The following is a 72,089-nucleotide window of genomic DNA, read 5'->3' on the forward strand; positions in this document are numbered from 1 at the left end:
CGCAATATCATTCATTAAAGGATGTTTTTCATTAATACAAAATACTACTGTTTGGAACATAATTAGAAAAAACCAATTCTGCAATTATTTCCCTGCTTTGTAGTCTTGTCAACCTGCTCAATACATTATTTTGCAACTTGGGTTTCAAACATATAACACAATATCCAAGAATAAAACAGTATAACTATGAAGAGAAATGATAAAAAAAGACAGGAATATTGTTACAAGTATAAGAATGGGGTGAGAAGAGAGAACAACAAGCAATTTGTCACAAGACCACACGGGAGTTTGAGACATAGACCTGAAAATTTAGTATTAAGTAGCACTTTCATATGTTATAATATTCACGTAACAGGGAGAGTAAGACACACTGGTCTTGAAAGTAGGGTAACAAGAAAATGTTGTAACTAGCCACAGTTTATTTTTTATTGTTTCTGTTAGGACTGGGTTCATTTTCACAGGAACTTTGCTGGCTTTAAGGTTGACGTGTGTGGATTTAACAATAACTCATTATATCTGGTGACAGGGTGTGCGTTTCACAAAAGAACATGTTGAACAGATTTACATTTCAGAGGATAATAATTTGTGAACTAATACATGATGAAGATTGACTACATCTGTAAAATATAATCAAGTATTAAAGACCGTATGAATGACTTACAGGTTGTTCTTGACTAGACAATGGAAACAAGATTGTGGTGCCATAATTGACAACACATTTCTACATTTACATTTTGTAAGCTAACGAACAGTGAGCAGTTGCAAGTATGATGGGCACCACTACCATATTTCCAATTGCTGTTCCATAAATGAACGAAGTGAGAGAAGAATAACTGTAAGTAATCCACGAATTCTTGGAAAGTACACACACTGTATTTTAACAATAAACCTTTCTGTGATGCCCAACGCCTTGCTTGTTGTGCCTGCTGCTGGAATTTGATGAACATCTCCATAATGCTCTTGCACTAATCCCATCTGATAAGTGTTCCACACTGAATCAAAAATCAATTAAATGAGAATTATGTAAGCTTTCAATTTCTTGTGTGAATTACATTTGCCTAGGATTCTTCCAAAAGTAATTCACGATATGGAATCTGCTTTTTCTACAATGAGTTTTATATGGTCATTCCACTTTAAGTTGTTCTGAATGAATACAATTACAATTATGTAATTAAACAATAACAGTTATTCCTGCATTTTGTTACAGTTTTTTGGTGCTGTGGCTTCCCTGACTTTCTGGACTATGTTTATTTATTCCTACAGGGGAGATTTTTCATTTCCAAAATGAGCTAACTGAACTGTATGGGGAGCAAGGACATTGTCAGGAAACTCTACATATTGTTGAATAGCCACCAGAATCACGTGTTGTTGTGGTCTTCAGTCTGAAGACTGGTTTAACGTATCTTTCCATGCTACTCCATTCTGTGGAAGCCTCTTCATTTGCAAATAACTACCACAACCTTCATCCTTCTGAATCTGCTTAATGTATTCATCTCTTGGTCTCCCTCTACGATTTTTACCCCACACACTTCCCTCCAATAGTAAATTGCTAATCCCTTGATGATGTCACAGAATGTGTCCTATCAACAGATCATTTCTTATAATCAGATTGTGCCACAAATTTCTTTTCTCCTATTTTTAGAAAACGATGTTAACAAATTTCTATCCTTCTGAAATGCTTTACCTGCCACTGCCAGTCTACATTGTAAATCCTCTACACTTCGGCCACCATCAGTTGTTTTACTGCCCAAATAGAAGAACTCATCTATAATTTTAAGTGTCTCATTTCCCAATCTAATTCCCTCAGCATCACCTGATTTAATTTGACAACATTCCATCATTCTTGTTTTGCTTTTGTTGATGACTATCTTATACCTACTTTCCAAGACACTGTGAATTCCATTCAACTGCTCTTCCAAGTCATAGGCAGACCTCAAAATTTTTATTTCTTCTCCTTCAACTTTAATTCCTTCTTTAAATTTTTCTTTGGTTCCTTTACTGACTGCTCAGTGTTCCGATTGAATAATGTCAGGGATAGGCTACAACCCTATGTCAATCCCTTCTCAATCACTGCTTGCTTTTCATGCCCCTCGTCTTTTACAACTGCCGTCTGATTTCTGCACAAGTTGTAAGTAGCCTTTTGATCCCTGCATTTTACCCCTGCTAGTTTCAGTATTTCAAAGAGAGTATACCAGTCAAAAATTACAAAAACTTTCTTTAAGTCTACAAATGATAGAAAAGTAGGTTTACCTTTCCTTAACCTATCTTCTAAGACAAGTTGAATGGTCAGTATTGCTTCACTTGTGCCCACATTTCTCCAGAATCCAAACTGATCTTCTCCAATGTTAGCTCCTACCAATTTTTTATTCTCCTGTAAAGAACTTAGTATTTCGCAACCATGACTTATGAAACTAATAGTTCGATACTATTCACACGGGTCAGCACCTGCTTTCTTTCAAATTGGAATTACTACTTTCTTCTTAAGGTCTGAGAGTATTTTGTCTTTTTCACATATCTTGCACACCAGGTGGAAGATTTTTGACCCTTCCTTGTTCTGTCAAATGCTTCTCACAGTATCATGTCTCCCATCTCACCTTCATCTACGTCCCCTCCCATTGCTTCCATTGTCTGTGCATTCATCTCCCTTGTATAAACTCTCTACATACTCCTTCAACACTTCCTTCTTTGCTTAGGACTCGTTTTCCATCTGACCTCTTGATATTCATATAGCTGCTTCTCTTTTCTCCACAGGCCTCTTTAATTTTTCTGTAGGCAGTTTCTATCTATCCCCTAGTGATTGTTGTTGTTGTGGTCTTCAGTCCTGAGACTGGTTTGATGCAGCTCTCCATGCTACTCTATCCTGTGCAAGCATCTTCATCTCCCAGTACCTACTACAGCCTACACCCTTCTGAATCTGCTTAGTGTATTCATCTCTTGCTCTCCCTCTACGATTTTTACCCTCCACGCTGCCCTCCAATACTAAATTGGTGATCCCTCAATGTCTCAGAACATGTCCTACCAACCGATCCCTTCTTCTAGTCAAGTTGTGCCACAAGCTCCTCTTCTCCCCAATTCTATTCAATACCTCCTCATTAGTTATGCGATCTACCCATCTAATCTTCAGCATTCTTCTGTAGCACCACATTTCAAAAGCTTCTATTCTCTTCTTGTCCAAACTATTTATCGTCCATGTTTCACTTCCATACATGGCTACACTCCATACAAATACTTTCAGAAGCGACTTCCTGACACTTAAATCTATACTCGATGTTAACAAATTTCTCTTCTTCAGAAATGCTTTCCTTGCCATTGCCAGTCTACATTTTATATCCTCTCTACTTCTACCATCATCACTTATTTTGCTCCCCAAATAGCAAAACTCCTTCACTGTCTCATTTCCTAATCTAATTCCCTCAGCATCACCCGACTTAATTCGACTACATTCCATTATCCTTGTTTTGCTTTTGTTGATGTTCATCTTATACCCTCCTTTCAAGACACTGTCCATTCCATTCAACTGCTCTTCCAAGTCCCTTGCTGTCTCTGACAGAATTACAATGTCATCAGCGAACCTCAAAGTTTTTATTTCTTCTCCATGGATTTTAATACCTACTCCGAACTTTTCTTTTCTTTCCTTTATTGCTTGCTCAATATACAGATTGAATAACATCGGGGATAGGCTACAACCCTGTCTCACTCCCTTCCCAACCACTGCTTCCCTCTCATACCCCTAGACTCTTATAACTGCCATCTGCTTTCTGTACAAATTGTAAATAGCCTTTCGCTCCCTGTATTTTACCCCTGCCACCTTCAGAATTTGAAAGAGAGTATTCTAATCAACATTGTCAAAAGCTTTCTATAAGTCTACAAATGCTACAAACGTAGGTTTGCCTTTCCTTAATCTTTCTTCTAAGATAAGTTGTAGGGTCTGTATTGCCTCACATGTTCCAACATTTCTACGGAATCCAAACTGATCTTCCCAGAGGTCGGCTTCTACCAGTTTTTCCATTCGTCTGTGAAGAATTCGCGTTAGTATTTTGCAACTGTGACTTATTAAGCTGATAGTTCGGTAATTTTCACATCTGTCATCACCTGCTTTCTTTGGGATTGGAATTATTATATTCTTCTTGAAGTCTGAGGGTATTTCGCCTGTCTCATACATCTTGCTCACCAGACGGTAGAGTTTTGTCAGGACTGGCTCTCCCAAGGCTGTCAGTAGTTCTAATGGAATGTTGTCTACTCCGGGGGCCTTGTTTCGACTCAGGTTCTTCAGTGCTCTGTCAAACTCTTCACGCAGTACCATATCTCCCATTTCATCTTCATCTACATCCTCTTCCATTTCCATAATATTGTCCTCAAGTACATTGCCCTTGTATAGACCCTCTATATACTCCATCCACCTTTCTGCTTTCCCTTCTTTGCTTAGAACTGGGTTTCCATCTGAGCTCTTGATATTCATACAAGTGGTTCTCTTTTCTCCAAAGGTCTCTTCAATTTTCCTGTGGGTAGTACCTATGTTACCCCTAGTGAGATAAGCCTCTACATCCTTACATTTGTCCTCTAGCCATCCCTGCTTAGCCATTTTGCACTTCCTGTCGATATCATTTTTGATATGTTTGTATTCCTTTTTGCCTGCTTCATTTACTGCATTTTTATATTTTCTCCTTTCATCAATTAAATTCAATATTTCTTCTGTTACCTAATGGTTTCTACTAGCCCTTGTCTTTTTACCTATTTGATCCTCTGCTGCCTTCACTATTTCATCCCTCAAAGCTATCCATTCTTCTTCTACTGTATTTCTTTCCTCCGTTTGTGTCAATTGCTCCCTAATGCTATCTCTGAAGCACTCTACAACTTCTGGTTCTTTCAGTTTATCTAGGTCCCATCTCCTTAAATTACCACCTTTTTGCAGTTTCTTCAGTTTTAAGGTACAGTTCATAACCAAAAGATTGTGGTCAGAGTCCACATCTGCACCTGGAAATGTCTTACAATTTAAAACCTGGTTCCTAAATCTCTGTCTTACCATTATATAATCTATCTGATACCTTTTAGTATCTCCAGGGTTCTTCCATGTATACATCTTCTTTCATGATTCTTGAACCAAGTGTTAGCTATGATTAAGTTATGCTCTGCACAAAATTCTACCAGGGGGCTTCCTCTTTCATTTCTTAGCCCCAATCCATATTCACCTACTATGTTTCCTTCTCTCCCTTTTTCTACTCTCGCATTCCAGTCACCCATGACTATTAAATTTTCGTCCCTCTTCACTACCTGAATAATTTCTTTTATCTCATCATACATTTCATAAATTTCTTCATCATATGCAGAGCTAGTTGGCATATAAACTTGTAGCACTGTAGTAGGCGTGGGCTTCATGTCTATCTTGGCCACAATAATGCGTTCACTATGCTGTTTGTAGTAGCTTACCCGTACTCCTATTTTTTTTATTCATTATTAAACCTACTCCTGCATTACCCCTATTTGATTTTGTATTTATAACCCTGTATTCACCTGACCAAAAGCCTTGTTCCTCCTGCCACCGAGCTTCACTAATTCCTACTATATCTAACTTTAACCTATCCATTTCCCTTTTTAAATTTTCTAACCTACCTGCCTGATTAAGGGATCTGACACTCCACGCTCCTATCCGTAGAACGCCAGTTTTCTTTCTCCGGATAACTATGTCCTCTTGAGTAGTCCCTGCCCGGAGATCGGAATGGGGGACTATTTTACCTCTGGAATATTTTACCCAAGAGGGCGCCATCATCATATAATCATACAGTAAAGCTGCATGCCCTCGGGAAAAATTACGGCTGTAGTTTCCCCTTGTTTTCAGGCGTTCGCAGTACCAGAACAGCAAGGCCATTTTGGTTAGTGTTACAAGGCCAGATCAGTCAATCATCCAGACTGTTGCCCCTGCAACTACTGAAAAGGCTGCTGCGCCTCTTCAGGAACCACACGTTTGTCTGGCCTCTCAACAGATACCCCTCCGTTGTGGTTGCATCTACGGTACAGCTATCTGTATCGTTGAGGCACACAAGCCTCCCGACCAACAGCAAGATCCATGGTTCATGGGGGGCTCCTAGTGATATATGCTTCTATAACCTTGCATTTGTCCTCCAGCCATTCTTGTTAGACATTTTGCACTTCCTGTCAATATCATTTTTTATGCATTTGTATTCTCTTTTGCCTACTTCATTCGCTACATTTTTATATTTTCTCCTTTCATCAATTAAATTCAATATCTCCTATATTATCCAAGGATTCCTCACAGGCCTTGTCTTTTCACCTATTTGATTCTCTGCTGCCTTCTCTATTTCATTTTTTAAAACTACCCATTCATTTTCTACTGTATTCTTTTCCCTCTGCTAGGCAGTCATTGCCCAATGCTCCCTCTGAAACTCTCAACAACTTCTGGTTCTTTTGACTTATCCAAGTCCCATCTCCTTAATTTCCTACCTCTTTTGCAATTTCTTCAGTTTTAATCTACACTTCATAACCAATAAATTGCAGTCAAAGTGCACATCTGCCCCTGGAAGTGTCTCACAGTTTAAAATCTGGTTCTGAAATCTCTGTCTTACCATTACATAATCAACCTGAAGCCTTAGGTGTCCCCAGGTCTCTTCCATGTATATAACCTCCTTTCATTATTCTTAAACCACATGTCAGCAATGATTAAATTATTCTATCAGGTGGTTTCCTCTTTCATTCCTTTCTCCCAGTCCGTATTCGGAATGACATACCAAATATTAAAGTAGTGTAACAGACAAAAACAAGCTTATAATAATGAAATGAGATTTATTATGCCAAAACAACATCAGTGTATGTGGAGCTGAACTGCCACCTGTATGGCTATTAATGTCCAAAGCTGAATTTCCTTGCATCATCAAAACAATGAGTTGAAAATAAATTTGTAAAATCTTCCATAACTGTAAAACATATAGAAAAATACTGTCCAGAGGTCAGAGCTGATCCTGGGACCCATGTGCTTAATCTGTACAATTTTTACTAGTGGTAATATTTGGGAATGCTCATTTCCAAATTGCTAGTTGTTGGAAGCAAATAAAGAAATAATGTTGAACGAGCAAACATGAACATTTGTTTTTTGAGGGACTATTATTAGCTCACTCCACAATCAGTAAGAAATAATGATAATGACCTAGACATGGTACAGCAGTGAGATAATGACAGTTCTCATCTTGCAGAAATATGAAAATATATACCAGTACTGACTGATACATGAACATATGATTTTCTGCACAGAATACATAATATATGCTTCTCTTAGGACTATATTTTCATTTATCCTTACTGATTGCAAATGAGATAAAATTGAAAACCAGATATCATTTATTTTCTTCGTCACCACTGCTTCCACTTTCAGCACTGTATTCACTTGCAGAATTGCTGTTATCAGACTTGCTTAAGTTTTCACTCTTTGGGCGTTTTCGGGCCTTCTGTTTTTTCTTCAGTCTTTTTGCTCTTTTCTTTGCAGTCCTTTCTTCAGCAGCACGACGATGCTCTTCTAATTTCTGATGATAGGCTGCATCCATCAGATCCTGTATGAGCAGTAAGCCAAATTAAATACACTGAAATACAAACCAAATAGTAAGAAACAGAAAAGTAAGAATAAAAAAGTAGGAAATAGTGAACAACCACCAGAAGAAAAAAACAGTAACCACACACACTATATGGTGTCCCAAAAGGAATAGTTAATATCCAGAAGATGGGCTCTGAAATACATACCTTAAGAGTTGTGAGCACTTCTTCATCTTTGATACAGTCAAACAAATCTCTTCCACAGCAAGCTCTTTGCTTTCCATATTTTGAGGAGTAGCAGTATGGACCTAGTGCCCACAGCTCTTAAGGTATGATTTTTCAGAGCCCATGTTTACTGGACAATTTTTTCTTGTTTGAGTCCTTCTAAAATATGGAATGCTAAGAGTTTGCAGTAGAAGAGATTTGGTTCACAGTGTTGGAGATGAAGAAATGCCCGCAGCACTTAAGATACGCATTTCAGAGCCTATGTTTACTATACTTTTTTGCTTCGAATGATTGTTCCTGTCATATCCTCGACTACTGAATACACTGTTCGACATGGGTTCTATTTCTGATATTAAAGTATGTGCTTCTAGACCATTTTACCATGGGAAATTCAAATATGTAAACAAAATATCTTTGTCAGGGATACTTTTTATGTAATATGTATATATATGTATATTCACAATTCGTGGCAAACACAGAGACATTATAGAGAAATATGGGTATGTTGCAGCATCCAGTAGTGATAGAACGTGATAAGTTCTTGAGCAACAGCAGGTGGGAAGAATCAGACATCATTAGGTTATCCCCCGCCACACCTATGTCATTGAGACCACCTGAAACATCTCATTAACTCGAACGGCGACAGCCGGTCGCTGCCTTGGCAGTAAAGCTTCACACCTCCTAGGGGCAGTGCATCGAGTTTACAACAGTGGTGTTAGCCGCAATTTGTGTCAGTCTTAACGAGTGGGTGTTTTGGCTGACAAGTAACTGTCTGTCATATTTCCGAGCACGGTTGACTTTTTTAGTTCCTGTGTGTAAACTAATTGAGCCTGGTGCTGAAGGTAAAACGACTGCTTGTTTTTACACATCAGCGTTCCTCTAGTTCCCTACTATTAATTTAATACAGGTGTATTACCAAAGTGGTATTTTTAAATTTGCAGAAATGCCACGTCGTCGTGGATGTCGATATAAGCCGGACAACTTCTGCTACATCTGTGGGAAGTTCAGTTTTGCCAGAAATAGGAAGAAAATTTCTTCAGTCATAAAGAAAGCATACAAACATTACTTTGGAGTAGAGGTAGGAGACCAAGATAAAGAATGGGCACCACATTTCTGTTGTGCTACTAGTTACTGCAAACTAATTCAGTGGTGGAAAGGTAAAGAGAATGTGGCGTTGTTTGCTGTTCCCATGGTGTGGAGGTAGCCTAAGGACCCTGTTACTGGTTGTTATTTCTGTCTAACAAACATTCAGAGTTTTACAAACAAAAAGTCGAAGAGGCACATTGTTTACTCAGATCTGCCTTCAGCGAGAATGCCAGTGCAGCATTCCGACAACCTTCCAGTACCTTCAAGAGCTCGAGGTCAAATTCCGAGTGACAGTGAAATAAGTAGTACTGAAGAAATCACAGATGATGATTCTTTATATCACTGCACAAGTGAGTCATCGCTTCATTTGTTAACACAGGCAGATTTAAATGATTTAGTACGTGATCTAGGACTAAGTAAACAAAAGGCGCAGCTGCTTGGTTCAAGATTACAGGAGTATAATCTACTGCACCAAAGTACTAGAATCAGTTTGTTCAGGCACAGAGAACATGCCTTTATCTCTTATTTTTCAACTTATGAAGCACTGACATTTTGCAATGACGTAGCTGGCCTGATGAAAGTGCTGAACTTCACTTATATTTCACAGGAGTGGAGACTTGTCAGAGATGCATCGAAAACAAGTCTGAGGGGTGTTTTGCTCCACAAAGGAAATAAAATACCCTCTGTTCCAGTAGCTTACGCTAGTTTGACAAAAGAGAATTACGAATTCGTACAAAGAATGCTAAATTCATTGAAATACAATGAACACAAATGGAAAATATGTGCAGATTTCAAGGTAATTGCTATGGTACTGGGAATGCAACAAGGCTACACCAAGTATGCCTGTTTTCTTTGCGAGTGGGATAGTCAAGACTGAAATTCTCACTACGTGAAAAAAAAATAGCCTAGGCGAAGATGGAAAGTTGGCAAAAAGAATGTACAACGTGACAGTCTGGTAGCTCCTGAATATATACTACTTCCACCACTTCACATCAAACTTGGCCTGATGAAACAATTCGTGAGGGCCATGGATCCAACAGGCTGTGGGTTTGCATATCTAGCTAACAAATTCCCCTGCCTTTCAGCTGCAAAAATAAAGGAAGGTATATTTGTGGGCCCTCAAATCAGGGAGCTGCGAAAGATACAAATTTTGAAGCATGTTTAACCGAAAAAACCGCATGGGACTGTTTCAAGATGGTGTCGGAAAACTTCCTCGGAAGACGAAGAGCTACTAACTACAAAGCAATGGTGAAGGATATGATCTAAGCATATGAGGATTTGGGGTGCAATATGTCTTTGAAGGTACATATGATGGACTCTCATCTGGACCACTTCACAGACAGTTGTAGTGACGTATCGGATGAACATGGGGAAAGATTCCATAAAGACATTTCTACCATAGAAAGGCGCTATGAAGGGAAGTGGGTACCTTCTATGTTAGCAGATTATTGCTGGAATATCATTCGAGAGAAGAAAGATTCACAATACAAGAGAAAAAAGTGATGTGCATTACAAGGCAGTGGCTCATTGTTTGTCAGTTTTCTGTAATTTCTCATGTCAAATAAATGCTTCAAAGTGTATACACAAAGGTTACTGTGTTATATGTTGGATCCCACCCTCCATTAATGTGATGAACTTATAACATCATAAAGATGTGCATTTGTTTGTCAAATTTCACTGCACGTTTGCTGCACTATATCAGAAACTGAAAAGAGAAATAAAATTGTGATTACTCATAAACTATCCCTGACAGAAAAAAGCCAAAAACAGTTTTCAATTCAGCACTCAAAATACAACTAGAATCACAATATTTTTTATCAGAAATAGAAAAAAAAGTTTTTTTTTTTTTTGTTGTAGAACAGTGATATTTGTGTGAATGGAGGATTATCCCTTACTTTGAAACATTATCAGTTTCATGTTTGGTACAGATCACTGCCTACCCCTTGAGGTACTGCCTCTGTTAAAAGTAATGAGGTACGAGTTCTTGAGGCAGACAGATGTGTTGTTGGGTAAAGGATCTATGTGTATTATGAGGTCATGTACGGACTGCATGGCTGAAATGGTGCAGGATACTATGAAGTGTTCCTCGAGTAATGTGTCATTTATTTAAGAAAATATGTCTTTTGAACTTCATACAGTGTCAGTCCTTTGTCCACTGTCATGCGGGCATGACTAAAAAAGAGGGGTGAATTATAACTGCATGAATAGTGTGAATTTATGAACAGTAATCATGTAAATGACAAGTGAGAAAACTGAGGTTAGACAATTGGTGTTAGCAAGTGAATGAGGGAATGGTATTTAGTCCACAGCAGAGATCCATGCAATGTCACAACCCGTATGCATTCATTAAGAAATATCACAATGAACAGGTCCATGGAGGGTTGGCCGAATTAGTTCATCCTTAGAATATACAACATATAGTTCTTAACAGCATAAAAGCTACCATCAAGAAATAGAACATCCTGCAGAAACATCTTTGTGGAAAGCTTCATATTTTGATTACTGTTTCACAATTGAAATACACTATGTCCTTCACAAATTAAAAAATCTCAGAGAATAACATGATTATTGCTGTATCTGGCAATTCCGTGTACCAGCAACATGAAACATGAGAATGACTGGTAGGTTGCTGATGGTCCGGCTCTGCTGGTGACAACCTTGGCAGGACTGTACGTCAACATTACAGCTGATCACAACAGGCAGATTTGTTTTCAAGTGGAACCCCAGCAGATGCCACAGAAACAGGTGGCACATTACTACTTGCCTCTGTTGATCACCTGCCCACACATACACCAAGCAAATATCATTCGGCCTAAACTGTTCTTGAGTGACCGTCCAGTCACAGAGTAGCAGTTCTAAACTCAGCACCAGCCACAGAGATTCACCGCAGCATACTGCTGCAAGCAGCCAACAGTTGCAACTGGACCCCTTGCCTCTACTGATCTCAGTGTTCCTGGGACGTTGTGCCCCTCGGATGGTAGCCACCAGTTGACTCAGGTATTCTGATCTTGCTGATTAATCTTCACTAATGATAGACATCTGACTGGACTTATTCCAAGTGTTACTGACCTCTGCCAAGACATCTGACTGGACTTATTCCAAGTGTTACTGACCTCTGCCAACAAACTGATTAAGCCAGAGAGTATCATTCCATATTTAAAATTAAATCATGATGATTATTACGTGTATCAATGAAAATAACCAGTTTTTGAAAACATAATGTATCTCATCCCATCCAGTAAGACTCCCCTGACCCAGGGTTCTAGGTGACTTTTCCAAACTCTATACCTTTTCCAAAACCTCACCAGACCTTTCCCTTCCAACCTTCTGCCAGAATAAGGAGCTACTGGCTCCAAAAGCTTGTATATGTAATATATTTTTTTAAATGTGTGTTCCCCTGCCACCGGTTAGTGAGTAGATTTTTTTATCTATCCAATTACATTACAACAATATTGTGAAAAGGGTAGTTGCTGAGTCCAGGGGGTATACGCGGACAAGGAAAAAAAAATTCCGGATTTTTCCCAGATCACCCAGTTAAAAATACATTTTCTCTCAGGTGAAAATACACTTTTTCCATTGTAAGTGACAGTATACTTTCCGTCGGAGCTGTAAAACTTATCAATCCTTTGATTGGATATGGTTTTATACAGCTGCATAGAATTTCTCAGTACTTTAGAAAAACGAAACTTGGGGGGGAAAAAGCACGTTTTGGAAACATCTTTGATGTGCAGCAGCATGTATGATCTTTATTTTCGTATTACGAAAGTATAAATTCGAATTCCACCAACAGGAAAAGTTATTGGTTTAAGTTTATATATATAGTGTTGCTACAAGGAAAGCAAAGCTTTTGCATATAATAGTTGTCTTGAAGATTAATGAGCTACAAGAAAAGCTAAGCTTTCACACATAATGTTGATCTGTTTAGCGCATGTTACACTTTAAGATATATCACACAAATACGCCAGTAAAATTTTTAATGTCGACATAAATATCTGATCTTCTGGGCTCAAAATTCTGCTAAATGGCTCGTCATCAAAGAGTTGATTTTTAAATGAGAGCAAACACTCTATGATTTAAGAAATTAATTGTACATTCTTGCACATAGTTCATCTTGTGTAAAAGGAAATTTACTTTGAAAATAACGCTTTTTGAACCACAATTCGCAATATTTTCCTGCAACCTGTTAGAAATAGACTCATTTCAGCAGTTGCCAGAGAGAGCTAGGTAAGAGCCATCACTGCTCTTGTGCAGCTACGGCAATGTAGGAAGTCCGTATGTTCGTACGTGTAAAACATTAAAAGATCTTACTTACATTATATCATAAAAGAAACAAGTAATCAGAGGAAACTCCAGGAGCGTCGGAATTTCGTGAACCATACTAAAATGCATAATTCGCCTTAAAGCGCAGGTTCATATGTCCAGATTCCCAATGATGTAGGCCTTGACCTGATATTAAGCTTTTCGGGACATAAATTTTCTTGGAGCACCAGTACTGTATTACCTCATGTTTGGTTCTTTATTTGGCATAATGCCATATGTGCTAGAAGATGAAAATGTGCACCTGAAATGCAGTGAACGGTTGAAACTAGACAATAGTGTGGAATTAAACACTTCGTTTCAAATAAATTAACTGCCTCAGCAGGAAAGCTTAATAAAGGCCAAATTTCTTTAGTAAACCGACAAAAAACACGTCATTGTTCTGCAGGCAATTAATGCTTGACTGTCAGAAAGGTGGAAATAAAATAAAATCTGAAAACTAGTAACATATTTAAGCCTGCCATAATTATGTGAATGTATTTTAATTCACTTGATAGCTCCCAGCCACAGACATCCGTCTTGTTTTCATTTGACGTGAGAGCAGTAAACGAAGAGGAAACAAGAAAATCACCAAATGTGAACACAGGTCATGTGGAGACTAACACCCACCCCACTATAACCCAGACTGCTCTGTGCTGTTCATTTTGTAGTGCACATCTTTCTGAAGAGTCTGATACACAAAACATAAATCTTCGAGGAAATGTAAGACATGTTATTTGGTCTTAAGTGTGCCAAAGTTCAGTGCTACACCTCTTCAAACAACATTCTTACATCACATGTCACTGTATTTCGCTCTGTGGAACTCACGTGTATACTTCGTAATGGATGCCATCAAACTATTTCAGGACAGTGGAAATTTAAATGTCATGTAGTGCCTCTCCTGCTCCCAGTCGGCCAGTTTGACATCCTGCCGACACCCCCCCCCCCCCCCCTCTTAAAAAAAAAAAAAAAAAGAGAGAAAAAGATTGCAATTAATACTGGATGGGATTATTTGTAACCAGGAGAACAAGAACTCTTCAGAAAATCTGGACTCCTTTATTGCCTATTAGCTAATAACCTACTTTCTGTGTGACATAAAATTAAATATAGGCTACCAAAAAGCAGTAAAGACAAGAGACATGCAAGACAGTACACATTTCTTCAATCCTTAGGTCCTAGCAATTTTTCTCTCTAATCTTGCTACAGGTTTACATGACGTGCTTCCCTTTCTGCGAAAGAACTATCACCTCATCAAAGTTCATCAAACGTTTTGCTACATGAAAAATCGAAATGTCGTCGTCTAATACTGAAAAAGCTGTTAATACAAATAGTACCCAAGACTGGTGTGGTTTCTCGATCTGATTACATCTATTTTGTCACTGTGTGCTGGATAAAACAAAATAGGCCTTTCTAATATTGCAGCAATTACAAAAGTGTTACACACACCAAATAAGCGAGACTGTTTTGGCAATAATGATCACTTTTATAGTACGACAATATAATTCATGAAGTACCAATACGAAATACCTATCTGGCCTATTACAATCAATAAGCTTTATGTTAGGAAGTAGTTTCACATTTCATTCATACGCTTCAGTTTCTCATGCATGAGACGGAAAAGTGGTAGAACGAAATTTTTGTATAAATTTGGAATAGTCATATTCATCTATAATTTGTGTGATGTCACCATTTCTTCTCCTTCCTCGTTCTAACACACAATCTTGTCATCAGTAATTTTGTAACTATTCCTATCACTGTCAAAACTCATTCTCCAGTTACCTTTACTAACCCTGCCACAATCACCGGTTTAGTTATCCAGGATTATTCTCTGGTTAGGTGTTATTGTGTGTTCGTACTATGCGTTTTCTGCGTTACTCCCAGAATGGAACTTACGGGGCTGCTAGCCAGGGACTACAATTGGCCCTGTCTAGTGTAGCGATCTGGCCAAAAATTTTCTGTTAGAATTTCACTTTCTTGGATACACAGAGAAGATAATACATAATCTTCCTTACTTGTTATTCCTGTTAGTTGTTTATTTCCACTCTGGTAGTCTGAATCTATGGATTTCACTAGTAATTATAACAATGCTGCACATTTGCAAATCAAATCAACCACATAAACAAGCAGCAGTTGGCATTCACCGGTTTGGCTTTATTCCGTTCAGTTCGTATAACCCTGACCCGTTTTGTCTGCAGGAAAGTTCATTTCTAGATGTGATGATGATTCCCCTGGCAGAGACATCACAAACACTATGCACGCATTCAAAAATTAACTTATAATTCATTCAGAAATCAACTTAGAATGTGTTCAAAAATGTCCAAAAACCAGCAAGGGTGCGTTTCAAAATCATATGAATAATCGATAGACCGACGTCTGCTGGATGCTAGGTGCTTTGTAAAACAAGGTTTTTTTTCCCTCAAGAATACGAATTTTCCCCCTCCCCCCGAAATTGCCGCCCAGCTCAGATACCCCGGTTTGCCGCCTGCCCCTCTAGATCCGGGCCTGTCACGCACGCATGAATCAAGCAGCTTGGGCGCGCCGGTAAAATTTTTTCGGGTACCCCATGTTGCTGGTTGCTGCTACTGCTGCTTACACATCCAACAGTCACATTTATGTAGCCAGAAGCAGGAGAAGGTATTACTCATATGCGACTCAACTGCGTGTGTGCATGTGCCTGCTCGTGACTGCTTAAATGAATCTAATGTAAATGGTTGTGATGTCACGCTCACTGGAGGCAATTTGTTGTTATGAAGCATTGCATAGTCTTCCTAAAGCCTTTGCCATATTTCACTGTTGGCAGACACTTGTACGTGCACTGTGTTATTTTATATGGTGCATTTGCTTTGCAATTTAAGTTTTATTTTCGTTTTTGTTTTTTTTTCTCTCCTTCATGTTTTAATGCTGCAGTATTATTCTGCAGTAGTGGGATACAGTAATATCCTTTGTTAGAATATTGGTTTTTACCAGTCAAAATTACAAAAATTTAACTGAAAACTGAAACAACAAAAAATTCCCAGGTTTTTCTTGGTTTTCTCCCGGATGAAAAAACTCCCAGGTTTTTCCCGGATCTCCTGGTTGTCCCAGGTCATATACACCCTGAATACGTCACCAACTGGTGCACAAGCTGATCATTCAAGGAGGCAGCAACCCAAAATTCAGGTATCAGTTAGGACTTAAAGTAAAAATCTCAATCAAAAATCAATCTCTCTCTCTTCCCAAACACATATATAAATATTCATATTATTAAAATAAAAGTCATTTTATAGGATGAACCTAAAAGTACTCGGAAAAATATTTAAATAGCTTCTTGAATTCATTTGTGGCTGGTGAGTTACTGGCAGCATTGTTAGACTGCGGTTTTCTGCTGGATGAGAAAATTTTGGGTTTTTCCCAGATCTCCCGGTTGTCCTGGGTCGTATACAGCCTGTGAGCCACAACAGTAAGACTGTCAGAAAGTGAGCTTTCAACCAACAAGGCCACACACACACACACACACACACACACACACACACACACACACACAGACTCTGGCATCTGGAGCCAGACTGCAGTAGCAACTATCCTTTTCATAATATTATTACATTCCACCTGGATTTTCCACTGTTCAGTTACATTATGATTATTATATGTGTATTGCCACATTTAATTATGTCCTAAGGGACATAGTGTGTGAACTCTTAATTGTATGTGTTTTTGGAATAAAGTACATTATTATTACCTGGGAATCTTGTTTGCATGTGTAGACTCTCTCAGTTCATCACAGTTATAATACTAGGACTCAAAACAATTTCTGCAAACTTTTCAATAGTTTTACATTGATACAGAAAGAAGTCAGATATTTGGGTACAGATGTATTCAACAATACATCACAGTATATTGAAACGTTTTGTAGAGTGTAAGAGTATCTTCATATGGACCCTTGAAACCAATGTATTTCATTTTAATGCATATTATCATCATACAAGGTGTTTCAAAAAGATTCATCCAATTTTGCGAGACAATATCTTCCACCTGACTGGAGGTAGAAACTTTGAGTAAATTTTAACCTATGTGCAGAAGTATAATGTTTTTATCTGGTAAAAGTGGCATCCGTTTTTCCAAGGGTATACCTTATTAAATGCATGCTCGTACAGCCTTGGGGTGTGTTTTTACAATTAAGTTCAGGATCAAAAAGTTGATTTATCTTTCACAAATGTCCCATGAGACCACTACTGAATGCATAACAAATGTATATGAAACTACTGTCCCTGCTGTTGCTATGCAGCATTGCATCCAAAACTAATGTAAGGGGAGGCACGTAAATGGAGTTCCTCACAAATGCCAGCAAAAACAAATTACATACCATGAGATCAGGTGTGCCAATGTGAGATCTGCTCACCCCTTATGGTTTACCCATTGTTGAGACAGCTCATAGGTATTGAAATGCTGTTACAAGCAGGTATCAGTGTGGGGGTGCTACATCTTCATGAAAAATGAAATTTCAGAATGTTATCACAATTGTGGGATTGCAACATATCGAGGTATATGATATATATGACATATCCAGGTATATGATTACCGTAACTGTCTGTGAATGAGCTAGTTAGCTGCACCAGGGAGACCCCTACCAGCAGGCACACAAACCAGCAACTTGCAACTAGCAGCAAGGTAAACTTCTAGTCCTGATATAAAAGTTTAAATTTACCCCAAGTTTCTATTTTCATTCATGTACGAGATAGAGTCTTATGAGACCAGATGAATCATTCTAAACATAATGTATATTGTTTCATATCTGTAAGACATTCTATTGTACTGCACTTAAATAAAATGTACATCTTTGACTTCTTTCCACATTAAAGAGACTCAGCGACATATGTATCATAACAATTCATGTAATGTAATTATTGCACAATGTGTTAAAACACTTCTTTGGCTTTTTCTCCACAATAAGATTCCAAGTAAAGAAAGTAGGATGCAGTATACCAGTTACTGCCATAGTCTTTAGTGATTAAGATTTAGAGAAAACAACAATAATAAATGGCTTGTTATGATTACAGTGCACAACTAATAATGATGAAATATCGTTTTCAGAGACCTAGCAGAAAATACTCATCACTTATGATTGTTTTAAGTCATACATCAAAACATTTTTGGACTTTGCAAGAAGCAGATGAACCAAATGGTGCGGACAAGTTTTACCACAAAATGAGGAAGATTAACATGAGGGATAAAAATGTTGTAAACAAGGAAAAGAGAAAACTATTCAATGCAAAGGAGTAAAACTGCACTATTATATGCCCTGTTAAATTTTAAACTTTGTTATTAAAATATAAAACACTTCAAAGATGGAAGGAAAAGGAAGTGTCGAGAATAAAAATCAAATGTATTCAGGACCAATACATTTTTAATACTAAGAGAGAATAGTTTCATAGACAACTTGTAACTACACCATCAATGATTGTGTAGAATGAAACCTGCTCTAATTCTGATCTGATTTCATGTTCCATCCTTTCTATTATTTGTAAGCAGTTCTATCTTTACAGCATCATTGTCTGACAAATGTTTGTAATGATGTCTGTCTTTCAAAGTCCCAATTTTACAGTTGCTTGGTGATAACTCTGGAATACAGGTGAAGGAGCTAGGACAATTTAGCCAAATATCTGCTGGAAAAATTGGTATTAATCCTGGTTTTAAAATGCTACAAATGAAAATTTCCCTTTTATGCTGGAGTGCCCCTTGAAATTTTTGCTGTTGGTTCAGCAAGTATCTTCCTGTAGCATTGTGTATAGACACATTCGCCAGGTCCCAAACTAATAAAAATAATGGCAATGTATCTGAGCTCCAAAGAAGGTGTATATCACTATGATAGCAGTATCCAAAGAAATATATCGGAATCTAATTTGTGAGGATCTAACTTAGGAAATTACTACATTCAGTATTATGTTGGTCCAACCAGAAAAGAACATCTACATCTACAAATATACTCCGCTAGCCACCAAGTGGTGTGTGGCAGAGGGCACAATTCACGCCAAAGTCATATTTCTCCCCCCTCTATTCCACTCTTGGATCGTGTGAGGAAAAGACGACTGTCTGAACACCTCAGTATGAGCTCTAATTTCCCTTATCTTTGAATGGTGATCATTGTGCGATATGAAAGTTGCTGGTAATAATATATGCTCTACATCCTCGATGAGGATCGGATTTCAGAATTTAGTGAGCAGCCCCTTCCATTTAGCGTGCCGTCTATCTTCAAACTTTCTATGAGATTTGTAACGCTCTCGCGATGGCTAAATGTACCAGTCACGAATTTTGCTGCTCTTCTTTGCACCTTCTCAATCTCTTGAATCAGACCCAACTGGTAAGGGTCCCATACAGATGAACAACACTCTAATACTGGACGAACTAACGCATTGTAAGCTATTTCCTTTGTTGAAGGATTGCATCACTTCAGGACTCTACCAATAAACCGCAATCTAGAGTTTGCTTTACCCAATACTTGTGTAATCTGATCGTTCCATTTGAGACCATTTCGAATAGTCACACTCAGATACTTGACGAATGTTACCACTTCCAAAGACTGGGCATTTATTTTGTACTCATACATTAATGGGGATTTTCACCTTGTTATACAAAGTAGATTACACTTACTAATATTGATAGATAACTGCCAGTCATTACACCACACATTAATTTTCTGCAAATCCTCATTGATTTGTTCACAACTTTTGTGTGATACTACTTTTCTGTAGACTACAGCATCATTGGCAAACAGTCTGATGCCGCTGTCAATACCATTAACCACACCATTTATGTAAATCATAAAAAGCAGCGGACCTATTATGCTGCCCTGGTTACGCCTGAAGTTAAGCTAGTTTCTGTTGAAGTCACCCTGTTCAGGATGACATACTGCTCCCTTTCTGTTAGAAAATTTTCTATCCAACAACATACGTCATAGGATAGACCGTAAGCACACACCTTTTGAAGCAAGCGACAGTGCGGAACTGAGTCGAATGCCTTTCGAAAGTCGAGAAATATGGCATCAACCTGGCAGCCGGTATCTAGAGCCTGTTGTGTATCATGCACAAAGAGGGCCAGCTGTGTCTCGCATGACCGCTGTTTCCTAAAACTGTGTTGGTTTCTGCAGACGAGCTTCTCAGAGTCTAGAAAGGTCATTATGTCTGAACACAAAATATGTTCCACGATTCTACAACAAATTGAGTCAGCAAAGCTGGCCGGTAATTTTGTGTGTCCGATTTCCTACCCTTTTTATAGGTTGCTATGACCTGGGCCTTCTTCCAGCCCCATGGAACTTTACTCTGTTCCAGTGATCTCTGATAGATGATGGATAAGAATGGTGCTATATTTGTAGCAAATTCAACATATAGTCTTACGGGAATGCCGTCTGGGCCAGATGCCTTCCTGGCATCTAAGGATCTTAACTGTTTTACAATCCCAGATACACTAAACACTATGTTAGCCATCCTTGCGTTTGTTCGATAATTGAAAGGAGGAATGGTGCTGCAGTCCTCTACTGTAAGCAAGTTTTTGAAAGCTAAGTTTAGAATTTTGGCCTTCTGTTTATCATTGTCAGTTACATGACCTGTACTGTCAGCAAGAGAAGGTTTTGAGTGATTTGTGGCGTTCATAGATTTTACGTATGACCAAAATTTTTTGAGGTTATTTTTAGAATCTGCAGATAAAATATTGCTTTCAAATTCATTAAAAGAATCTCTCATTGTCCTTCTGACAGCTGCTTTCATTTAGCATAATTTCTATTTGTCAGTGCGGCAGTGACTATGTTTAAAATGACTGTGAAAAATTCTCTGCTTTCTCAGCAACTTCCTAATATGTTTGTTGTACTAAGGTGGATCCTTTCCTTCCCCTATATTTTTGCTAGACACATACTTCTCTAGCACATGGTGGATAATACCTTTAAATTCCAACCAAAGATGCTCAACATCTTTGTGTCCCGCAGAGAATGCTTGGAGCTAATCATGAAGATACTCATTAATGACACTTTTATTTGCTTTCCCAAACAAGAAAACTCTATGCTGTTTCTTTGGTTTTTTTGCTACTTCCACTGACATAGAAGCCACAATGACATTATGGTCGCTAATACCTTCTTCTGGATTAACTTCCTCAGAAAGATCAGGTCTGTTTGTCGCCAAGATATCTAATATGTTCCCATCTTGAGTTGGTTTTCTAACCAACTGCTCAAGGTTGTATGTTGAAAGTGCTCCTACAATAATTTCACACAGATCTTTGCTGCTGCCCCTTGTGATAAATGTGTATTTTTCCCAGTCAATGGATGCCAGACTAATGTCTCCACCTATAACTAATGCATAATTCGGATATTTATTTCCTATGTACTCAATACTTTCCCTGAAACTTTCTGCGGCGTTTGTTGCGAATGCTGGTGGTCTATAAAAAACATCCTAATACAATGGTCAATACTTGTCTGATTCACCGCTTTATCCAGACTATTTCACAGTCCAGCCCAGTATTGATCTCAACTGTGTTTAAACAGCTTTTAACTGCAATGAACACACCACCTCCCATAGCATCAGTCCTATCCTTGCTAAACATTGTCCAATCCGAGTTCAAAATTTCACTGCTTTCTATATCTGGTTTCAATCAGCTTTCGGTACCTAATACAATATTGGCATTGCTACTGTTTATTTCGGAGGGTAACTCGGGGATCTTGCTACAGACACTTTGACAATTTATTAACATGAGATTAAGCATATTTAAATCCTTTGGCATGACCTGTTTAGGTGAACTAACAATTTTTACAGTTGGCACACCCACATCAGTTAAATGAAGTGATAATTTTTCAGGCTAACGGTTTGTTTCCCGTGGGGAGGAACCTAATCTAAAAAAAAACCATGTGCACACCCCAAGTACTGTGCTACCAATGTAGCTGCTTCCTGTGTGTAGGGCAGATCTCCTACAGGTGTTTTAACTCTTCCTGGGTAAGCATCCATGTGAGGCTCCTTATATATACTAACACCCCTACATTTCGGACATCATCTAAACAAATACAGAAGAAATTAAAGTGAGTAAATGGTGCAATAGCCAATGCAGCCTGGATGAACTGACTGGGACACTCCTCACTATAGGTGGAGGGTGACCGCACATGACAGCCCAAAATTCACCTTATAGTGTACATCCTTTTTTTCAATGTTGAAATGCAACATGAAAAGCCTTGGTGCATTCACAATCAACACAAAGTTTACGCATATCTCATTCCAATTCCTGTAGATGTAAATTAGTGCAATTTGAACACAAGTGAAGAATTCAAAAGTATGCAAATTTTTCAATATTATCATGAAAAGGTTACTCGAGGTCCCTTGTAGCTTACAGAATGGTATTTTGAGTGAAACTAATAGTTCGGTAACTGATATTTTTACATTATTGAAAGATTATTCAATTCCTGACACATGGTGGTACAAGGGTACAGTGCAAGCCTCTACTTAAAAAGTTGTGTGTACTTACAGTACCCTCCCTATACATACACAAATGTTTGTTGATGATCAGCGTTAAGCTCGGAGGGAGACCTACAAACTAACAGCACCTGCCACAGTTACAACAAACACACAACTGTGGGACACTTCATATAGAGTGAGCAAAATCATCTTGTATTTAAAGACATGTGAGTCACAATGGTGTCATAATTTACAATGCATTGGCAACATACAAAGGGGTTCAAGAAAAAACATCTTTTAGAGCAGAATTAAAGACATTTCTAATGGAAAAGTGTTTCTACAATGTAAGTGAATATGTTAACTTACAGAAATACTTGGACCTTGTTTATTGTATAAAATAATACACCTCTATTTATAACAGGTACATTATTTTTGCTGTGTGTGTCTTCACAAGAATGCTTCTGCTGTTGCTATCCTGTTTTTTGTTTCAGATGCAGTTGCAATACATCACCTCATGGGCGGAAATCAGTTACATGAATAGTTTTCAAGGAAGGAGTGTTAGCAGTTGTTTATGTATTCTCATAGTATAGATGACAGTGCACTGCACTGGTCAGCCTTTAGCTTGGTTCAGTTCTTACTACCATCACATGTCAAATTTTTGTATCACTCTCTCTTTTGTTTTTAAGAAATGAAACAAAGCACACATTTGGAGACACCACCTCTGGCGGGCATCTTGAATTTGGACACGCAATGGCTTGAATGGCAACTCCGATGCTGATTATCTTGGAAACAATGCAACATATAGAATTTTTTTCTTAACAACTATTTCTCAGCACAACCTACCTTGTAATGCTCTTATAGGATTTGCACACTGTTTCTGACCAACCTCCATAGCTAACTTTCATGATTTAGCAATGTTACTGTCCATACTTCTTGTGCACAATTTAAGCTAATTGTAGACTACAGATATGTTTGCTTTCATTGATAGTTTTTTTTTAAATATATAATTAGTATATCAAGCAAGGCAGCATAGTATTAAGGCACTGGATTTGCACTTGACAAGAGAGGGGTATGAACCTGTACCTGGCCATCCTGACTTGGGCTTTGCATGGTTTCTCCAAGTTGCTGGGGTGAATGCAGGGTTTGTTCCACTGTAAAGGCCATGGCTGACTTCTGCCTCATCCTTGCCTAATCTGATTCAAGTCTGTATATGTGTAAGTTATATCTGATATATATGTGATTTGCCCTGTACAGTTGCGTAGAATGGTCAAATGAGGAATAAATAAATAGACCTGCCCTATTCAGGAGGCAATAAGCTAAAAGTAATTGCTCATGGCAATTTTTGCAATGAATGTTGCAATAAGTGGGGAGGCAGCTATAGGCAGGGGAGTGGAAATTTCGACTGTCCATTGTCTTATGGGGCACAACCAAATCTCAAGTTTTCTTCTAAATTTTAATACTGTATAAGCAAAAACACTTAGCAGGTAAAAACACACACACACACACACACACACACACACACACACACACAGAGGACAGTATGGATAACTTGTTAAAGTACACCTAACAATTGCTGAAGGACATTAGAGATTCATCTGATTATAAGGAACAGCATACATCCGATTACCACAGTTTCTCTGCCACTGAACACATTAAAACATCTGATATTATAAATCTGAAACAGACTGTATATACAAAATACAAAAGTTCAAAAAATGTCCGACACATGGCACTTCATCTGATCAGAATAGCAATAATCAGCATAATAAAGTAAGACAAAGCAAAGATGATGTTCTTTACAGGAAATGCTCAATATGTCCACCATCATTCCTCAACAATAGCTGTGCCCATGTGAACGACAAGAAGACATCTTCCACTTGAAACACACACTATGATAAATGACATTAAAATATTTTAAGTATGTATCTGTGTGCCACAGTGACCGTAAATATGACTACCGTCATAATGCTACAATAAAAATAATCAATTTTTTATAATATAATATAATTGGATAGATAAAAAATCTACTCATCAAGCAGTGGCAGAACAGGCACATAAAAGAAGGTTATACTTATGCAAGCTTTCGAAACCAGTGGCGGCTCCTTCCGGCATCAGGTGGAGGAAGAGAGGTGAAGGAAAAGAACTGGAGTGGTTTAGGAAAAGGGGTAGATTTTGGAAAAGTCACCCAGAACTGCGGGTCAGGGGGGACTTGCTGGATGGGATGAGAAGGAAAGACACTCCTCATCCCGTCAGGTAAATCTCCCTTGTCCCAAGATTCTGAGTGACTTTTCCAAAATCTACTCCTTTCCCTAAACCTCTCCAGTCCTTTTCCGTCACCCCTCTTTCTACCGCTTATGTCTGAAGAAGGAGCCGCTGGCTCTGAAAGCTTGTGTTAAGTGTAACCTTTTTTTATGTGCGTGTTCTGCCGCTGCTTAGTGAGTAGATTTTTTTCTCTCTCCAATTACATTATACTTTAATAAGGTGTAAGAGGAATACCTTCTCAGCTCTTTCTTGGATGAATTTCTGCCTAGCATACTCCTTCCTGCGTAGATGTCTGTAGACGTGAAACTCTCCACTCCCTGCACCTGCACTGGAGCCCATAACATTCCGCACAAAATCGGGCACATGGGGCATGCTCTTGTCCTTTGGCCTTTCAGGAATTGTGACAGGCTTGTCCTGCAGTTTAAGAGACATCTGTATAAATGTAGCTAACAATGATGCAACAAAGCTTGTATTGAAAGAAAAAATAGTCAATACAGAACTTAAAAGTACACAACCTAAATTCTGCAGAAAATACTCTGGAAATAATAAGTTTGTATTACTATTAATTTTTCTGCAAGGATAGAGAGGGGGTGGGGGGGGGGGGGAGGGAGGGAGGAACGAAGAGTTTATCAAACAGACATGAAACTATGGCAGCCTTAAAAGAGAATACCATTGCATCACCAAAACATGCCGATGAAATACACTGCAATTGCATGTCAAGAACAATTTCCAAAGTGGCACAAAAAGTAGATTAACTGAAGCGTTCAATATCACTTAATTTACTTAAAGCTGAACTGTAAACTTTCAACATTAACTGGTCCTCAATCGAAACATGTATCACTGAATATCGGCTTTGACCAGTGATGTGACAGTGTTGTGTCATATGGGTGGTGGAGCATTTTGAAATGGATTGTGTTTGATGAGGTCATGTTGGAGTATGTGGTGGTGCTCTGTAGCATTGAAAGTAGTTGTTTTGATATTATTTTAGAATTATGTCAGTGAGTCATTGGACTGCTTGACTGACGTTTGCTAGGAATTGTATTGCACATGTGTGGGGTAGTGTCTTGTTTGTGCACTATTTTAAAGTCAGCTGTAGCTGGCTATAGATTTGTTTTTAGCTTTGGATTTATTGTTTCAGTGCATTATTTAGACTTGGAGATTTAATTTTTTTTAATTTGTTAGTTATGAAAATGACTATGAAGTTTACCAACATGTCATTCTACACTGCAAAGTGTGCTCATACAAAGACAACTATTAAATTCAAGACACAAAGGAATTTATATTTAGCAACTATTGGGCATTGATTTACATCAATGGGGAAAATATGCCTTTCGTCAGACCCAAAATCTCAACTTATCTGCATACTAATGATGTGCTACCCCTGCCATTATTCTCTTTACTTGTGGCATTTTGCTGTTTCCTGTAAGAGTTTGAGCATGGTGTGCATCTGCACTGAAGGGGTCATTGGCTAGCCTAGCCTTAATTATATATGTGGTGCCTGTCCTTTTGGACATGTCTGAAAGAACAGACACCACCTACATAAATTTTTGCAGTTGTTTGGTTTCACTGTCAAATATGCAATGCATTACATTTGTAATGATTTTAACCAATTTGGTATCGAAGCAAGTCTAGATTTACAGCAGGAGGAGGTTGAGTGGGTAATATAACACGCACAATGTATTAGTTCATTTTATATTATTCTTTACTACAGAATACTTAACTTAGATGCATTCCATGTCAACTTCAATGACAATCTATATTCATTACTGTCTTTGAGTACAAGAAGAACTGTAAACTTGATTAGTATTGGAGGACAGTCACAGACCAATCTACATTTAACTTAAAAACTTTGGTACACAGTTTTGAGGAATAACACTATTGTTGCGAGATCTGAATTATGTTGATGCTGCTGTCTTGTAAGCAGACATCCAGCAGGAGCGGCGTATGTCTTCGTACATGCCTCTCATTTGTGGTAGTTGTCTTTAGCTTGTGACGCCGTCGTGAGGTAGCAACTGTAACCTGGGTCCTCATTCTTTGGATGAAACCAGAATCAAAGTTGCCAAGTCTCAGACAAGGGACAAGTATTGTTGCTGGGAAAATGTCTGGCATCCGTTTAGAGAGGGCTGCATGGTTTTGGGAGTCTAGGCTGGCCATGTGAGATAGAGTTGCTAACATATTATTTTTGCTATTGCTATTCAATTGAGTTTTGTGCTCATGAGACGGGTTTTTGTGATTGTCCTATGTTAGATTGGCTTTCTTTTTGTACAGAGGTTTATTCAGAGTTTATTAAGTACAGTGGATGGTTAGAAGGGGGGAGGGGGGGAGGAGAAGGGTGGAAATTGATGAGCCTGCTTGTGAGAAGGTGAAGTGAGGGGCAGGTAGTGGTTTTGTGGAAACATTGGTGTGAGAGGGCTGTTGTTTCAGTGGCTCAGTGCTCTGAGTTAGTTTTTAGGGCGGTGGTTTGACGGACAAAACTGATATTAGTTCTATTAATTGAGGAATACATCGAGGAGGGGTCCATATTGTTTCTGGTTTCAAGACTTAGTTTAGTGTGGAGTTTCTGAAGACTGTATGTTGAATGTGTGGCAGGGAGGCGGGCAGTATTTAATTTAGAATGGGTATATTGATAAAGTTAATTTTGAGTTTGAGTGTAGTGGGTCTATGATCATACCATCTCTGTGAGGAAAGTTGGGAGGGAGGTGTGGGTTTATGATTGTGTAAGGTATGAATGACTATGTAATTTTTGTTAACAATATTTTTATTTGGATATTGTATTTGGGATGAGTGAGGGGGTGGTGGTGGTTTGGAAGGAGTGTGCACCAGGTTAGACTTATCTACCAGCTGACTTGTTGGTAAGCATGTTTTATGGTTTTATTTGCTCTTTATCACAGTATGTATGGTATTTACATTCATCTGCATGGTTGTGAAATTGATGATAATGTAATTTTTATCAATTTTTGGGTTTGTTAGTTGAAGGTAATTTTGTTTGATTGTGAGTGTTGGGTTTTGTGGGGTTTGTCCCTCCTAAATTTGAAAGGTTTGGTTTTCGATAATAGATACATGAGCGAGTTTTGGTTTCTTACCATTGGAGACTTCATTTAGTTAAATTGGACAAGTAAAGGTTTTGATACTGAACTGGGGGAGCTGTGGGTAGTTTTGTGAACTTAGTTCTAGCTACATAGGTTAAGTGAAATTTATGATACCAGTTTTTGGAGATTAATTTGTGGTTGCTGTAATATGAGTTAATTTTCACTTTTTGTATTTATTGAGATACTGTTTGTTGCTTAGGATTTTGTGCGCTTGATTTTTGAAGTTTTTGTTTAGGTATGTCTTAATTAGAAATCAGATGTATTTTGTTATTCCTCTGCTGAACCCCCTAATTTCCGGAGCTGTCCCTTTAGTTTAATTTTACTTTTCCAATTAAATATATTTCATATTATTTTGTTTGAACATGTCTTTAATGTGTGATTTTATGGCTGCTATATGGTATAAGGCCAAAATGTGGTGGTGCTCGCCTTCTTGATGATGTCAGGGGCCAAAGCATTACAGTAGATTCTACCATCTGAGATTTCATAGATGCATTTGTTGACATTGACAACTGGAAGGCCACATTCCAATCTACCTACACTTTGGGCTATGTTGCTTGCACTTTCACTGCAAAATATAGACATGAAAACAGATATAGAGAGTGTTCTCTCTCCTTTTTCTGTTTGCTTACATATGAATGACACAATTATCACATTTGGCCTATTGGACTATCTGTAGATTCAGCTGATCCATAACTTTTAAGATGATTTTGATCTTAATGGATATATCTTACTTCAAGTCTATGAATGTAGTTGACACGAACAAAGCTAGTAAATTCCAAGAATGCAAGAGAAACATCAGATGAATTTGCATCAAACTATGAATGAAATTTCAAGTTCACAAGGAATTTGAACAGTGGGCCACACAACTGCTTACATAACGATGTGTGACTTTCACACACAGTAAATATTGTTCTTGACTCACACTCTGCGTGATGGCGAAGGTATTGTCTTACATGAATTTTTGTTGTGAAGCTGCTCAAGTATGATGCAGAGGATGTCTTTCATAGATACGAGAAGCTACAACAGGTTAATAATTTTCTTGGTTCAATTGGAAAAGTAGTGTATATGAAAACAAGGATTCTGTTTCGAGTCACAGCTCTGCAACACGATTATTCATATATTTATATCTGACCTCTGAGGAATTGTCGGCGTATTAAATGGGGGTGGGGGGGAGGGGGCAGTGTGCGCGTACGTAAAAATGAGACATCAATGAGATTCAGAACTAAGTACTAAACTAAAATTAATGTTTCATTCCACTTGCATTGCACTAAGCCGCCTTCACTAGAATATCTTATGTATCTTTTTTCCCACAGTATGACTGTCAATCAATAAAAGACAAAAATGAATGTCATAAACAGTAAGCTTTTGTACAATATTACAATATTCAGTTCTCTAGGAAGTAACCTCTTTACATACCGGATTTTTCATCAATTTCTCTAACTTCAATCTTTGAATTTCTAAGGGTGTCTTAGCTATGAAAATTTTATCGTCTTCATCTTTTTGTTTGTTATCGCTCTCCATGTCTTCCGTTCGCTATAACACAGAACAATCCATTCGCTATACGTCAAAATTAAAACACAATGTACCGCGCTGCATCTCCCCAATCCCCAAGTATAGACTATAAAAGTATGAAGTAAACAAAACAGTAAATTTGTACAAAGATGTTACAAGCAAAGATGGAACCAAAGCCCGGTACACACGCAACGATCTGTCTGCGCAGACATCTGCGCAGATGTCTGTACATGCAAAAGATCGCTGCAAATGTGGTGTGTTCACACGACACAAACCCCAATCTACTACTCGCGCGCCGTCTGTCGGTGTAGAAAAGAAATATCAGTGGCAAGCGACTACGCTCCCCGTAAACGTCAAAAAACTAATTCAGTTATTTTGAAATATAGATATGGAATAGTGATGGGCTAAACTGCGACTTTCCGATATCAGTGATTTCTGTGAATGCTACTTTTCAGTATCTGTTATTCTTAACTGTAATTAGTCGCAGTTAAGGAACATAGGTCGTGTATACCTCCGCCACTGCTATTTCTGCGATTTCTGCTACTTCCGCGATTTCTGCTACTTCTGCGACTTACCACCGTATGAAAAAGTTACATCTGTCAACACAGAAAATTGCATCTCAACAAACCTGTCATTGGCAAGTATGTTTTACGTTTTTTCTTCCGTTGGCTTTAATTTTGTATTAAAGAAACAACTGTGAAAATATTAATAGTGTAATTAATATGTAAGTAGCCGTACAGTACCGTAATAGTTCGTATTTAGAAAATGAATTCTAACATATTGTTATGTTCACAGGTACCTGAACTACATTTCAGTCACTCAGTAAAGTGATAACTAAAAATATCATTGCCAACAGATCTGAAGAAATTGCCACTGCGTCTTTAGACCGTTTTCGTCAGACGAGAGGTTAGTTTCTAAGCGTTTCGATGGACTTAATTACTTCAGTGAGATCGTTCTTGCAAATGTGATATTCATTATAGCAAATATTAGCAATCTACTCTGTCAATTATATTGCTGGTAATTAATGACAGCAAAAATTGTTTAATAGTCCTTGTGTTTTTGCAGACACAGTTCTGACTCTGATTACTGGTTGCTGTACGTATCTATCCACATCAAAGCTGTTTTTGAGAGAGACTCGTGAAGATTCAAGACAGCTCTTAGAGGATTTGCAGTTGAAAAGTGAAATAATTGTGAAATAAATGTGTGAATGATTAAACTGTGTTTTATTGAAGTTGTTGTGCGATTTTAAAGGAATAATAAATGTCAAATACAGTGAGTGAATAATAAAAATCTCATTTTCCACATGTGTAAGCCGTCCTATACCCATAATTTTCCGCCACTTACTTATTGGTAAACACTTGTTGGAGAGTGACATGCCGCCCCCCCCCCCTTTCTCCTCAATCTTGGTGTGACACTAACCTGTAACATATCCCGAAGTCTACAATATGCATTTTGAGGCTGTTGATATGAAAGTGGGAAGTACAGATCTTCCAGTTAAATCAGGAATAGCTTTAGTGCATTACTTGAAAGTAACATAGGAAAAGCTTACTTATGTAGGTGGTAGTAGTGTCGGCAAAAAGTTCTTGTGTGTGAAGTTGCCATGTAGAACACCAGGTGTAAAACTTTTCTCCCGAGTCTTGAACTGAGTCGGAACAAAAGTGAGGCATTCATATGACTGTTTTCATTTCTCTACACTTATACAGATGTCTGAGTTCTGCTGTGTTAACATTGCAAAGTCCTGTAGGCATGTGGAGTATTAACCAAAACTGTCATATTGGAAGCAGAATCAAACACATTTGTTACGTTACTTGATATTTTCAGGAGAAAAAGGCAATGTTGCTTCTTATTAATATAATACATTCAGAGTCACAGCAGTATTTGATCAACCATAACTGATGCTGAATGTGCATGTCGTCATATAATATGAAGGGCTTATTTCAATAGTGGTACAAGTCCATTACCTCCACTTTTCTGTCTATAATGCTTCTGAAATTAGTGATCCAAACAAACATAAATAAAGGTTCATCTCTAGCAAGAAGCCATATGCTTGAATATTTCTGGTATCTCAAATGCAGATTTGTCAGCGCTCATTTAACTTTACGACTCTGTATCTCAAAATGAACAAAAATGGACTTGTACCACTATTGAAATAAGCCCTTCATATGCACACACAGCACATCGATCTCGTGAGGCACTAGGCTCTCATAACGAAGTACGTACGTCGGCCAACAGATGACGCTAGGAAAAGTATGTTAACTGCGCTTTTTAGTTGCTACCTGCTACTCTTAGTTGCGATTTGTCACAGAAATCGCAGTTTGACTCGGTAGCGAATAGCGTAGTATGAACTTTGCTCAACAGATGGCAGTGCTAACTGCGCTTTTTAGTTGCTACTTGCGACTCTTACTTGCGACTTGTCACGGAAATCGCAGTTGGACTCAATAGTGTATCGCAGAGATGGGCGTAGTACGAAATTTGACCCATCTGCCATCTGGCACTGTTAACCGCGCTTTCTAGTTGCTACTTGCGACACTTAGTTGCGACTTGTCACGGAAATCGCAGTTAGACTCGGTACCGTATCGCAGAGATGGACGTAGTACGAACTTTGGCCAACAGATGGCACTGTTAACTGTGCTTTTTAGTTGCTACTTGCGACTCTTAGTTGCGACTTGTCACTGAAATCGCAGAAAGCAGTGCTAAATTCGACCAATAGATGGCTCACGTCTTTGAATGTGAAATACTACTTGCGACTGCTAACTGTGACTGAAATCGCAGTTAGATTCTGTGAAGTTGCTACTGTGATATCTGTGACTTCTCAGTCACTGTGATTTCTAACAGATACGCGATTTCCTGCCCACCACTAATATGGAAGAAGTTCTGTTGTGGTCTGTGTTCGCAACTTGTGTTGCAAAAAAAATTCAGACCAACCGCAGGAAACAGAGAAAGCGGTCAAAATGGTGTAGACAGTGGCTGCTAAAGCGAAAGCAGTTTTCTCATGTAAATTTGCTGCAAGAGTTGCAGGGCGAACCTAACGACTGGCGAAATTATTTGCGGATGGATGTCGACACATATAATCATCTTCTTAAAGCTTGTAACCCCTCATATTATAACAAAAAATACTTGTATGAGAAGGGCAATTTCTCTTCATGAACGGCTGGCGGTAACACTAAGATTCCTAGCAACAGGAAGGAGCTACAAGGATTTGGAATTTTCGGCACTTATGCAGTTTAGCAGGTACGGAAAAAATTTTTCATTTTTTTTCAAAATTTGATCGATTATAGTCAAATTTGATACGCTGATTACGAATACGATATTTATTTTCGCCCCAGTCAATTATTTACATCAAAAAAATTGTTTTAAATTTTTTTTAAATTTTTTTATTTTTCAATATTTTGTCGATATAGTGAATTCTGATGCGCTGATTTCGAATATAACATCCATTTTCATTTTCCCTTGACCGTCGGCGATATCTTCTGCCCGATAAGCGCGGCGCTGCCGATGACGCAACATTGCGTAATACACTAACTAATCAGTATTTTCAAATCATAGGCGGCCGCTGCCGCGGCCGCATTCCAAAAAAAAAAAAACTCCCAACCTAACCTCAAGTGGGCTACGCTACAGATCACTTTATTTATGAAAATACAAAGTACAATCACCAACAAACTTTACATATTCACCCACAAAGCTCTCCAAGCCAGATACATTTGGAATGAAAAATTTTTTCCGTACCTGCTAAACTGCATAAGTGCCGAATTTTCAACTGCAATATCAAAACAAGCATTGAGTGAAATAATACCCAACACATGTGAAGCTATTTACGCTGTCCTGAAGGATGAGTTCATGAAGGCAAGTCAAGTAAATTAAGTCTGTCAAGTTACAGATAATATTTTTCGTGTTGTAGACGTGTTTGAAACACAGTAGGCCTATATTATTGGAGATTATATACCTACATGGCCAATGAGCTGCAGTTTACTTTGTTTCTGAGTAGGCATTTTCAGTTCGCTACAGTGTAGAAGTAACCTGTTACAAACTTTCGTTCCAGGATACAAAACTCCACTCTGAATTCTAGACAGAGATTCGTTGTCTGCCTGAAAAGTTTTATTTGTAGTACTGTAGTGGTGAATACTATAGTTAATCTCTAAGTTACTGTTGTTATGAACCACATGTTAGGTAGTAAAACTAGTGTAACAATCCTTCTGTCCAGAACACACAGTTGCAAGACCTTCCAATATTAGCTTAACACAATCTTATGACTGCACTTTCTTCAGAACAGATAGGGCATGCTTTTTCATATTGCTACAATGTCACATAAGATTACGGCATAGGACAGTACTGAGTGGAAGCGTGCTAACAATCCCTGTTGCAGGTAAACATAATGAAAAAGATTTCAAAAGGCAAATCAAGGAAATGTTACAATTTTGTTTAAGTTACCCAAATTGTGGTCCCACCTAAAATTTTTGATGCATAAGGTACACCTGGATCCTTTGCGCTTACTTTTGTTTTGGGAATGCCTTGGTAAAAAAGAAAACAATTGAATGAAATTTAAACATTTAATAAGGATTATTGCTATCCTTTTAAGACTACATTAATCATTTCTCGTCATATCTTATAGATGTTATTTAAAAAAAGGCAGTGAAGTACATAAAATATATAACGTGAAAAATATGGCCTACTTTTCCAAAATCCAACTCATCAGCTACAAATAATAAGCTCAACTGAACGCATTTAAACACAAAATAGAATAATCTTCAAAGCAGTATACCAAAAGAAGAGTGCAAATTCAGTGTATAAATTTCTGCAGGGATAATTTATGGGGTGATTTTATTGCAACGTTTTCAACTGAAAGACTACATCATTTATGAAAACAGTACACAGCAGTATAAATTGCTGTAAAATCTTAGTTTTTGCTCATTCAGTTCATTCCAGTACTTTTAATTCACACTTGCTACATACACTTTCAGGACACAAAACAATGGAACATTCCAAACACAACAGTGCTCAACATCTTGTCTTTCTCTTCTTTGACTTTGTCGTAGAAGCTTATGTCATTAATAACAGTATTGGGTTGTTTAGAGTACCCATAATATCTTCCTCATTCATTTTTCATATGTATGTTAGCATTAATCCAAAATATTTAGTATGATACTGGGAAAAAAACCCTTTCACTTAAGGGACACCTGGCTCCTTGGGACCCTATCAACTTAACAAAAGCCAGACTAGCAAAGGCACACCTGCAACAAGGTTGAGGTGGTAGCCTACTGACTGCTGGGGAAGTTCCAGGGGGGGGGGGGAGATTGTGGTATTACAAAAATAAAGATTAATAAAGGAGTTTCCCTCAGGTCAATAGGACCTAGGTGTACCAGTTGTGGATTAATATCTGCAGCAAACTCACCCAGTTAAGACTTGTATGTTTTCTATCTTGTAGAGAAGAGAATAGTAGCAAAAGTCAAGTAATAGTGTTATCTACAAGAGATATCTTAAACTGTTTCTTATGATCCATCTTCAGTGGAATCACTCCTGGAACTTCTGTGGTGGTACAAATAAGACATCACATTGATTATTGATAATGCACTGCCTATGATGAATGAATTATTTGTTGCCAGAACTTGAAAGATCTGAGGATTTCTTCATTTCCTGAATAACTAATTATTATATGACCTTCATTATAGCATATCTTTCTATTAATTTCCCAAATACTCTAAGGAACAACTATAAAAGTTTATGTCCCTATAAGGGACACAGTCAGGTTTCAATGATACAATAAAAGAAATGAAATTAGTCTCTCCCCAGGTACTTCATATATAAGGCAACAGCTGTACACCGCAATTTACACAAGACACTACCATAATTGGGTATTCTAGAAAATATGTGGTACAATAATAACAGGCAAGGCACAAATGATTTGAGGCAACAAAACATGTTTTGAAATAGAACTTTATTGGCTATCAACTGTTCACAGTATGCATCACTTGCACTTATAATGTGACATTAAAAACAACATATGGAAACATTTTGCATTATTGAAAACCTTTAAAAAACTGTGTCAGGTTTTGGCTTTCCATGTTTGAAAGTGTCTCAACCTCAATAACCTTAAAGTTTCTGTTTAAAGACTCCATGTCACCTTCAAATAGCACATCATTGATTAATTTTTGTGCAATGATATTCTGTTAAGGGGTGAGTGCACGTAGCTTGTTCGCCACATGCTGGCCGAATGTGTCGAATGGATCTGGTGGCTGCATTGTGTTCAATTTTTTGCCCACCAGTGACAATATTTCATCTGTTTTATCCTCCATTGAACGTTTCCGCTTCCCACGAGGAGCGTTACTCAAGTTGTTATTAGAGTTTGGTGATCTCGGAGTAACTGGTGTCATTGGAGTTGACTCTCCAGTTACTGGTGTCACTGGATTCGAGTAGTATCTTCAATGGCTACATTTTCTATGTCATTCTCTCCTTCACACTGAAAAAATAAGAAAGACTGTATGTTAGTGATTTTTGCTTTGGATTTTGTTTCTTGTATCTTTATAGAGCTTATGAATAATTTTTGTGAAAAAGTATGCATATTGGAATGTACAAAACTGATAGATTGTGATAAGAGCCAAGCTGTAAGTATTGTGGTGGTATATGATTTGACATGGTGTAATGAAAAACTTAACAAATATGTCTAGCTAACAAAAACCGAGAAATTGTTAATAAAAGGCCTTATAGAGTTCCATAATCTCACACCTTAAAACGAAAACAGGAATGCTTACGAAACACACACTGCACTGAGCAACTAACTCTTTATCCACATAAAATTCTGAGACAGTGTAGAATGAATACTGAACAAAAACACTTTCAGACAAAGAACAACTCGATGGAGTTTCATTTTTCTGTTATTGTTGTGATCATGTACATTAACAATTAGCTGAATGTTACTGTTAACAGAAACTTTACACAAATTTATTTTAATTCTTTTTTTCATTGCAGTTCCCAAAATGTGAAGAAGACTGGCTGAGAATTGCAAGTGATTTTGAAAGCAAATGGCAGTTCCCTCACTGTTTAGGAGCTATTGATGGGAAACACATCAGAATTGTACCTCCTAAAGAAAGTGGATCGTTTTTCTTCAATTATAAGAAAACAAATAGTGTTGTCTTAATGGCTGTAGCTAATGCAAATTATGAATTTGTGTACTGTGATGTGGGAACAAATGGGAGAATATCCGATGGAGGGGTTCTGCAGAACACTAAATTTTACGAACTTCTTGTTAATAATAGTTTAAAAATTCCTCAACCTCAACGAATTTCAAATTCGCAGGAAATAGGGCTAGTGGAGTATGTTTTTGTTGGTGATGATGCCTTCGCAATTCGCAAAGATTTAATGAAGCCATATCGTCAAGAAAAATTATCAAAGGAAGAAAGACTCTTTAATTACCGCCTCTCTAGAGCATGCAGAGTTGTTAAAAATACGTTTGGAATATTGGCATCAAGGTTCCGTATTTTCCATACAACCATAAACTTGAAGCTTTTGAATATTGACACTGTGGTATTAACTTGCTGTGTTTTACACAACTTTTTGCGCAGAAGAAACCCGCAATTTTACACACCATATGAGTCACTGGATCGCGAAAATATCAACGAATGTTCTCTTGAACTGGGCGAAAGATGTGACGAAGAAATTATGCACGCCCTGCAGTGGAAGAAGTGGACAAATTTTTGAAAGCGCAAAAACTGTTAGAAATAAATATAAACATTATTTCAGTACTACTAGAGCTGTTCCATGGCAGGATGGGTTTGTATCGTAATAAACTTTGTGTTGTAAAACATGGACAAGTAGTCAAGTATATTCATGTTTCTTTTTATAACAGCAGTTAATTTTCTATTATGTTTGCACACAAATATATTCTTTTGAATAAACTTTTGATAAATGTATGTGAAATATATTGTTTTACATTACCACGTGTTCCATTTCCTCGCTCATTGACACTCCAATTTCATCTTCAATTATACTCCTGCTTGGTCTTGGCGTTTCTTGATCACTAAGAAAGCCAAGCAGATCAAAATACCACAGCGTTGGCTGGTACACCTGATCTACTCCTACACCAGATCTTCTAGATTTCTGCACCTTCCACAACTCTTTCCGGTAAACAGTTCGCAACGAATTTATTTTTTTATTACTGTTTCTCGGTTTGCCGAGGCGTCAACTGCCCGCAATTTTACAATTAGAGAATTGTATGCTGCTGCCTTTTTGTCTCTGTCACTATATTCTTTACTTTTTATCTTCCACAAACATGTGTGGTTCCTATATAATTCAATGAATTCACTGATAAATTCGCGAGAACATTGACGAGTATCAGCCATTTTGATGCCCTATGCGCACAAATACAACACTAGACTGAGCAAACAGCTGTTTCGCGCCAGATTTGTGGCGATCTCCTGTCCACACGCTCCAACTTGTCTGCGCAGATGTAGTTTGAACCCACAGATTTGAGAGGTTTCGCTCAAACCTCCAACTCCAACTTCCAGGTTTGCACACACCTCAGGTTGGTGCAAATCTTCTGTCTACACGCAACGTTCTGTCTGCGCAGATGTGATGTGCGCAGACATTTGCGCAGACAGATCGTTGCGTGTGGACGGGCCTTAAAGGTGAGAATGCAGCCACAGTCTAACTGCGATTTGCGTTACGAGGCAGCGCATCAATATCTCGTGCTGATTGGCTCCATGCTTTATTAAATCTTTGACACTAAGGAAACCAAGGAGGTTTACTGCATGTCTGAACCCGAAGTCTGAACCTTTGTTTTTCAAAGATATTTGTATGTCATGGAGGCGCTGAAATTTGAACAAACAGTGCCGTTGGCTTATCATCGCGATGACAGTTACGTGTTTTAGCTCTTAATATTTTGCGAGTTTATAGAACATTTTTACAGAAATCTTTTATGAGATATTGATCGTGATTTTATCTAGTGGTTTTTTGTGTAAATGGAGAGTCCATGTGGCATAAACGGTTTGGAAAGTGCTTCGTTTGGAAATGACACCTTAGCGGCATTATGTCAACTTGAAAGCGACTTGCAACCATGTAGCAGCAAAGGCGTAAATAATAATGCCAGTGACCAGTCGTCGCAAACATTGACGAATGTTTCAGAACATCAAGATGTAAATGCGTCAAAGTATACATCCCCTCACAGTAAGACTACCCAGAGCAACATAACATTTCTCAGTACCCAAGAAAAACAGGATCTGAAGTCTTGGGGCCTCCCGGAAGCTGTATTGAAGGTGGATAGTAATTACAGTACTTTAAGTCTATTTCTGTGGAAAAACATGGGGCGTTCATATGACATATGCTATTTCACTTAATCAACTGTCATGCTCCCATATTCAAAACGAATGTTGTTACGCTTACTGTAGCCCCAGGATTACAGTGATATTGGATTCCTCCCGAATGTGAGGTCAACGCCTTAACGACTGCAATGTCACAGACGGTTGGTCCCATGTGTACACTGTCCTGTAACCACAGATTTACTCTTCTCGGGGTACACATCAAGGACACCCAGTTGTGACCCAGGAACCAAGAACTTGCTACTACGCACCTTTTCCCTGCGGACAACTGACGCTAGCCTCTGAACATGTTGACTGCCACGAGACGGGTGGCGGCGCAGCAGAGCTAACTTGTGTTAAACACGTCACTATTCCCCACCCACGTCTTCCCCGCAGACTGTCTAAAAAACTGAGTCAGCGCCCCCACTTGATGACTGAGATGTTGAACTCAGCAGAATGACAAGATATTAGTATCATGCACTGTAAATATCAGCACCATTTTCTTATAAAAACATTGCAATATTGTAAAGTAACAAGGTGTTGTAGTTATCTCCTTTCATTGTTAACAACTTCTGTGAGCCCTCTAAGTAATCTTTAATTGTATAGATGCATTACTCACAAAGGATGTTTTTGATGCCTTTTTAGACATGTATTTTAGTAATCCTCATCACCTTGGGCGATTTATTATACAATTCTATTCTCTGATAGAAAGTTTTTTGTTTGTTTTCCTTTGATAATTGTTAAGTCCAATCTGCCGCTTGTACCATGATTATGTATAGAACTATTATTGAAATACTTAGTAATAATTTTCCTGATAAGTGCAGCAGATTGGTAGATGTACTCAGTTGGTGCAGTAGGGATACCCAGGTTTTTAAACAATTCTTTACCTACAGTGTGCCCAACTACTACTTCTAGATATTACCCTTATAGCTCTTTTCTACACTTTAAAAATTTTGTCCACCTTTTATGCATTTGATCCCCAGAAAAGAGACCCATAGCTAAGAACAGCGTGCACATAGGAATAATGTATCACCACAAAAGTTTGGCTATTATGAACTGATAAATGAATCCTAAGACAATGACGTATCAATGGCTTTCTTTCTGCAGTATCTGTGTGTGTTTATTCAGTGTTAATCGTTACACAATTCTATAGCGACGTCATCAGTGTTTAATGCAACAGAGTTGTAGTCCCTCTGTATGCTGAAGTGCATTCTGTTTGTTTTCTTTCTGTTTAGTATGTAGTACATACTGCCCCCTTTGTAAACGTTCTTGAGAGTTTCATTTGCCTTCTGTAATAGGAATTCTGGTGTTTTATCAGTAACTATGATGATGCTGTCATCAGCAATGTGAACTTTATCCCATGTTTTATACCATCTGGTTTGTCACTAATACATATGAAGAACATAACCAGACCCAATACACTATCCCGAGGAACACCTGTGTTTGTATATTTCTACACAATTGTTTTACTAAAAACGTGTGAACTCTCTCTGCCTTCTGCAACCTGTTTTCCAACTAAGACTGAAACATTTTTTTTTTTTTTTTGGCTATATCTCTTACAGCCAGTGCTTCTAGCTTTTTTAGTTATATTTTGTGGTCAGCAGTGTCAAAAGCTTTGGCAAGTATGAGAATGTCTTTAACACACTCATCCTTGTCAGGAGCTTCTAGCACCACTTTTGTGTGCTCTGTAAATGCCAATATTGTATTTCTTACACTAACATTTGTATTCATCTATGTAACACAGTAGTGTCTCTTGTACGATTTTTTGAGAATGCTGGCAGTGGTGAAATTGTCTTGTGGTTTTCAATACTTTCCTTATTACATTTCTTTAATAAGGGCATAAACTTGTGGGTGCTGTAGTTGCTATGGAAAAATAATTCAATTAAAGGATGCATTTGTTGTGTTTGTATGTGCTCTGTTCATGCATTGGAAAAAAGAGAGAGGAACCTCATTCACACCAACTGACCTTGATTTCAAACTCTGTTGTGATAAGCACCATTGTTCTGCTTGCTGTGAAAGTCATTCTGGGTGCTAGATATGTTTTAGGAACATTTTTCTCCATCTTATCTGCAGTACCAGAGAAACTTGCCAATTCTTGAGGATTTTCTTCTTTAAATCCCCATCTTTAATTTATATGTTATTAAACTTGTGTCTGCTTTTCCAGTTTCTTGTTTTAGGACATTCCACATTATTTTGCTTCATTGTGTAGGTTGTTAGAGGTGTGAGTGCAGATATTTTTATTGATGACAAAAAAAATGTTACATCAATATTTACTCACTTTGCCATGTAATAATTATATCTATTATGAGTAACATTATTTTATGTTGGTTATGATCGCCAAGTACACATGGCATAAACAAGCCGTTAATGTTTATTTTTCCCTGGGTGGCGGATCGGGATTTGAAGTGTGGACATGTGGCCGCAAAATGATAGTCCATTCCGACAGGTGCAGTCCACTTTGTGGTGCATTTAAGACTGCTGAAAACATGAGCTAGTAAATTATATAATGTGTTTGTTGAGAGATTTGGACAGAGAAAAACAACTAAAACACTGAAGTAGATACATAGTAAGTTACCAATTATCACAATTTCTGCACCTATACCCCTAATGTTGTGTATGTTATTTTGTCATTGAATGATTTTTGCAGTAAGCAGAACACTCCTGTACAGATTTATATTTTTTTGTACCCCTGATAGTAATGTAGGAACTGTCTTCTGGTGTAGTGCTTTTGTAAAGAAGTGAGAAATTTAAGTGCCTAGGACCACATCATAATACACACTTCATCCTTCCACTATCCTTGGTTACTGCTGTGGAAGTGCCTACTTTGGGAAATGTACCCTCAAAAATTAATTTAAACAGTGTGCAGAATTTAGAGAAATTAATAGGCACATTATTGTCCATATAAACTTCATTCCCACTTTGATTTGTCAATGTTCCAGAAAAAGAATGTATTTTACTTTCCAAGGAAATCCTTTCGTAAGTTTGCAGTTGTGTAGGTCTTACCAGTTCTGTCCTTAGCTTTATTATCTGACAGTAATGATCAAAAAGGCCAAGATCCCATTTAAATATTTTACAAATTTCCCTGTCAAAAATTAGAAGTACTTGGTCTAAGATAATTTTGAAGTTTTTGATACCTGAGTACCAGTGTGTACCATTTATGCCACACCAAAAGTGCTCAACACGTTGAAGCTGTTACTGATTTCACCCTAAACTTCTATTGTGCTAGTTTTGGGGTCTGAAACTCTTTCCAAGACTTCATTTAATTTGTGTTGAAGACAGTGGCAGGGATGCCCATGACGGTGATTGTCCACCTCCATCCCCTTGTTGCATCAACTGTATGGGTGACCAAATTGCTTCCTTTAGAGATTGCCCTATTTTTAAAGATGAACAAGTTATTCAGGAAATCTGAGTGAATGAAAAGGTGTCTATCTTTGATGCTCGTAAGTTATTCGCCAGTAGAAAGCCCACTGTACTTCCAGCGGGCAAATATAGCACTGTCCTCGCCTCTCCTTGACCAGCTAAGGAGGTGGCCACACAGACTTGTGATCTCACCTTTATTGACACGGTTGTGAGATTGGCCATCCCAAAGATTGCCCGTTCAACCTCCCCATTATCACCCACTCATTCTAAGGCTCAACATTCATTGGCTCCTGCTACATCACAGGCTCCAAAATCGGAAGCCCGGACTTCCATAAAAGAGCCTAGTCGTGAAGATTTTTTATGTACCCTGACCTCACAACCATCAACTCCTCCTTCATCTCAACACCCTGCATCGAAGAAGGCTCATAAGAAAAAAAGTTCCTCTTCATCTCCGCCATGGCGTGTCTATTCTACAGCACCACTCAGCGATAACTACCCTTGGCCGTCTTCCGTGTCGCATGACGAATCACTGGCGGCTCATCAACCAGCCGATCACTGGTGCCAGGAGCTGCCCCCCCCCCCCCCCCCCCCCCAACCACCTTTTAATCAGGAACTTCTGCCACTGACTGAATGCCATTCCACGCCATTGGCCACCAGCTCCCAGCAGTCGCTGAGTTGACAGCAACCATTGTGAGATTTTTCCATTTTTTGGCCACCCTATGTCAATTATCCATTTTAATAACTACGAAATCTACTCCAATCAGGATGAACAGTAGATCCTCTTATGATCCTACTCCCTGGTCCTTAGGAAACAAAACTACATGCCCATAATCGCTTTGTCTTCCCTCACTTCCAATCAGTCTGGTTTGATCCCCCGTCTGCTGCTGGCATTCTGACGCATGGGGGACTTATAATTCTTTTCCATGATACTATCCATTATCACCCAATCCACTTACACATTTCCTTCCAAGCTGTCACTGTACATCTTTCCCTTTCTGGATTCACAATATCTCTTTGTACCATATACTTTTCATCATCCACACCAATGGCAAGAGCCAATCTCCTATATCTCCTTGGATAGCTCTCACCCCCCTATTTGCTGGTTGGGGACTTCAGCACCCACCACCTGCTTTAGGGACCTCAGCGTCCTTGTCTGAGAGGCTCCTATTGATTGACCTCTTCCATCACGTGAATCTTGTTTGCCTCAACACTGGGGAATATACATTTTTGTCTGCCTCCGTGTCAACCTATTCTCATTTGGACCTTTCAGCCAGTACTGTTTGGCTAGCTGGGCACTTTGAATGATACACATTTTCTCTTTGTCCTTTGATTACAGCCACAACTACCACTTATGTGCCCAAGACACTGGAAGTTTTCCCAAGCCGATTGGACACTTTACTCCTCTCTAGCAACATTTGATGACACTCCATTTCCTAGCATCGATGATCAGGTCACTCATGTTACGGCAGTTATTCTTACAGCTATGGAATGTTCAATACCTTGTACCTCCCCTTTGCCTCAGTGTCCCCCAGTTCCTTGGTGGAACGAGGCATGCCATGACGCAATATGCAAGCAGAAACATGCTCTTTGTTTTTCTGCTATCACCCTACCTTGGCCAACTGTATCTGCTTTAAGCAGTTACGTGTGTGATGCCATAGCATCATATGCAATAGCAAGAAGGCAAGTTGGGATTTCATTACCAGCTCCTTTAACACCTTCATTCCTTCATATGTAGTTTGGAGTCAAATTTGACAATTATCTGGCACGTCTAGTTTTTGCCCGATCTCTGGGCTAACTGTTGCTCAAGATACCTTAGTGGACTCAGTCACAATTTCTAATTCATTGGGTCAACACTTTGCTGAGATTTAAAGCTCTTCTAATTACCCACCAGGATTTCTCCCAAAGAAACGAGCAACGGAAGTGCGACCTCTTGCTTTCTCCTCTCAAAATCGCGAAAGGTATAATACTGTTTTTTCTGTGTGGGAACTCCGACATGCACTTTCTTCCTCACTATCTCTTCCGCCCCAGGACCGGATAGCATCCACATCCAAATGTTGCTGTATTTATCATACTTTAGTCTGTGTTACCTCCTTCACCATTATAATCAAATTTGACCTGCAATACCTTTCCCAGAGAATGGCAGGAAGCTATTGTCATTCCTGTTCCAAAACTTGGAAAGGACAAACATCTCCCCTCTAGCTATTGCCCTATCTCTCTCACAAATAGTGTATGTAAGGGTGTTGGAACATATGGTAAATGGCTGTTTAGGCTGGTGGCTGGAGTCCTGAAACCTTTTGACAAATGCCCAATGCAGTTGCCGAAAGCATTGATCCGCAATTGACCATCTTGTTGATCTCTCAACTTATATCGTGAACAGCTTTCTAGGGAAATGTCAAACGGTAGCTATATTTTTTGATCTGGAGAGGGCATACAATACCTGTTGGAGGACAGGCATTTTCCCCACATTGTTTTCGTGTGGCTTTTGAGGTCGACTACCCTTTTTCATCCATGAAATTATGGCAGAGCGCACATTTAAGGAGTGGGTAAACAGCAGTCTATCCCATACTTTCTCCCAAGAAAATGGGGTGCGCCAGGGCTCTGTGCTAAGTGTTGCACTGTTTGCTACTGTCATAAATCCAGTTATGGATTGTCTCCTTCCTGATGTCTCGGGCTCCCTCTTTATCAACGATTTTACAATCTACACACATCAAAAAAAGTTTTGCATCTTCCCAGTTCCCAGAACTCCTGAAGCTAGACATTGACTGTGGATATTGTATCACAGGCACAGTCCCTTTGACTATTCAGAGATGTCACTAAACCTGCCCAAAGATGTAAACAACCATGCATGAGCAGCACTTATTAGACAGAGGGGTTCGGACAGCTGATCAGTTCCAGTCATTCCACCAGGAAGGATGTACACGGCTCATGTTGTCTGTAGTTCAACCATGCCTAGACGATCAATACCACGGTTCGATCATGTCTGCATTGTTACTTTGTGCTAGGAAGGACCCTCAAAAACAGTAGTTTCCAGACATCTCGGAGTGAACCTAAGCGATGTTCGGACATAGAGGAGATACAGAGAGACAGGAACTGTCATTGACATGCCTCGCTCCGCCCAAGGGCTACTACTGCAGTGGATGATCGCTACCTATGGATTATGGCTCGAAGAAACCCTGACAGCAACGCCACCATGTTGAATAATGCTTTTTGTACAGCCACAGGACATCGTGTTACGACTCAAACTGTGCACAATAGGCTGCATGATGCATGACTTCACTTCTGACATCCGTGGTGAGGTCCTTCTTTGCAACCATGAGACCATGCAGCACAGTACAGATGGGCCCAAGAACATGCTAAATGGGCCACTCAGGAATGGCATCATGTTCTCTTCACTGATGAGTGTCGCATATGCCTCCAACCAGACAATTGTCGGAGGCATGTTTGTAGGCAACCCGGTCAGGCTGAATGCCTTAGACACAGAATGCCGTCCTCCAACCGATACTGCAGTCATATCGGCAGCATATTGGCATGACGTTTGTCTTCATGGACGACAATTCACGGCCCCATCGTGCACATCTTGTGAATGACTTCCTTCAGGATAACGACATCGCCCAACTAGAGTGGCCAGCATGTTCTCCAGACATGAACCATATTAAACATGCCTGGGATGTATTGAGAAGGGCTTTTTATGGATGATGTGACCAACAACCATTCTGAGGGATCTATGCCGAATCGTTGTTAAGGAGTGGGACAATCTGGACCAACAATGCCTTGATGAACTTGTGGAAGGTGTGCCACGACAAATACAGGCATGCATCAATGCAAGAGGTACTAGTGTGTACAGCAATCTGGACCACCACCTCTGTAGGTCTCGCTGTATGGTGATACAACATGCAATGTGTGGTTTTCATGAGCAATGAAAAGGCCACAAATGATGTTTGTGTTGATCTCTATTCCAATTTTCTGTACAGGTTCTGGAACTCTCAGAACCGAGGTGATGCAAACTTTTTTTATGTGTGTACTACAGCTGTCAACGTACCAACCTTATTGAACGGTATCTTCAAGGATGTCTCAATTGCCTCCACTCATCGAGCATTGAACCCGGCTTCCGATTTTCTCCCAGTAAGACAGTCTGTGTAATTTTTTGGCATCATATGCAGTTTTATCCACCTTCTCTACATCTAGGCCCTGTTGACCTTCCCTTTGCTGACATTGCCAAATTCTTGGGACTTACGTTTGACAGAAAACTGTGCTGGTTTTCCCACGTTTCATATCTTTCAGCTCGCTGTCTGCAATCCCACGGCACCCTCCGTATTCTGAGCGGTACCTCCTGGGGAATGGACTGAGTGGTCCTCCTCCACCTATATCGTGCCTTAGTGCACTCGAAATTGGACTATGGAAGTATAGTTTACTCCTCTGCATATGCCATCTATTCTTTGACGTCTAGATTCTGTCCACCGCCATGGATTGCATTTAGCGCCTGGAGCTTTTTACACTAGCCCCATGGAGAGCCTTTACCCTGAGACTGCTGAACTCCGCTATCCATTTGGCGAACTGTTCTTCTGAGTCGTTATGCTGGTCATCTGTCTTCCATGCCTGCTCATCTGACCTATGCCCTTTCTTTCGATGCCTCCTTGGATTTAGGATATGCAGGCAGTCCTTCCTCTCTACTACCACCGGGAGTCCGCTTCCATCAACCGCTACATTCATTTTCTTCCAATTTCCTAAAACTTCCTTAACAAATTGGGGTACGATGCCACCTTGGCTTTGCCCCCGGACCTGCCTTCTCCATGACCTTTGTCAGCTTCCCAAGGATAGTATGCCCTCTTCCTCGCGAACTCGTCGCCGGGAGGAGGTAATTTTAACTAGACTCCGGACAGGGCACTGTCTTTTTAGCCATCGACATCTTTTAAGCGGTGATCCTCCCCCACTCTGTCCTCGCTGCTCTCAACTGTGGTCGGTGAGACACCTTTTACTTGAGTGCCCCTATTTTACTCCGTTATGCGTCCATCTACAGCTGTCGCCTGATATATCTTCCATTTTAGCAGATGACACACACTCAGCCAATCGCGTTCTCGAGTTTATTAGTGCCAGTGAGATGACGTCAGTCATTTGAACCTCTTTTTGGGGACAAACAACCCCCCTTCTATAGTGGTTTTTTAAGCTTTCCTTCTGTTTTTGGGTTCCCCACTTTTTTGAGTTTTGCTCCCATTGCTGCTGGTTTCCAGTTGCGTTTTTATACCTTTTCCTAAGTCACAGACTGGCCGCTAATGACCGTAGCAGTTTTGCGCCCTAAAACAATAAAAAAAAGCACCACATGATCAGTGTACGATTTATAATGGGTGCTAGTTACAATAGCTCAACCCATGTAATTTTGCAGCCCAGAATTTGTCAGGTAGTTCTGGGCAATTCTGACAATAGTAAAATTCTACATGCATCACAATGGCATGTGTTCTATCACAGGAATAGATTGTTACAAGCTTGCACATTTCATCAAATGATGAGCTGGCTGGTTCTTTGCGAAGGCACAAATTGGCACAACAACTGATACATGCGCAGCAAAAACCAGGAAAGAAAGAAAGCCCTACACAGGTTTGCATCGCTCACAGAAATGTTGGTGCAGCTGTGTCTCATAGGAGTCTCAATCTTCAGCTGATTCATCATATGCAGGAAAGGGCGACGGTTGCACTGATAGGAGAGTAACATGCTGTGAACACTCGGACACCATTTGATTGTGAGCGATTATGTGAGCTTGATGTTGTTCCGTGAAAGCTTGCTGCTGGGCTATGAGACATTGGAGTATTTCTTGATTGAGATGTTTGTCAGGGGACTTACATCTGACACTGACATGTTGAAGGAAATGTAACCATCACTCGTTGCCAAATTTGTTTTAACAAGAGCAAGCATGATTTATGGAACGTAGTACTTTGTAGAGCAACACGTAAGATACAGGTTGTGCATAGCACTGAATACATTGACTGGACAACAGTAACATAGCGTAAAGAAAAGGCTGAGTGCTAGTTTGTGATCGCTTAAATATTCCTGTTTCTTTGGTGGCTCACTGGAGCATGCCAGGGGGCCAACGCAAGTGCCTCTATAAGCGGACCTGTGAACTGTATCAAGGCATCTTCTCTGAAATAGCGTGTATCATTAGTGAAGGTACATCGAACATAGTGACTGGAATCATTGCAGTTTGAACCTTATTTTTGTTCTATAACAATTTGAGTAGTTGCATACATAAATTAGAAATAGCCACATGACTGAAAATGGTAAAGGTAGAGATGCTTGTGGCCCTTGGGTTGTGGAAAATTGAGCCATAGCTCAATTGTCCCTAAGCTAAAATTACATTCGTGGGTAAGTTTTGTAGACAAGACATTTTTTTCATAAACAGTTTTATAATACTTTTATTACAAAAACATGCTTGTAAAAGCATGTAGGCAATTACAAATTATTTAATAACATAATTTGTTGGTAGGTGAGGCTTTTCCATCGGCTTTCACAAACATGAATATTTGCAAAGGCTTTCAAGTTAGTGGTCTTCCTGCACTAAATGAAAATATTTTCACTGATGATGAATTTCTGAGTTCATATGCCACTGACAGGGCACTGACAATCACATGTCCCTGTGGAAAGTACTGGGGCTTCTTCAAATAATCATAAAGATCCTGAGAAATTGAAACTGGTGTGGATGGGCTGACACCAACTGTCACCTTAGGTCCTACACTGATGGTCTGGCCAGAGTTCTCGACAAGTGGAAGCCATTGTTTTTGCCAAAAACTTAGACTGTACTCTAAAGCCTTGCCTCGTTTGTTGAAAGGCAGTAGGAAAAGAGCTAAATCTTGTTTAACTTCTGCTTCATAAAAGCTACAAATTCAGAATTCTCTTCCGGCAAGAGCAGAAAAAACTTTGGTCTATATAGAAAAAAGAAAAACGTCAAAGCACAGCGCCTCCAAAATGAAGAGTTCATCAGAATCATATGATATAGAATCTTTTTTTAAAAAAAAAAAAAAAAGAAAAAAAAGAAGCACAAGTGCATCCGTTGCACAGAGTAATCAGAGTGACAGTGAAGATGTAATTCTGGACAGGAACTAGAAAGCGAAGCATCAATGACTGATTATTGACAATATTAGAGACGAAATATGTATTCGGTGATTTGTTGAAAAAGGTATTAATATGAGAGAGGAAGGACTGAAATTCAAGTTTGCAGAAAGAAGTGCAGGCTAAGTTTAAATGGCCTCCAATTGAAAATACAACTGTTACTGATGAAGATCAAATAGAAATGATTCATCAACCTTTCATCATCAATATAGTAAATGGGGTGTGACTAGTTTCACTTTTGTAACTCTTTTTGTAGGACTTTGTGCTTCCTAGAGTTTTAACATTATCATGTTATTGATATGGGATTTTAAGCGGGAAACAAAAATGTTTTGATTACCAAATGTTGGCTTAAGTGTGTTGTTTTCCAGCTCAAGTATCCCCACTACCTGGATCAAGTATCCCCACCGTGGGGATCATTGAGCCATGGTGTAAAGCATTTTTGTAACAATTGCTTTGTGGTTACATGTTCCCAATTCACATTTTTAAACTCATAATTTAATGGCAAAAATTTTAGGTTTCTCATGACAGTTTGTTTTGTTTAAGCAAGTAGCTGGAAAATGAAAATAATTAAAAACAAAATTTAGGCTCAATTATCCTCATTCTCTGCTGTATATATGCAGAGTGAAGCAACAAATGAAAAACTTGTACCAAAGCTGGAATTTGAATCTAGGTCTCCTGTTCACTAGGCAGATGTGCCAACTCATACTTCACCCCGGTACACTGACTTAGAACAATTGCATGGGCTACCCTAGTACACCTCCCTCCACAATCCAAATTCCCATTCATGCCTCAGCCCCTAACTGATAGCATTGCAGAGGATCTCCAGCTGTATTGGAATAGCACCTTAGCATCAAATGAAACCCAGGCATAGGTGCCTTAATCAAATGAATATCCAGTGGGCTAAGGTGTGAATAGGAATTTGGATTGGGGAGGGAGGTGTGTTAGGGTAATCAGTGCAACTGTGCAAAGTCTTTGTGCCAGTGTGGTGTAGTTGTTCATGCCTCTGCCTAGTGCCTAGTGAGTGGGAGACTCAGGTTCGAATGCTGGCCTCTGTATAGATTTTCATTCATCACTTTAGTATGCAAATATACGTCATAGTTGTCTGAGGCTTGTGTGTGTGTGTGTGTGTGTGTGTGTGTGTGTGTGTGTGTGTGTGTGTGTATGGCATTTTTCTCACTTGCTTCCAGTACCTAGTTCATTTCCCTGATAAACTTTTATGGAAGTCTAGTGCACCCACACCAAACATTTTCAGAATCGCATAAAACTCCATGCTGTGGTGCAAGGTGTACATGGATGCACAGCTGGTTCCACAGCTGGTTCCAGTTGGCAGGAACATATGGTCAAAGACGAAGCAAACAAAGCTGGTGAATGTAGCATTTACTATGCTGCACTATGATGTACCATCCTCCATGAATGATCGGCCTTGCCATTGATGACATGCCTTGCAGAACTCAGCAATACATATAGCCTCACCACATGGGCGACCACAGCCGAGGGGTATCTATTGAGGGTCCAGACGAATGTGTGGTTCCTGAAGAGGGCCAGCAGCCTTTGCGGTAGTTGCAGGAGCAGTGGTTCAGGCTATTCTGACTAAACTGACCTTGTAACATCAACCAAAACAGCCTTGCTGTGCTGGTACTGTGAACAGCTGAAAGCAAGTTGTAAGTTTTCCCTAGTGTATGCAGATCTACTGCATGATTAAATGATGAGAGCATCCACTTGGGTAAAATATTCTGGAGGTAAAATAGTCCCCATTCAGATCTCTGGCCGGAGACTATTCAGAAGGATGTCATCATCAGGAGAAACAAAACTGGCATTCTACAGATTGTTGCATTTGAATGGTGGATCCCTCAATTGCGCAGGTCGGTTAGAAAATTTAAAAAGGGAAAGGGATAGATTGAAGTTAGATATAGTGGGAATTAATGGAATTTGGTGGCAGGAGAACAGGACTTCTGGTCAGGTGAATACTGTTTTATAAATAAAAAATCAAATAGGGGTAATGCAGGAGTAGGTTCAATAATGAATAAGAAAATAGGAATGTGAGTAACTTACTATGGATAGCATAGTGAATGCATTACTGCAGCCAAGATAGACAATGAGTCAACACCCCCTACAGTAGTACAAGTTTATATGCCAACTAGCTCCGCAGATGATGAAGAAATTGAAGAAATGTGTGATGAGATAAAATGAATTATTCATGTAGTCAAAGAAAATGAAAGTTTAATTCGTTCTGGAGTTTGATAGTAGGTAAAGGAAGAGGAGGAAAAATAAGAGGTGGATATGGACTGGGGGGAAAGGAATGAAAGAGGAAGCCGTGTGTTAGAATTTTGCACAGAGCAGAATTTAATCATCGCAAGCATTTGGTTTAAGAATCATGAAAGAAGGTTGTGCATGTGGAAGAGACCTGGAGACACTGGAAGGTTTCAGATTGATTATATTATGGTAAGACAGAGGTCTTTCAGATTTTAAATTGTAAGGCATTTCCACAGGCAGACGTAGACTCTGACCACAATTCATTAATTATGGGCTGTAGATTAAAACTGAAGAAATTGCAAAAAGATAGGAAATTAAGAAGATGGGACTTAGATGCGTTGAAAGAACCAGAGGTTGTTGAGAGTTTTGAGCATTGAGCAACAGTTGATTAGAACAGGGGAAAGATATATGGAAGATGACTATGATTAGCTTTGAGAGATGAGATAGTGAAGGCAGCAGAGGATCAAATAGGTAAAACGATAAGGCCTAGCAAAAATCCTTGGATAACACAGGAGATATTGAATTTGACTGATGAAAAGAGAACATATAAAAATGCTACAAATGGGGCAGGTGAAAGGGAATACAATCATCTAAAAAATGAAACTGACATGAAGTGCAAAATGACCAAGCAGGGAGTGAACAAATGTAAGGATTTAGAAGCATAATTCACTAGGAGAAAGGTAGATTAGACCACCAGGAAAATTAAAGAGCCTTTGGAGAAAAGGGAAGCAGTTGTATGGATATTAAGAGCTCAAGTAGAAAACCAAGTGCAAGCAAAGAAGGGAGAGGTGGAAGGATTATATAGAGGGTCTATACAAGATGAACTTGCAGGCAGGATTATACAAATGAGAGAGGATGTAGATGTAGAGGAGATAGGAGACATGATACTGCAAGAAATATTTGATAGAGCACTGAAAGACCTAAGTCGGAATAAGGCCCCAGGAGTAGATGACATTCTGTAAGAACTACTGACAGCCGTGGGAGAGCCAGCCATGACAAAACTCTTCCATCTGGTGTTCAAGATGTTTGAGAGAGGTGAAATACCCTCAGATTTCGAAGAGAACAAGTGCAAATATTACCAAACTATTAGGGTAATAAGTCGTGGTTTTAAAATACGAACACAAATTCCTTACAGAAGAAAGAAAAAACTAGTAGAAGCCAACCTCAGGGAAGATCAGAGAAACAGGGGAATATGAAGCAATACTGACCTTACGACTTAACTTAGAAGATAGGTTTAGGAAAGATATACATACATTTACAGCTTTTGTAGGCATAGAGAAAGCTTATGACAGTGTTGACAGGAATACTCTCTCTGAAATTCTGAAGGTAGCATGGGTAAAATACAGGGAGCGAAAGGTTATTTACAGCTTGTACAGAGTGTATGAGTTGAGGGGCATGAAAGTGAAGCAGAGGGGGAGAGGGGAGTGAGACATGCTATGCAAGCAGTAAAGGAAACAAAAGAAATATTTGGAATAGGAATTATAGTTCAGTGCATAAAAACTTTGGGGTTTGCCAATGATATTGTAATTCTGTCAGACACACCAAAGGACATGGAGAGCAGTTGAGCAGGCTCCTGAAAGGAGGATATAAAATGAACTTCAACAAAAGCAAAACAGAAAGGGGCATTCAAAGTAGTTGATAAGTTTTGTTGTTTGGGCAGCAAAATAACAGATGATGGCTGAACTATAAAAGAAAAGTGATTCTGAAGAAATGAAATTTATTAACATCAAATTCAGAGTTAGGTGTTAGGAAGTCTGTTCTGAAAATATTTGCATGGAGCTGTAGTCACATAGGGAAGTGAAACATGGACAATAAACAATTTAGACAAGAAGAGAATAGAAGCTTTTGAAATGTGGTCCTATAGAAGGAAGCTGGAGGTTAGGTGGGCACATCACATACCTAATGAGGAGGTGCTGAATTTAATTGGGGAAAAAAGAAATTTGTGCCACAAGCTAACTACCAGAAGAGATCAATTAATAGGACATATTCTGAGACATCAAGGAATCACCAGTTTAGTAAGGAGGGAAGTGTGTGGAGTAAAATTGTACAGGGAGAATGAGATGAATATAGTAAGCAGATTCCATAGAATGTAAGTTGCAGCAGTTATTTGGAAATGAAAAGGCTTGTATAGAGTGATTTGGGATGGAGATATGCACCAAACTGATCTTCAGACTGAAGACCAAAATAACTACTGCTATCATGTAAAACAGAAAAGGAGAAATTGTTGATAATGGGTAAACACAGTATTAAGAAGTAGGGAAATGCAAGGAAAAATTGATACCTCACCTATAACCAGTGCAACTCTTCTTGTTGGTTTCTAACACCCTGTAATGTTATTTTTCAACTCAAGCCTGATTGACATGTTTTTGTCAATGATAGATCCAAAAGCTGCATTCTTGTTTCCATTTATGTAATATGTATGGTGTTTTTGTTTGAGTTCCATACCATATGATGGTTTGTAACTGAAACTGGTAGCATAATAAAATAACTAAATGCAGTTTTGTGTTATGAATTTTGGGAAACATATTTGCTCTGTTGACAACTGCTGAAGAAAATGTTTGCAAAATTAAGCTTTTCAGTTAATTTCTCACTAGGGGTAAGATAGATACAGCCTACAGGAAAATTAAAGAGACCTTTGGAGAAAAGAGAGCCACTTGTATGAATATCAAGAGCTCAGATGGAAACCCAGTTCTAAGCAAAGAGGGAAAAGCAGAAAGGTGGAAGGAGTATATAGAGGGTCTATTCCTCCCTTACAGTCTTGGCATTTGAGGTAAACATATTTGTTCGGAAGCAGACTCTTTACGGCAATATACCACCAGTCTCACCTCAACCCTGACTGGATGTAACTACCCCACCAGCCTAGTTCAAAAGCATATTTACTGGGCCATCACATCCAATCTTGGTATTGCTGATCCCTCCAAAAAACAGCTTTGGAGTACATCATATGTCACTCAGTGTTATCCTAGTCTTGAATGTATTAATCAGCTACTTCGAAAATGCTATGACTTCCTAAAATCATGCCCTGAAATGAGGTCCATTCTATCTGAGACTTTGCCCACCACACCTAGAATAGCGTTTCTGTCCCCCCCTCCCCCTCCAATCTCCACAATATATTGGTCAGATCCTATGCTCCTTCTGCACCCATCTCCCTACCCTGTGGCAACAAACCCTGTAACTGCCTGTGCTGCGAGACTTGCCCTGTGCACCCTCCTACCACCACCAACACCAGGCCTGTTACTGGTAAAAAATATACTGTCCAAGGGAGAGCCACCTGTGAAACAACACGTCATATACCAGCTGTTATGAAAACCTTGTTTGGCCTTTTACATTAGCATGACTTCCCCCAAGTTATCAATTAGGAAGAATGGGCATAGGCAGAGGATATATACCAGCAACACACAATATGCTGTTGCATAGCAAGCTCTGAAAGAAGCCACTTATGACCTCGGTGCTTGCTTCAGCACAGTGCCATCTAAATTCTTTCCCCGACACCAATTTTTCATAACTCTGCAGGTGGGAACTACTGCAACAACATGTCCTCGATTATCGCTACCCACGTGGCTATAATTTACATAAATTTGTTCTGTCTCAGCATTTCTTCACAGTAACTACTTCTTTCATCACTTTGTTTTAGTTTTGTACATCTTTAATTTTCTGACGTGTCTATTTTTTGCCGTCCCCTATTACATACAATTCACTTAGCTTTTCACTCTTATTAACTGATGCATGATGTTTTAGCAATAATCACTGTCTTACGTATAACACTGTCTTCCACCTTTAAACTCTGATTTTCAAATCTCATCCACTGCAGTCCCCAACAATCAATCTTTTCTTCTCATCCTGTCTGATAAGTCTCCCTTGACCTGGGTTTCTGGATGACATTTCCAAACTCGACCCATTTTCCTAAACCTCATCAGTCCTTTTCTTTTACCCCTCTTCCTTCCCTTTCAATACTTCTGCCTGAAGAAGGCACCACTGGCTCCGAAAGCTTTCATATGTAAAATCTTTTTTATGTGTGTTCTCCTGCTGCCACTTGCTGAGTAGATTTTTATCTATCCTATTACATTATATTGTCAAAAATTCATAATTTTTGTTGTTGTGTATCAATATAGTGTAATTGCTAGGTTAATTCTTGCTTTACAGGATATTTTTCTGTTGCAGGAGTATCATTCAGCTGGAGTAAAATCAATGTTCTCCTGGCAAGTAGAGTGCTTATGCAGTCCAAATGTTCTGGATGGAGGGAATCTTGTCTATTCAGCTCCAACATCAGCTGGTGAGATGTTGACAGTTAAATAACAAATTATTATAAATTAGCAGTATATCACAAGCTGTTTATATTTAAACTCATGTGTTGAATCGAATAGGATTTAAATAGTATCAGTTAATCACTACAATGAACAGCACACACATAAGATTCTGAGAGACACTTTCATGCAACAAGTTTAGAGGATGGCTACTGTTTTCCCAATGAATTACTAGATGCTGTTTAGCTTGGCCAGTTGTGTGTCCCCTTCAGAACTGAAAAGACCAATAAGTGGATGCTGTATGTATGATGATCTATAATGAAAATAAAATCACTATAAATTGTATTCATACATTTGTTCTGGCAGAGAAAAGTCATAGAGTGGGAAGAAACTGTAATGCTCAGTTTTGCCTTTGAGCCAGAAATTATTTTGTTATTTAAAACTGAACTGAATATATACATTTCTTGTAGAATTACATCAGATAAAATGGAATAAAACATTTCTTATAATTTTAATGTGTCATTAGGGCATCAGCTGGTGGTCTTGGTGTAAAACCACTACAGAAGTACCAGCTTCAATACCCTGCATGTAAAAACTGCCACCTTCTTATTTATCATAAATAAACATTTTTCGTTTAGTCCTCACAAGCAAAAGCACTGCTTATGCTCATCATACATAATCCAACTTTGCACATGGAACCCATCCATCTTGTTTGGGATTTTGCTTGCTGCTGCAGCAGGCACAATGTACTGCCTTATCAGTATGTAATGCCTTTGAGACATAGGCACTGAAATGATTTTTGGGACTATTTGGCATCATCCTTGCGGCGGTGTGCCTGTGCTGTCCACCACCACAGCGTTTGTATGTGGCACCAGTGGTGACTGGGGGAAATAAGTGCGCTACCATCGCCCGCAGCCAGCACCCCGGCTGGCAAATATGAAAATGTTGGGCCACTGCTTGTGGGGCCTTGTCCATGTACATCTTCTCAGCAGTACGCAAATGTTTTCTTGTCAGACCAGCTCTGTGCCAGTGTGCATTGAGTTATCAGTAATATGGCTTAGTACTTACGCATTTAATAGTTTTGTTAATATTACTATAACCTTATGGATATAATAGAGGGAAACATTCCACGTGGGAAAAATATATCTAAAAACAAAGATGATGTGACTTACCAAACGAAAGTGCTGGCAGCTCGATAGACACACAAACAAACACAAACACACACACGAAATTCAAGCTTTCGCAATCCACGGTTGCTTCATCAGGAAAGAGGGAAGGAGAGGGAAAGACGAAAGGATGTGGGTTTTAAGGGAGAGGGTAAGGAGTCATTCCAATCCCGGGAGCGGAAAGACTTACCTTAGGGGGAAAAAAGGACAGGTATATACTCGCACACACACCCATATCCATTGTGGATGTCTGCTTGTGTCTGTGTATATGCGGAAGGATATGTGTGTGTGTGCGAGTGTATACCTGCCCTTTTTTCCTTTTTTCCCCCTAAGGTAAGTCTTTCCGCTCCCGGGATTGGAATGACTCCTTACCCTCTCCCTTAAAACCCATATCCTTTTGTCTTTCCCTCTCCTTCCCTCTTTCCTGACGAGGCAACCGTTGGTTGCGAAAGCTAGAATTTTGTGTGTATGTTTGTGTTTGTTTGTGTGTCTATCGACCTGCCAGCGCTTTTGTTTGGTAAGTCTCATCATCTTTCTTTTTAGATACATCTTTGTTTTTAGATATATTACTATAACCTTATTATTACTTGGCTTGCAGTTATCAGCCGAAGTAAATTTTGTGTATGTAGTAGTTGTCAATAAAAAGTGTAGATACAGCAGTTTGACAAGGAGATAGTTTGTTCTGCGCATCTTTTGCAAGTGAATGGATCTGCTATGTGGTGCTATACATGCCAGCATTTTGGCCATACTACCATGAGTTGTGGAGGTAAAGTGACCTGCGGGAAATGTTGATAAGCAGCTCTTGACACTAGGACTGACTGCCTGTCTACAGTGATCTGCATCAAATGTTCTGGGAACCACTCAGTCTGGAGCCGAGTGTGCCTTGTTTTTCTTGAGGAATGTAAAATACAGGAAACAGAAGTGATGAAGTGGATTCTCTATGCCAAATCCAAAAAAGAATGTAAGGTGACGAAACCCACTGTGTTTGCCACTTCATATTCTTCCATGGTGCAGACACTTATTCCAAAGATGGACACTTCGATGCAGATGATGTCCCAGTATTCGCCACAAGAGCTTGTACTTGCACATGTACATGCCAAGGTAAAAAGATTAAGGACAAAGCTACTGAAGCAGTTGCAACAGGAAATATTGATGAAAGTTCCGCAGTGAGCATTCAGAAGGCACTCGAAAGACAGAGTGCCTCTCAACACCTTAACGGGACAGAGTGCAGGGAAAGGATCCCAGTGTTTAGGTCAAAAGCTGTCCTAGGCACCGTCAGAAGTCATTCTGGTGTGTCTGATTGTTGAGCAGGACATCATGGAGTTAGACGCCTCAGATCCAGGCAGATCCTCCACTCCCCCTCGTTTTACAAGTGCTTCACCTCCTTGGTGCAAAGATAGGGGTAAATTAAAACCACACCAGTGACATGGCTCCCATACTAAAGTGGAACTTGATTGGATTCAGGACTCATGTGGAGGAACTGAAACTCCTCGCATAAGCACGCACCTTGTACTTGTGTGTATGAGAAACATATTTTAAAGATACAAATGTTCCTGTGATACATGGCTGTACACCATACCACAAGGTTGACCTATCGGGGAAAGAGACAAAGGAGGGGTTGTTGTGTTTGTCACCAATGTTCACCACTCCTCTGCTCTTGCCCTGGCTACTGACCTGCAAGCAGTTGCAGTTGAAATTCACACGTGTCGGAGGTTCACTGTTTGCTCACTGCATTTACCTCCGCAAGATGCAATAGACTCGGAGGCTCTCACAGATCTTACAGAACAACTCCCATGACCATTCCTCCTCCTGGGGGACTTCAGTGCCCATCAGGTCTTGTGGGGCTCGACTCCTACTTGCCCTCGGGATAGAGGTTTGGAGAGCCTCATGATGTCTCATGAGCTGTCACACTCACTTTTGTGCTATTGGGGCATTCTCAGCTGTCGACCTCTCTTTCTGCTCTCCCACCCTCACAGGCTCTGTTCAATGGGAGGTCATTGGCAATCTTCATTACAGTGACCACTTCCCACTCTGTATTCACGTACTATATGAAGCAATACCTGAAGAGAAGCCACTAAAATGGATGGTCAGCAGGGCTATCGGGATGCTCTTCAGCCAGCTGGCTGCGTTCAAACACTGCGACAGCATCCGAGCGTAGGTGGACCACATCACACGAGTGGTCTGTCATGCTGCTGACTTATCCATCCCAAAGTCCTCAGGTTGTCTTAGGAGTCAACCTGTACATTGTTGGACAGATGAGTGCCGATCAGCAATCCAGGACAGGTGTGCGACTCTTCGACATTTTAAATGTCGACTGACAGCAGACAATCTCAGGGCCGTTTGAGTCGCAAGGGCCAAGGCTCAGTGCATCATTAGAGAGCATAAGAAAAGGTCATGGCAAGCATTCCTGGACTCCATCGATCGTTTCACGTCTTCTACATAAATATGGGAAGCCATCTGGAGGATTCCCGGTGTGCTGAAACAGGAATGTCTCCAAACAACACCCAGAGACATTGCTCAGACACTAGCAAAGCACTTTGCAAAAACTACTGCCAATGCAAGCCAAGATCCGACGTTTCATCAGTACCATGCAACTGTAGAAAGGTGGGCTTCAGATCAAACAGTTCTGAGGTCTAAAACTTACCTTTCTTCATGTGGGAGCTCAAATCGGCACTGACTGAGGCTCGTGACATTGCACTAGGTCACAACCAAATCCGATAGTGCATGCTTCGACATTTTCCAGCAGAATCAAAGAACATCTTCCTCAAATGTTTTAATATCATATGCAAACAGGCAAATCCTGCATCTCATGGAAGGAAGCAATTCTGATAGCTCTCCTCAAACCAGGAAGTGACCACACATGTCCCAGTACCTATTGGAGTATCACCTTAACAAGCTGTTTAGGAAAGACTGTGGAGCGAATGTTTAACTGTTGTCTGGTCTGGTTGTTAGAGACCAGGCAACTTCTTAGCCACTCTCAGTGTGGATTCTGGAGATTTTGGTCAACTGTCAACAACAGCAGGCTTTCCTACATAAGCATCACTGTATCAGCATATTCTTCGATATCGGTAAAGTGTACGATACTACTTTCAGACATTGTATGTTCACACAACCACATCAAGGAGGTTATCATGGCCACCTTTCCATCTTCATATGTTCTTTCGTGTCTCAGCAGTTTTTATGACCTGACTTAATGACAAGCTGTCAGATCAATTCGAGCAGAAGAATGGTGTCCCTTAGGGCAATGTTTTAAGTGTTACCCTCTTTACCATAGTCATAAACAGTATCACATCTGTGGTAAGGAGTCCTGTACAGTGCTCCTTATTTGTGGATGAGTTTGCTGTTTTCTGTTTCTCCTCTAGTGTTGGAAGAGTGAGCCACCAGTTGCATCTCACATTGCACAGGTTAGAGGAGGGGGCTGTAAAGACAAGGTTAATTTGTTGCAGATAAGTGTGAGTGTGTGTGTGTGTGTGTGTGTGTGTGTGTGTGTGTGTGTGTGTGTGTGTGTGTGCGCGCGCGTGCGCGAGCACGTGCGCGCGCGCTCTTTAAACATTCTCGTCATCAGATTTTTAATTTACCCATTGTGCATAAGAGGGACATTGTCCTACACTCTAGGGACTTAGTAAGGTTTCTGGACCTCGTTTTGTCTCCAGATTGTCATGGTTGCCACGCCTGAGATACCTAAAAGCCAGAACCCTGAAGTCATTGAACAACATCAAGTGTCATAGCCACAGGTCTTTGGGAGCAGAGTAGGTGCGTCTGCTCCAATTTTATAGGGCTTTCATGCATTCATGGCTGGACTATGGGTGCATGGTGTATGGAAGATCATTGACGCTGTCCACCCTAAGGGGATTCATCTGGCTACAGGTGCTTATAGGACCAGTCCTATACCCAGCCTCTGTGCTGAGGCCAGGGAACTGCCACTCACCATCTGGTAGCAGCTCCTCATGGTGCATTAGACATTTAAGTTCCTTGCATCTCTGACTTCACCCACATACCATACTGTTGCTCATCTGCCTTTGGAATGCATTTCCTCCAACCGTCCATGAGCCACAATGCCATTTGGGATCTGTGTGCAGAGTGTGCTGGAGTCAGTCCAGGCACAAGAAGTACAAACCCAGTCCAGGGTTCCAACCATCTGCCACCCTGGGTACTGCATCTGTTTTTAAGGCGATATTTTCTAACATATTATATGAGCACCGCAACTATGTAGTTGCCTTTATGGACGGTCTAAGCAGCAGTTCTCTGTTGCTTGCTCTGTTGTTTTCCCAAATCATGTCCTCAAGATCTGACTGCCTGAAGAATTTCCTTTCTTCAAGGGAGAATTATATGCGATCTTGCAGGCACTGGAGCAGATAAGACATTCTTCCAGGGCTAAATTTTTTGCTGGTTCAGATTCTCTGAGCATCCTTTACTCTCTCCAGTATTTGTGCCCAGCAGATAAAGTCATCCAGAATATCAAGGATGCCCTCCTCCAACTATGACGACTGGGGAAGGAGGTCTCTTTCTGCTGGGTACCAGGGCACATGGATATTGCAGGGAATGAAAGGGCAGTTATAGCAGCCAAAGAGGCATGTCGCTATCCTCAATCCTTTCAGTGTGTCATCCCCCTGCACGCTATGACCTCACTGTTGAGATACAAAGTCATGCATCAGTGGGAAGATGAGTGGCTGGAAGTGACTGACAATAAGCTCCGTGTAGTAAAGCCCACAACTTGGCCATGTCATACTTCTTTCCAGCCACGTAGGAAGTACAAGGTCCTTCTTACCTATCTTCACATAGGCCACAGCCTTATGATACAAGACTTCTTACTCCAGCGAGAGGACCCTCCAATGTGTGGTGCTTCTTGCGTACAGATAACTGTGTGCCACATTTTTTTGGACTGTGCATTATTTTCTGACCTGCAGGACACAGCAGATTTGTCGAAGGACCTGCCCACTATTTTAAGCGATGTTCAAACAAATATGGTTCGATTTTTAAAGTTTTGTAAATTGTCCAACATTTTTGACAAGATTTTTGGGAGATGTTTTTAATATGTTAAAAGGGTGCCTGGCTCACCCAATTTTTTTTTATAAGTGGTCAGCCAGTCACGTTTACCTGTGCTTTTCTTTTAGTTCTTCTGTCTTTTTTTTCTTTGTGCTTTAATTTCATGTATAGCTACTTTCCCCTCTTTCTGATCTGTTTTAGCGGATGTGAGACTGAGTGGCCACGTGGTCATTTCGAGTGTATGAATGTGCAAAAATTTTAGTGTTTAACTCCACATTTGTTTGTTCTGATAAGTGTAAGGGTGTTGATGACCTCACTGTTGAGTGCCCATAAGACCCAAACCCACACATATAACTCATCATGAGAATGATCGTGTTTTTGTCAGTAGACAGTGCAATGTTGGAGAACATTTTTGGTCTTGATGCATTCACGGTTTTTGGGTTTCAAATTCAAGGAGTTTGGTCCCCTGTTTTTGCCAGGTTTTGGATGACCATTACTAAATTGTGTCATACTTGGTCCCTCTCATTCACCCTCATGACAGAGCCAAGGAGGAACTTGATAGGTAGCAGGGCCTGGGTGTCATTGAACGAGACACCTATAGCCTATGGGCTGTGCCATTGGTTGTCATTCGCAAAGTTTCAGGGGCACTTCATTTGTGTGGAGATTTAAAATCCACCATATATTCTCGATCAGTAGTGGATTCTTATCTGATTCAGCAGACTGACGAAATCCTTGTGTAACTGGCTGGTGGTAAATGTTTTTCAAAAATTGATTTGGTGGAGGCATGTCTACAGATTCATTTGGATTCTGCTTTTCAACAGATTATGATTATCAAGACCCTTTTCGGATTATACTGTTACATGCGCTTTGGTTTTGGCACTGCGAGTGACTCCACTGTTTTTTGGCAGTCCATTGAACGGTTAATACATGACATCCCCTGTTGTGCAAACTATCTGGATAACATTATCATCACATAGTCCTCATGACAGGAACATCTTGACAACCTTTGGACTATTTCCAGTAGACTGCAAGAGGCAGGCCTTAAGTGCAACCTGCAGAAGTCAAAGTTTTTCAGGCAGAAGTCGAATATGTGGGCCATCTTCTTTCGAAGGATGGCACCCATTCTACGAAGCATCTCTTAGTGGCTATTGTCAACCTTCCTAAACTGCGAAACCTGAAAGAACTCTAAGCATTTTTGGGAAAAGCCAGTTACTATACAAAATTTATCCCCAATGTGGCAGATGTCATTCATGTCCTAAACAACTTTCAGAAGAAAGGTGTTCCTTTCGTTTTGTCTGTGGACTGCAACAAGGCTTTCATCCACATCAAGTCATTGGTAATGTCTTTCCATGGTCTTGGTACTTTTATGTGGGTAAACAGCTGGTTCTTGCTGCAGATGGATCCCAGTATGCACGTGGGGTGTTTGTCTCACAGGAAAGCTGATGGATCTGAATAACTACTGGCATATGCTTCAAAGACATTGACATCTGCTCAAGGCAATCATTTGCAAGAAGAAAAGGAAGCATTGGCAATCATCTATGTAGGCTGTAAGTTCTGCATTTTCCTTTATGGAAACAAATTCCATCTCATCACCTACCATAATCTAATTGTGCTGCTTTTTGGTCTCCATTCACAGCTTCCTGGCAGGACAACAAAAGACTTCAGTGGTGGACCTCACTTTTGAGGGCATATCAGTATGAGATTCATTATCATCCCACTGTTCATCTTGCCAGTGCAGTCATGTTGTTGTGCTTGGTTACCCATTGGTACTGACACAGAACTTGACAAAACGGAAGTTGTGTATTTCCAAATCAATGATTGTGTACAGCAGGTGTTGGACAGTTTCCCAGTCACAGAAAAGTACATAAAGAAAGCCACTTGGCAGGATCCAGTATTCTGTCAGGGGTCTCATTTTGTGTCAAAAGGTTGGGCCACATAGCTGCCCACTAAGGAGTCGGGCCTGCTCTGCAATTTTTTCTTTCTGGCAGTGGCAGTGGCTGGAGGAATATTCCTCCTCAGTACGAATTCAGACAAAGTCCGCATTGTCATCCTGCCGGTCCTCTGATCCTGGATTCTTGTGCTTCTCCACTATGGCCACTGGGGCATAACCCGCTTGAAAATGGTAGCGAGGCATTCTGTCTACTGGCCTGGCATTGATTCAGCAATTGAGAAGCTTTACCGCAGGTGCACACAGTGTGCCAAGCATCAGGCACTCTCCTGTGCTCATATTGCCCCATGGCCCACTCCTGATCATCTGGGAACCACATCTACATTGATTTTATGGATCCTTTCTGTCATTTCATGCAGTTAGTAGTGACGGATGCACTGTCAAATTACCCATCTCTCATGTGAATGTGCTCCACATCAGTAGGAGCCGGCTCTAACACCGACTTTTGTGATCAAACGATTGCCACATACGATCTTCTCCAATAATGATCCACAGTTTGCCTCAGCAGTGTTTCCATGATTTTTGCATCTGAAATGGTAGTATTCATCTCATTTTCACACCATTTCACCCACAATTGAATGAAACATATGGTGTGTACATTTAAGATACAACTGGCAAAGCGCTTAGATGTTTTTGCCCTAAAACCCCACATAACAATTAGCAAAGTACTTGGTGGACTTGCCTGCTGATATCGTGTCTCCTCTGGCCCTCGACACCTACAGGATCATCCCACTGAGCAGCCTCAGCCTAGTGGAGGCTCTACACGGCTGACAATCCCATCCCCTTCTACACTTGCTCTGTCCTGTACCACAGCCTGTGGCATGGCCATGCCTTTCATGAAAAGCTAAGGGTGATCCATTCTGGGCATGCAGCTTTGGTCGGCGGCCGTGATGGGTGCTGGCAATGTTTGGGAGATGCACACCTGGTGAACGTTCACTGTGGACACCCGTGGGATGTCACTCTCCCACCATCAGAATAAACTACGCACTAGGTGGGGCAACGACCCGGTGCAGCTACAGTGAACAGTCAGAGGGTCCTCCTGGCAGCCACGCCCTCTTTTCCCAGGGGCCAGGTGGCATGAAGCCTCCTTCCCTGGATGTGCCAATGGGCAGTGATGATGTCAAGATAAAGCCACTGCCTGCTCCGGACCTTTGATCGGTATCTGACAGCAGCTACCTGGACCTGGTTGTCAGAGCAATGGGCAGACATTCCCGCTCGTCACTGCCTCTGTCGCGTGCCACTGCTTGGTCCACAGAGCTGCCCCCCCATCCCCCACCCCTTTCCATGCAGAGTCATCAAAGCAATCAGCCCATTGACAGGGCCATTTCTGCCCTTAAAACCTGCCAGGTTGGAGACAGCTGATGGCCAATCCCTGGGTGGGTGACACCTCTTCGGATGCTGATGAGCCAATGGAAACAATGCCATTGGCATTCAGATGCCTTTCTGCATTGCCACCACTGCTGTCATCATTGATGGGTCACCTGGGCAATCTGGCTGATGTGGTCGTCCTTTTTTTTTTTTTTTTTTTTTTTTTTTTTTTTTTTTTTTTTTTTTTTTTTTGCACAAAAGCCTGTGCTGCCGGCTACACAAAAGAGGGGAAGGATGTCGCAATGTGCCTGTGTAATCTGCCACAGCTGCATTTGTATCCAATGCCAGCAGTGGCTCGGCAAAGCAAGCACATCATTGGCAACTTTTTAGAAAGTTTATATAAAATGTAGCTGTCCACAACACTGACATCAATGAGGTGCCAGAATACTTTGTGCGAACATTTTGTACCTTGTTGTCTATGGCGTACGTTGCCTTTAACCTGCCTGCTTCGTCAACGGATCCCATGTTTTTATTATAATCCTTGACAGTTTTTGGACAGCTGATTCTAGTTATGCTCCCATCTTTTTATTTTCAGCGCACTGTCGCTTTTACCTGTATTTATTGATATCATGGAATAAGCATCACAGTAATTAAAAAAAAAAAAGTTGTGTCTAAGAATATTTCCCAGTGAAATCAACAATGTATAAAATCATTCAATACTGTGTTCTGTTTTAAAGATTCACAATACACGTAGTCGCATAATCAAAAATGATTTGTAATGCTATGGTCACCTTAGAAAACCTTATGTGTACTGAATATTATCTCCTTCGTTAAGAATAAAAACACATGATTTTTTGCCAAAAGACAAACGACTTGGAACACTAAACTTTTCTTTAATTTCCATTTGTTTCAAGTAGCACTGCATCTGCCTAGAGCATGTTGTTACTGTTTTGCCCCAAAATGCTGCTCAGATCAATGACACCATTGTGGATGCAGTGAGAAACCACCTTTTCAGCAGGCAGAAAGTGAAAATATTACCGTGGATTCTCTAGGAATCCACTTAGGATGAATGGGTGACAGGCTTTCTTGTTCTTTGATGAAATGGTGTTGGGGGGAAAAGAAAAGATAAGATTCTTTCTTGTTTGGCCACAGTATATTTGTAATTGAGCAGTAGATAAAACTGTTTCAACAAATACATGTCATTTTTTGTGTTAAGCTGCTTTTTTCACATTTTGAGTATGCTATGTTCTTATAGGTTTACGTAGTTATCTGTTTTAAGAAGTTTGAAACTATTTTAAGGCTAAAACAGATTTAGTTCAGGAGGAACTTAAATGAGATGTAGTCTCATTAGTTGCTATTTTTTATAAGTGGCAAATTATTTGAATTTATAGTTGTTCCTGGATTTTCAATTGGGAGGATTAATCACAGGTCTGAATTTTCGATTAAGAGGGGCGGAGCCACTGATTGGGAGGGGGGGGGGGGGATGAGGGACTGAGTCGAGACAGGAAATGAACTAAGGAGGGGAGAGACAGTAACAGTGAATTCGTTTTTGTGGGGAGGTCCAGTTTGATGTAAGCTTCTCAAGTGGGGTAATCTAGCTAAAATTCTGAACATGTTTTGTAATATTTTTTTTTATAAACAGTGGGTAAATAGTATTTTTTATCATTTCAGGTAAAACATTAGTTGCTGAAATTTTAGCAATAAAAACTGTGCTAGAGAGAAAGAAGAAAGTCATCATCATCCTCCCATTTGTTTCTGTCGTCAGAGAGAAAATGTTTTACTTTCAGGTAAATTTTCACAAATTTATTGTCATACTTTAAATAAATTAACTAAATTTGTGTGTTGTAACATTGTAGAATTAAAACTAACTTTAGCAGTTTTTAATGCACAACTTAAAATGTGTTTTTATTGTATTCACTCACTAGGTGCTCAACATTACAAGTGGTGATAAGTGAGTATGTACAAGTGAAAAGCTCATATTGCATATTTAAATCATCACTGGATGTAACTTCTATTTGGATTGCTTTTCTTTACTGAAAGATATCAATGAAATTTCGTTATTAATATATCATTTTTCCAAGTTGCATTGTCATAGTAATTTCAGACCTATAGTTATACGGTACTATTTTGGTTATATGGAGATGGACATTTGTCACAAAGTAAAAAAGTATAAGAAACAAGGAATCAACCAGGCAGTGCATTAGCATCTGTATCAGTACATGTTTCCTGTCTAGATCACATGGATGGTATTAATTGATAGTATACGAGGGTCTTCTACAAAGTAAGTTCCGTTTCTATTTCTATCTGTAGTAGCGCTACAATTGCAGTTCTGAGCATACGTGGCAGTTACTCTGACTCAAGGAGAAGACATGTACGCCATTTTCAGATCGCTGCTGCCAACGTGTGCTTTGTAGTGCTTCTTTATAATGTCACCCGTAATTGAAAATGCTGCCACATGTGAAATCAGATCTGTGATTGACTTTCTAAATGCAAAGAAAGTTAAACCAAAGGAAATTCATTGGAAAATCTGCTACGTTTATGGACAAAATGCTATGAGTGATTCTGTGGTTAGAAGATGGGTCAGACTGTTCAATAAAGGACGTGATCAAGTGCGCGATGAAGAACGAAGTGGACGCCCATCTGTGGTTACTGATGAACTGGTTTACACAGTTGAAGAGAAGTTTAATCACAACCATAGGTTTACACTTAGTGCCCTTGCTAGGGAGGTTCCGCAAATCTCATGATCACTAATTCACGAAATTATTACCGAAAACCTGAAATTTCGAAAACTTTGCTCACGTTGGGTACCTAAAATTCTTACTGAACAACACAAAAAACAACGGGTGGACAGTGCACTTCAGTTTCTGACACGCTACAATGAAGAAGGCGATGGTTTTCTTACACCTAAAATTTCTCCTTGGTGGTCAAAACTTCGACAATGATGACGAACTGAAAGAACATGTTACCACATGGTTGAATACACAAATGGCAACCTTATATGAAGAAGGCATACAAAAACTTGTGCCATGCTATGAAAAGTGCCTACAAAATTTCGGAAGCTATGTAGAAAAGTAGTTTAACAGTTGTAGATTTTTGTACAGTAAATATTTTTTCTTTATCTGTACACGTTTGTTTTATATAACCAAATGGAACTTACTTTGTGGAAATACCTTGTATTTTAGCACAGCTGCTTTCAGATACTCATTTTCCATCTTACTTGACATTAATGTGCTAATAAAGGAAGCCTTTCCATGTAGGAGTCTGACCATATTGCATCTAATGTGATCTAGAAGAAAAACTTTAAGTGCAATAAGGGAGCAAGTTTATAGCTAATATCTGTTTCCTTAATTAACATAATTTGTTCTACTGCACGTGCCTTGTAGTCCTAGTTGAAGGTTCAACTGTGACTAGTTTCTCCCCATGCCTTCCTAATGTTCATCTCAGCACGTATTAGGGTGAAGAATAAAACTGTCATCTCACATAGGTCTTTGAAGCAGTAACTGCTGTGTGATTTGGTAACTGGGTTGACATATAATTATGTAGAATGTACTGAATGTAGTATTAGTGTTTGATGTACAGGGTGTCCCATTCATACATCCCTGATTTCAAAGACCAAGGGGAAAAAAAACACAGTGGTTACGACAATGAAAAATGCGCCACATTGTAGAGCATCTCAAAGAATTTGTTTATTTATCATCAATACACCTCTACATGTGAACCATTTGTATAATGTTGGGTTGCAAGTCTTGTATCTGAGGGTACACAAACTGCTCCAACATGTCCAGATACACTGACCCATTCACTGTTTGTTCCACAAAGAAGAACGGTCCAACAATCATGTTGTGCATTAGCCTGCATCAGACGTTTAGTTTAGGGCTATCATGAACATGTTCAATGACTGTGTGTGGATTTTGCGAACCCCAAATCCGAACATTATGCCTATGAACCCTTCCTGACATGTAAAAGGTTGCCTCATCTGAAAATAAACATCTTTTCAGTAAGCTGGCATCCGTATCAATACACTGCAGCATATCAGCAGCAAATTGTTGTTGGCATGGTTTGTCGTTCGGCGTCAGATGTTGCAGAATTTGCACTTTATAAGCACACAATTGAAGATGCTGGTAAAGTATATGGTGCAATGTTGATTGAGGTACATCAAGTTGCGCAGATGCTTAACGAATTCACTTACGTGGGACTGTGAGAAACGTTTGTCCAATGTCCACCACTGTCTTTTCTGAAACTCCGTAACGTGCACGACCAGAATGTTTCAGAACACTTCCTGTTGCCAGAAACTACCTATACCATTCCTCAACTGTTTTCACATCAGGTGGATCACTTTCATACACACGGCAATAATTTATTTGCATAGTAATCGGCGATTTTGTTTCTGCAAACCACACCACTGCTTGCGTGTGCTGCTGTGGAGTCGCTATTTTCACTTCATGCGACCATGCTCCGCTCTGGCGACCATGCTTGGCACTCCTGACATGGGAATATAAATTCGTAGAGATGCTCTACAATGATGTGCATCTTTCATTGTCATATCTCCTATCGTTTCTCTCTTCTGGGTCCTTGAACTCAGGGAGGTTTGAGTGAGACCCCTGTATTTTTAAAGTTTATTTATTTATTTTACTTTCTTGATTTCAATACTGTTTGAATGCGAATCAGGAAGAGCGTTGTAAAATGTTTGGGGGAACATTTGAGATGCTCTAAAAGTACTGTCTGTCAGAAATGCATGATAGTATTTAACCCTTTCACTGCGCATTTACTCTTAGCGGCTCCCGCTCTGTGCACGTTATTTTCACCCGGTGCGTATATATACGACTGTAGCAGTCTACCGTTATTATTGAGATAAAAATGAGATGCAAAATCCAGTATTTTTGGTGTAAATCATTTCCTTTTTTAAAATCTTTGTTCAGAAAGTCTTATTTTGTTCAAAAAAGGTACTTTATTAGGAGAAAAAAATACAAAACATCTTACATTAGTAATACTTCAAAGTGTGGTATTTCTCGAAACAAAAATTCAAACATAAAGGCACATTACATTTTACACAAATGTATCTTGTGTCACTTCGTTTATCATGTTTTACATATACAATACACCTTCTTTGGGTGGCCTTCTTCTTTGAAGTTCCTGGGATTAGCGAGATAAAGTGGCGCTCCGTTAGGCATAAGGGATTGTCACCATCAGCCAATCTCCTTCCAAGACGTCCTTCTGTTTTCGGTTGTTGGTGAATCTCTAGGATCTCCTTGATAAGTTTCTGTTGAAAATCAGACACTGAAATATTTTGTCCCGTTTGAGTTTTATATAATGCATGCGCATTGAGCAGAGACAGATCCACCAAATGAAAAAATACTTTTTTATACCATTTTACAGTTTTTCGTACACATTCTACTGAACTTAGCATCATGTCACTCCTGTCGACGGCCCCCATATTTTCAGTGTAGCTTACGATGCAAGCTGGTTTTGTTTTTGGTTCATTCGTGGTTCTGTCAATTTTGTCAGTCGCTGTAATTTCACTTGTATGAAAAGTTGAAAGCATCCTAACTTCCCGCTTGTCCTGCCACTTCAGAGCAAGAAGTTTATCTGTTGACATAAACTCGATCTCGCCTTTTCTAAGTTTTTTTTGATAAAGCAGGCATGCCTTTACGGTTTGTTATCACAGTTCCACAGGCATTAGTCACTCTGTCATGCAAATAAGAAAACAACGTTGGGCTAGTGTACCAATTGTCAACATGGAATGTGTGACCTTTACCTAGGTAACGTTCAAGTAAAGTGAGAACAATGCTTCCAGGTATTCCAACATTTACACCAAAGTCAGTTTCTTTTTTTACGTCTGTTGCTGCACTCACATAAATAATAAAGTAAAGAATATAACCAGTTTCACAATCACATAACACAAAAAATTTTACACCAAATCTGTGGTGTTTGGAAGGGATGGCTTGAAGAAGACACGACCTTTGAAGAGAACTAAACTTTCATCAACGCACAAATTTTTAAAAGGATAGAAAGCACCTGGAAATACTTTTCTTAAGTGATCCACAATTTGACGTAATTTCCAGATTTTTGTCATCTCCAGGGTCCTTACTGTTATCAGCAAAATGTAACATTCTAAGTAACAGAAGCTATCTATCTCTCGGCATGATTTGCGCAAACATTGGAGTAGACAGTAACTGATCATTGGTCCAATAACTGTTTATTTCATTTTTTCTCACTTGAGCCATCAGAAAATTTACAGCAAGCAAACAGTAAACTTCGTCACTGTTTGTGTTTTTCCTACGTCGCAGTCTTGATTTTTCACTGGCATCATTGCAAAGGTGTTCATAATATAAATTACATTGATCAGCTATGTAGCTCACAATTTCTTGGCTAAAAAAAACTTGGAAGCGGTCGTTTACAGTACACAAGTCATCCGAATTGACGATTTTGCAACTGGAACCACTGTTATCGAAATTATACACTTTAGGGTCCAAATCAGAGTCTTTCCATCTGAAATCAACTGTTTTGTGTCTCTTAGGAGATTTTTCAGGCATATGCTCAGGCTCTTCTTCGGAATCGGAGAAAGAATCGACGATAACATCAAAATCTGGATCTGCATTTACTGGTTCAACGTTTGTTGGTTCACAAATATTTTTTATATTTGTGGTGACAGATTTATCTGCCAGCTCGTTGTTGTCATTATCTGTCCACCCATAATCAGCTGGATTGGGCATGATGATGTCCTCATCGTCACTTTGGTTTAGAATACTCAGCAGTTCACCGTCTGTAAACGGACGGTAACTTCGCGTCATTTTATTCGGTAACGCGGAAACGGCCGCACACAAGCTAGGTAATATAGCGATAAGAAGGAACTCAGCAGGAAGAGAATTCAGCATTCAATAGTCGTTCAGGTATTTCCTAGTATTCCAACAATTAAACTGCATACTTGCGCAACAATTACCTCCGACTCGCTGGCCCGATTGTTGACATTATACGTAACTATACGACTGTAGCAGGGAACCAGTGTAAGCATTTTTTATAGCAAAT

At 39.6% G+C, this 72,089-nt stretch overlaps 3 protein-coding genes across 3 annotated transcripts in view; 2 read left to right on the forward strand and 1 right to left on the reverse strand.

Annotated features, from left to right (window-relative positions):
- Positions 1-6,778: 6,778 nt before the first annotated feature.
- On the reverse strand, positions 6,779-29,551 carry LOC126167411 (PRKR-interacting protein 1 homolog). Its single transcript, XM_049920475.1, has 3 exons — positions 29,318-29,551; positions 25,047-25,226; positions 6,779-7,559 (listed from the first exon to the last, which is right to left on the reverse strand). Exons 1-3 carry the CDS (start codon positions 29,420-29,422, stop codon positions 7,347-7,349), a joined length of 498 nt encoding a protein of 165 aa, XP_049776432.1. The 5' UTR covers positions 29,423-29,551; the 3' UTR covers positions 6,779-7,346.
- Positions 29,552-35,940: 6,389 nt separating this feature from the next.
- LOC126129950 (uncharacterized) lies at positions 35,941-37,105 on the forward strand. Its single transcript, XM_049915165.1, has 2 exons — positions 35,941-36,012; positions 36,377-37,105. Exons 1-2 carry the CDS (start codon positions 35,941-35,943, stop codon positions 37,103-37,105), a joined length of 801 nt encoding a protein of 266 aa, XP_049771122.1.
- A 1,120-nt stretch (positions 37,106-38,225) lies between these two features.
- The window catches only part of LOC126167349 (DNA polymerase theta-like), a 303,097-nt gene continuing 269,233 nt past the window's right edge, over positions 38,226-72,089 (forward strand). Inside the window, exons 1-3 of the mRNA XM_049920469.1 lie at positions 38,226-38,658; positions 55,573-55,684; positions 66,735-66,850. Of these exons, the coding sequence (XP_049776426.1) occupies positions 38,365-38,658; positions 55,573-55,684; positions 66,735-66,850 (522 nt within the window). The 5' untranslated portion in view covers positions 38,226-38,364. The remainder of the gene's footprint in view (positions 38,659-55,572; positions 55,685-66,734; positions 66,851-72,089) is intronic.

This window comes from Schistocerca cancellata, chromosome 1, assembly GCF_023864275.1.
Source record: "Schistocerca cancellata isolate TAMUIC-IGC-003103 chromosome 1, iqSchCanc2.1, whole genome shotgun sequence".
Lineage (NCBI taxonomy): Eukaryota > Metazoa > Arthropoda > Insecta > Orthoptera > Acrididae > Schistocerca > Schistocerca cancellata.

Bases quoted from the DNA above. Each gene is read 5' to 3' on its own strand.
- LOC126167411 (XM_049920475.1), bottom strand. From the start codon at position 29,422: ATGGAGAGCGATAACAAACAAAAAGATGAAGACGATAAAATTTTCATA. The intron at 25,227-29,317 runs GTATGTAAAGAG...CTTAAACTGCAG, and splicing joins AGAAATTGATGAAAAATCCG to GACAAGCCTGTCACAATTCC. The intron at 7,560-25,046 runs GTATTCCTCTTA...CTGCTCATACAG, and splicing joins TCCAAGAAAGAGCTGAGAAG to GATCTGATGGATGCAGCCTA.
- LOC126129950 (XM_049915165.1), top strand. From the start codon at position 35,941: ATGAATAATTTTTGTGAAAAAGTATGCATATTGGAATGTACAAAACTG. The intron at 36,013-36,376 runs GTAAGTATTGTG...TTTTCATTGCAG, and splicing joins ATTGTGATAAGAGCCAAGCT to TTCCCAAAATGTGAAGAAGA.